The 72,089-nt window shown below is 37.4% G+C and overlaps 2 protein-coding genes across 2 annotated transcripts; both read right to left on the bottom strand.

Annotated features, from left to right (window-relative positions):
• Nucleotides 1-33,529: 33,529 nt before the first annotated feature.
• LOC127108461 (beta-adaptin-like protein C) lies at nt 33,530-42,083 on the bottom strand. The gene is made up of 15 exons (XM_051045929.1): nt 41,858-42,083; nt 40,950-41,147; nt 40,573-40,686; nt 40,168-40,418; nt 38,428-38,563; nt 38,129-38,308; nt 37,910-38,002; nt 36,961-37,172; nt 36,761-36,824; nt 36,498-36,677; nt 35,794-35,886; nt 35,108-35,496; nt 34,529-34,718; nt 34,246-34,449; nt 33,530-34,067 (listed from the first exon to the last, which is right to left on the bottom strand). The coding sequence occupies exons 1-15, from the start codon at nt 41,942-41,944 to the stop codon at nt 33,768-33,770; spliced, it is 2,691 nt and encodes an 896-aa protein (XP_050901886.1). The 5' UTR covers nt 41,945-42,083; the 3' UTR covers nt 33,530-33,767.
• Nucleotides 42,084-49,904: 7,821 nt separating this feature from the next.
• Nucleotides 49,905-51,945, bottom strand: LOC127106350 (ubiquitin-conjugating enzyme E2 20). The gene is made up of 6 exons (XM_051043654.1): nt 51,665-51,945; nt 51,294-51,321; nt 50,551-50,778; nt 50,379-50,442; nt 50,226-50,285; nt 49,905-50,137 (listed from the first exon to the last, which is right to left on the bottom strand). The coding sequence occupies exons 1-6, from the start codon at nt 51,769-51,771 to the stop codon at nt 50,085-50,087; spliced, it is 540 nt and encodes a 179-aa protein (XP_050899611.1). The 5' UTR covers nt 51,772-51,945; the 3' UTR covers nt 49,905-50,084.
• Between the last annotated feature and the right edge of the window lie 20,144 nt (nt 51,946-72,089).

Below are 72,089 nucleotides of genomic sequence, written 5' to 3'. Positions count from 1 at the left end.
ATGCCCTGATTGGCCCAATGCAACTGATTAGGGTTGACCAGTGGTCAAAACCCTAATCTCAAGGAATCTGCTTCAATCACTTGATGAAATCCAACCCTGATGATGATGATGTATCACTTCAATCAAGATGAAGACCAACATCCATTGAGAATCATGAAACCCTAATTCACAGCCCAATTCTCAGATGGCCAATGATCAATCAATACAACCCTAGCTTGCACTTTGACTTCCTCATCTTCTGATCAAGATTTGGGAAGATAGCTTGCACAATGTAACCACATGATATGCAATGCCTAATGACCTAAAATGATATGTACAATGTTAATGCTAGTCCCAAGAGAGGAGGGCAAATTTTGAGGTGTTACAGCAGGTATGGAAGTCCTTGAGAGAGAGAGAGAGAGAGAGAGAGAGAGAGAGAGCCTAAGTGTTCATGGTGTTCGCATCCTTGAGAGGGGGAAGAAAAAGAATGATTGTTGATCTACTTGTTATGTCTGAGTTTCCTGAAGTGTTCCCAAATGACATTAATGATTTGACGGGAATGCAACATGTGACCCATAAGAACATCTAATACGGTTCTATGAGACATCATTGATGTGTCAACCAGAAGGTATTACAGAGGATCATGTCAAACTGGAATTATTTATCTTCTCATTAGTGGGAAGAGTTAAGGATTGGCTATTGTATCTTACAAACGGAGTAATCAAAACTTGGAAACAATTAGAAGATATATTTCTGGAAATATTCTTCACATACAACACAATTTTAAGACAGAGAAAGGCTGAAATTACACACTTCGAGCAGCAAGAAACTGAATCTCTATATGATTCTTGGGAGAGGTTTAAAGTATTGTTACATAGATGTCCTAATCACAATATGAGCAGCATGGAACAAATGCAAAGTTTTGTCAAAGGTTTACAAACTCAAGCACAAATGATTTTAGATACATATGTCGGTGGTACAATTAGAACACTGACTGAACCACAGGTAAAAGAGCTGATAGAGAAAATTAGTGTAAACAAATACAATTCTGCAAATAAAAGAGACATTAAAAATTTAGAAATAAAGAGAATATCTCATAGTGAGTTGACGTTAGAAGGTTACGAAGAGCTTCTTAAAAATATAGATTTGCTGAATCAAAATTTGAATGTAACACGTACAACTCAGGAGTCTTCAAATGAGGTAGTGTTCTTACTTTGTGTTAATTGTAGTGAAGAGAATTTTGCATGTAATTGTGTTAGAGAACAACTTTTAGGATAAGTAAAAGCTATAACCATAAATCCTAATCAGGGATCACCACAAACGGAAGCGGAAGTCAAAATTTCCTTGTTATAAGATACGTTGACTAAATTTATACTAGTAACACAAAAGGAATTATTGCAGGTTAATAGATTACAAAATTTGTTGAATGAAAAGCATGAGAATCCAATGAAAAGACTGGAAGGGAAAATTTTGAGTCTATCTCAACAAATCACATCACTAGCAAATGAAAGAGGTGATTGTGATGCAATTGAATTGAGAAATCGCATAGTTCCCTCTGTTCCCAGTGTGAATAAGCAAAAAAAAATTATGGAAGAAAGAAGTGAGAAGGATGAGGAAACAAAAACCAAACCTATAGAGGAAGAGGTTTCAAGCGAAACCATTGTGAGGGGAGAGACGCTAGATAAATTCATTGATAAATACTCACCTTTTAGGGTAATCAAACAACAAATCCTCAATGAACCAACCCCGACTTACCAGATTACATGACACCACCTTACCCTTTCATTAAGAAGAAACTGAAGATAAAAATGGAAATGGGGTAGTTTAAAATTTTCATGGAGATACTCATAGTGTTACAAGTGAATATTCTGTTTTGTGATGCTTTTGAACAAATGCTCGTGTATGCCAAATTCATGAAAGAGATTCTAAATAGTAAACACAAATTTAAAGATGATAAAAATGTTGCTTTAGTTGAAGAATGTAGTGCAATCATTCAACGCAAACTGCCACCCAAACTAACAGATCCAGATAGATTTACTATTCATTGCTCTATATGTTCATTAAAAATTGGTCATACATTATGTGACTTAGGGGCGAGCATCAACTTGATGCCATTGTCCATGATGAAGAAATTAAATTATGGAGAGCCAAAACCTACGAAAATGACTTTGACTCTGGCTGACAGATCAGTCACATACCCCTATGGAGTACTAGAAAACGTGTTGGTAAGGGTTAATGATTTGATTTGTCTTGTTGATTTTGTCATATTGGATATGCCTGAAGATGCCGAAACACCATTATTGTTAGGTAGACCCTTCATTGGTATGGGAAGAGCTTTGATTGATGTAGAAAGAAGAGAATTGATTCTCAGGTTTAATAAAGAGTAGGTAGTATTTAATGTGTTTGAAGCCATGAAACACACACATGAAGATTTACAATGTTACCAAATTGATTTAATTGATGAATTGATAGATAATATATCGAAAGGAGAGGTTTTGTCCTTTCCAATTGAGAAATTATTAGTAAAATCTATTGAAAAAACGGGTGAAGATGAAGATAATGTCAAGGTAAATGAGTTGGTGTTACAATTGTAAGCAACACAACTAGAGTGTGCTAATAAAACATTTGAAGAATTATGAGGCAGTAGTGAGGGGAAGCCAATGGATCCTGAATTAAAAGAGTTTTATGGACATTTAAAATATGTCTTTTTAAGTCAGGGAAATAGCCACCCAACAATAATCAGTAACACATTATCAAAGATCAAAGAAGAAAAGTTGTTACGAGTTCTAAGAGAAAATAAAGAAGCATTGAGATGGAAGGTATTAGACCTGAAACGGATTAGTCCAACATATTGCATGCAAAAAATCAAGCTAGATGAAGAATTCAAGTTGGTCGTGCAACCTCAACGGCGATTAAATCCAACAATGAAAGAAGTGGTAAGAAAAGAAGTCTTTAAATTGCTTGAAACATGTATGGTTTATCATATTTCTGATAGTTCTTGAGTAAGCCCAGTCCATGTGGTTCCAAAAAAAGGAGGTACCACCGTTATACATAATGAAAAAAATGAACAATCCCAAACCATGTTGTTATGGGATGGAGAATAAGTATTGATTATCATAGGTTAAACCTCATTACACGTAAGGATCATTTTCCCTTGCCATTCATGGATAAAATTCTTGAAAGACTAGTCGGACAAGCATATTACTGTTTTCTAGATGGATACTGAGGGTACAATCAAATTTCCATAGATTCAGCTGATCAGGAGAAAATAGCATTCATATGCTCATTCAGAGTCTTTGTCTATCGAAGGATGCCTTTCGGATTATGTAATGCTCCAGCAACGTTCCAAAGGTGCATGTTTTCTATTTTCTCTGACATGATTGAAAACTCAATAGATATATTTATGGATGACTTTTCTGTATTCGGTTCTTCATTTTACTGTTGTCTTGATTGATTAAATAATGTCCTAAAAAGATGTACCGAGACAAACCTGGTTTTGAATTGGGAAAAATGTCATTTTATGGTGACTGGGGACATTGTTCTCGACCACAAAATCTTTGCTAAAGAAATAGAAGTCAATCAAACAAAATTTGAGATAATAGAAAAACTTCCCCCTCCCGTAATTGTTAAAGGAGTTAGGAGTTTCCTAGGTCGTGCAGGTTTTTACAGGCGATTCATTAAAGATTTTTCAAAATTTGCAAAACCTCTATGTAACCTGTTGATCAAAGAAAATAAATTTAAACTCGATAAATATTGTCTACCCTCTTTTTATGTCATCGAAAATAAATTGATAACTGCCCCACTAATTGTGTCATCCAATTGGGACCTACCATTTAAAATTATGTGTGATGCAAGCGATTATGTGTTAGCGCTAGGGGTGTACATGGGTCAATTTGAGTTGGGTTTGTCGAAATCCAATACTCAATCCATATAGGGCATTTTGGTTTGGATGAGATAAAATAATCATATGCTACACCAATGGGTAAGTTTGGGCAAATCCACTAATTTTTGGATTGGGTTGGATAGTGGATTGCCCAAATAAATTTTTCTGTTTTATTAATATTAAATGACTAAAGGATGAGTCATCATATTTTGTTATAAAAATTATTCAACGTTTTTATCTTTTAAAAAATAAAATAGATAATACACTTTTACTATTTTTTAGCATAATAAATGAAGATCAACTAATAAAAATTATCATAAAAAACTAGCAACAAAATAAAGTTGCATGATATAAATCATATTAGTATCAAAATAACCAAAGAGTGAAATACGCAAATTAGTTAAAGTCATGGTTCACTAAAATAGTAAATGTTCAAGAGACTAAAATTGCAACAACTATGTTAATATTCATCAAAATCATTAAAATTGTAATAACAAATGTATGATTAATGAGTCAGTGAGTTTTTTGGATTTGGGTATGGTTTTACCTGAAACCTGATTTTTAAATGGTTTTTTAGTTTTTAAACCCATATCCACCCAATTACCCGATCCATCCCACTTTTATGGATTTTTTTAGATGGGTATGACCGAGTTTTGTGGGTTGACCCAATCCATGTACACCCCTAGTTGGTGTAGTGCTTGGAAAATTACCCGCAAAAAATTTCCATGCAATTTACTATGCGAGCAAAGTTTTAAATGAAAATCGGGTTAACTACACTACTACTGAAAAATATTTGCTAGCAATAGTATTTGCTTTGGAATATTTTATCCCATATTTAATAGGTTGAGAGATTATTATTTATATAGATCATGCAACTTTGAAGTATCTATTCAATAAAAGTAATTCAAAGCCAAGATTGCTACAATTAGTGCTCTTACTGCAAGAATTTGATCTGGAAATTATAGATAAGAAAGGGGTATAAATTTTGTTGCATATCACATTTCCAAGTTAGAGAATATTGAAATGACAAGAAATAAACAAAGTATTACAGAGACATTTCCTGACGAGCATCTAATGGCAATCAGTGAAAGACCTTGGTTTGGGAATATCACAAAGTATAAGGCTACAAAGGATGTACCAAAATAATACACTTGGCAACAAAGGAAATGCTTCTATAAAGAAGTAAACTTTTATTTGTGGGATGATCCATACTTGTTTAAAAGAAGTCCTGATGGTTTACTTCGCAGGTGTGTTGCAGGTAAAGAAGTAGACAACATTATTTGGCATTGGCATATGGAGGACATCATAGTGGCAAAATAGATGCAGTCAAAATACTGTAGAGTGGGTTTTGGTGGCCAACTCTATTTAACGACTACAAGTTATATGTATCTACATGCCCCGAGTGCAACAGAACTGGTAAAATCTCAAAATGAGATGAGATGCCTTTGAATATTATGCTTGAGGTTGAACTGTTTGATTGTTGGGGAATTGATTTCATGGGTCCGTTTCCCCAATCAAATCCATATCTTTATATTCTCGTATGTGTTTATTATGTTACTAAGTGGGTTGAAGTAATTTCTTGCAGTGCTAATGACACCTACGCTATTACTGACTTTTTGAAAAAGAATATTTTTGCCAGGTTTGGTGTACCTACAATGTTGATCAATGATGGAAGGACACATTTTTGCAACAAATATTTCGAAAGATTGCTAAAAAAATATATGTTAAACATAAAGTGTCAATTCCGTATCGCCCTCAGACATGTGGCTAAGTCAAAGTGTCGAACCGACAACTAAAATAAATTCTAGAGAAAAGAGTTGCAGCATCACTGAAAGATTGGTCGAAAAAATTGGATGACGCTCTTTGGGCGTATAGAAAAACCTTCATGACATATTTAGGCTTCTCTCCATATCAACTTTTTTTATGGTAAGGCATGTCATCTCCATGTAGAACTAGAGCACAAAGCTTACTGGATGGTAAAATTTCCTGAACTTTGACAAAAATTTGGTTGGGAGGAAGAGATTACTGAAACTAGATGAATTGGAAGAGATGTATTATCTGCTTATGAGAATGCATTAATTTACAAGGAAATGAGGAAAGGATATCATGATAAAAAGCCGGTGAGACAAAATTTTCCAGTAGGACAACAAGTCTTATTGTTTAATTCAAGATTGTGACTTTTTCCAGGAAAACTGAAATCAAAGTGGTCAGGACCATTTGTAGTCACAAAAGGTTGTCAAAGCGGTGTCATTGAAATTCAAGATCCAGGTGATATGAGGATATTTAAAGTAAATGGAAAAAAGGTTAAAGCATTATTATAAAGGGGAAATTCCAAATGAAAAACTTTCCCTAATACTCTCAAAACCTTGAATCCAACAGTCAAGCTAATGACACAAAAAGAGCGCTTCATGGAAGGCAACCCATCTTTTCTAACAAGTTTCTTTGTTTTTGCATAATTTAATTTATGTTGGTAGTTAGATTCAATAAGAGGAATTGGCCACTCTCGCATGTTTCTCAAACACTATCTATGTCGTCTTTAATGAATGAGTTTTCTATTTATGTTTCTTTCAGATTTACAAAAATTACAACTTTAGCATTGAACAAATGAACCAAAAATACCATCAAATGAAACTTGATCATCGGGAAAATGACACGAATTGAAAGCAAAAGATGAAAAAGGAATCTACATACTTGTACTCAACCTTTAGATACCTCAACTAGTAAGGTTTTAGCCAGATAACTTTCATTGTTTACTATTCCTTTTATTGAGTGTATCCATGCATTATTGCTTTAGCAGGTTTGAACTATTTCTGATTCAAATTGTCTAGTTTGATTTACACACACACAGGCAATTGTTTATTATGAACTCTAAGTTTTTTTTAAATCACCTTGTAGTAATAGGTAAATTCCTTTGCTAACCACTTTGAGCTTAGCTCTTCTTTCGGCGACTTAGCCATATGAATTGAAAGATTACATCTTTCCACCCTCTTTTTGGAGTTATGTAGAAATTTTTAGTTCTAAAGTTGTATGAAAAAAGAATAAGTTTGGGGTTTCTCTTGGAATTGAGCAAGGTTTAAGTTTGGGATTGGGGTACTTGAGAAAAAACGGTCAAAAATTCAAAAAAAAATTGAGAAAGTAAGAAGTTAAAAATAACTTCTTCAAAAAAAAGAGAAAAAGAATGAAAAAGGAATATTGAGGACCACGATAGCTATATCTCGAGTACCGTTAATCAGGAAAATAATTGGTATGATAATAATAGGAGAACTAGGTATCTAACTCTAAAGGTTTGAACTTACTTTCCCAAAAATGTCCTACCAGAACATAAGCCACGTTACAACCGAAAAAACCCTCAAGTGTGTGTGTTTTGATTTCTTTGACGAATTTTATTAGAACATGATCAAACTCAGTCTAAACTATTTTGCATGTTGATTGAGAGACTACCTTATCAATTGAGTAAGTCATGGTAATATGAGAGACAGGTTAGGTACATGTCAAAGCTTGAGGATGTTTTTTGAGTTTTCCGGATTGCAGTTGGAATCTAAAATGGTGGTCAGGAAAAACAAATTTCATATGGTGATGTTCATTTGTTATTGTTGCAGCTTGTTTTTTCTGTTTGGAATTTGCAGTGTAGGCAAGTTACTTGAGGAAAAGCAATAGTTCAAGTTTGGGATTATGATGACACTATGTCATTTCATGATTTTTGTCGAAGAAACAAAGAGAGATAAGCCGAAGATGATCAAATTTGATGAATAATGGCCAAAGAATAGAGCAAAAATGACCAAGTATGGAAAATTGGGGACTTTGAGAAATGTGGCTGGAAAATGAGCAAAAGTGAGCAAGCGCTAGAATAATTACGTGTTGCATCGTGTGCATGATAGAAAAGAAGAAAATTGGTATCATGCGCATGGAAGACTAGGCAGCGCAACATCACACATGAGATGTGGTCTATTATGCGCGTGATGAACCCTTTTTCTCGACAATTTTTGACGCATTCTGGTATGATTTGATGGCTATAAAAAAGGCAGACTTGGTACTTTTTTAGGGGTTCTGAGATTAGAGATTGAAGAGTACAATTTACAACACCGAAAGTGAGTTTTGGAGCGCATTCGAAGTCATTGGAGGCCAGATTTTCAAGGAATTCTTAGGCAATCTTATTCTTATCAATTGGTATTATAATTTTATCAGTATGAGTAGCTAAACACTTTTAGATTAGGTTTTGTCTGACGAACCTGTTTCGAACCTGTTAGGGCATATGTTTAATTTGGTGTTGCATGAATTAATTAGTTATATTTCTATTTAATTGCTTCTTTTACTTAAAGCACATTATTTGAGAAACTTTATTAATTTGATTATGGATGTATAGGGGATACTGAACCTTAACCTACGTGCCTGATCTAGGGAAACTATCGTACTTACGCTGGTTGAATTGGGATACGAAACCTCAAGTAGTGGCCTTAGAGTTAACATGTTGTATCATCGTCTGATTTCACTTATGCCAATTGAATAGGGATATGATACCTCTAGTAGAAATCAGTGAGCTATACACCAAAGGATTGGGTATAGTGGTCTTGTTAACTCATTGTGGAAATATAACGAAGCTTGATTTATGTAATGCATTAGACATCAACAGGGGAGAAATAAGGGATTCTAGGCAAAATCTGACCATTTTCTCTAAATTTTCATAATACTTCTTTTATTTTCAACTACAAACTTGACCCCCCCCCCCCCCTCAATTGTTAATTTTTATACTTGCATAACTATTGCTTTGTTAAAAAGCGGTCCTTGTGGATTCAATACTTTTTTTTATTATTGTGACACTATCAGTAAACTTTCTGAGAAATCATCAGTATCTTTGAAGAAATCAGAGGAGATCAGAAAATCAACTTGGGATTAATCGACCGAATAGTGTTAATCGATCAAGGAAAATAATGTGATTTCAGAATCGACGAGAATGGTATGATGAGATTAGAGACACGGTTTGTGTACCAGATGTACAAGAACATAAGAAGAGTATTATTGAGGATGGTCATAGGAATGGTCTGAGTATTCATCTCGGTGCCACTAAAATGTATCAAGACTTGAAGAAAGTGTTTTGGTAACCAAGAATGAAGAAGGAGATAGCTGAGGTGTTTTACACTTGCTTGACTTGTCAGAAGCCGAAGATTAAACATCAGAAGTCGTTGGGTATGATGCAACCGTTGAGCATTCCTGGGTGGAAATTGGATAACATTTCCATGGATTTTGTGACAAGTTTGTCGAAGACGACGAAAGGATGTGACTTCATTTGGGTTATTGTTGATAGAATGACTAAATTAACTTATTTTATTATGATTAAAATCAGTTATCCTTTGTAGAAGATAGATGAGTTGTATATTAAGAGGTTTGTTGGCTTGCATGGTATTCCTTCGAGTTAGGTATGGCAACGGGGTGGGGCGGGGACAGTGTTTACCTCCCTCAAACCCAAACCTGAATCCCCAAAAAATCCTCGTTCCCCGTCCAAACCCAAACGGGGATGGAGAATCAAAACCCAAACTCGTCCCAAACGAGTTCGGGTATCCCTGCCTCGCCATCATTCATTTAGTGAAATCAATTTTTTTAATAGAAATATTTCTTTTTTCCAAAACAAAACTACATTACAAATAATAAAATAAAACAATCTAAAAAAATTCCATACATACATTTCAAATATTTTAAATAATATATTCAAATTAAAATATCAAAACATTGACCACATATTTAATATTCTAAATCATCAAAAATAGATAATAATGTACATAATGAAATAAATGAGGCAGGTTCGAGGTGAGTACTAGTGTCCCCATTACCGGACCCGTCCTCATATTTTATAATCGGGGAAAATCCATACTTGAACCCAAACTCAGTCAAAGTGGATTTTCCCCATCAACTTCGTGGGTTCGGGTGCGTATCTGTGGGTACGGGTTATGTTGTCGTGCTTACTTCGAGTACTGTTTCGGATAGAGATATGAGATTTACATCGAGATTTTGGCAGATTTTGCAGGAAGCCATGGGTACTAAGCTGAAGTTGAGTTCTACTCATAACCCTCAGACGGATGGTCAAACGAAGAAAACCATATAATCCTTGGAGGATCTCTTGAGGACTTGTGTTCTAGAACAATAAGGTGTTTTGGATAGATACTTGTCATTGATTGAGTTCACCTACAACAGAAATTTTCATTCTATTATTGGAATGAAATCGTTAGAGGTTTTGTCTGGTAAAAAGTGTAAGACACATTTGTGTTGGTATGAATCGGGTGAGAATGTGGTGCTTGGACCTGAAATTATGCAGAAAACCTCTAAGAAGATCAAGATGATCCAAGAAAAGATGAAAGTTTCGCATAGTCTCCAAAAGAGTTATCATGATAAGAGGGGGAAAACACTTTAGTTCCAAGAGGGGGGTCATGTGTTTTTGCGAGTTACCCCGGTAACTGGTGTTAGCCGAGCTTTAAATTCTCAAAAGCTCACGCCGCATTTTATTGGTCCTTACCAGATTATGAAGTGAATAGAAGAAGTGGCCTACAGAGTTTCGTTACCGTTCTTTATTTTGAATCTTCATGACGTCTTTCATGCGTCTCAATTGAGGAAGTATATTTAGGACCTGTGTCATGTGATTCAAGTGGAAAATGTGCAAGTTAGAGAGAACTTGACCGTTGAAGCATCTCCCTTGAGAGTAGAGGATCACAAAGTGAAGCACTTAATAATAAAGGAGATTACACTGGTGAAAATGGTATGGGGAGGACCTGCTGGTGGAAGTATGACACGGGAGCTGAAGAGTCAGATGAGAGAGTCGTATCCGACTCTGTTTCCTTCAAGTAATTTTCAAAGGCAAAAAAAAATTAAGTGGGGGAGAGTTGTAACACTATGAAATTTGATTAATTTATTTAATCAAAAAAATTATATTTTATTTTATTAATTAGTATGTGATATATTTTTAACTAAATATAGATTGAGTTATGTGTGTATAGGATGTATAATAGGGTATGGTGAAAGCATTGGTGGGATGGTAAAGGGATTAAAAGGATTAAAATAATTAATCTAATTGAAAATAATTAGAATGGATAATTATTTTTAATTTATTTATTATAATAAATAAGAAATAGTGAGAATTAGTGGAGTTGAGACTGAATTGACATAAAGGAAAATAAAGAGAATAAGGAGAGAGAAGAGATAATATAAGGGGAGGAGTTATATAATTATTAAGGAATTGGAATAATTAGATTTTTAGAATAAAAGAGGTTAGAGTAACCTAGAGTAGTAAGTACGTGAAAATAGAATTTTTGAGAGAAGAAGCAAGAACAATGTTAGGGCTTGAAGGAGGTAAATCTTTATTCAGAAACCTTGATTAATTTAGAAATTCTGCTTGGACTCTAAGTTAAGGGGGAGAAAGTGTTGGTGTAAGCCCTAGAGGCTAATATTTTTTGGTACTTGTATCGAATTATTTATTAATAATAAAAGGCATTTTCTTTATTATGGTTGATTAATAAAGTCCCTGGAATAGATAGTCCGTTTAATGTATTAAGTGTGACTTAATCATGAGAACACATTAAACATAAGGACACTATTCTTAAAGTATCCGTAGTCGAGCTTTAGTGTGAAGTGGGATAACATTAAAGCATTAAGACTATTATGTTTGTAGACTGATGATCACATCTCATGGATCATGGATAAAGAGTTATCAAGTCTTAAACATAGGTATGAATATTATGAGTAATATTTATACCGGATTGACCCGCTATGAGAATACTATATAGAAAGTTATGCAAAGTGTCATAAGTTATTCTCATGGTGATAATAGTGTATTCCACTCTTCGACCTGAAACCACTATGGATCCTAGATGTAAAGTCGAGTGCTTTATTGCTGATCCAACGTTGTCCGTAACTGGATAACCATAAAGACAGTTGATGGGTACTCCACGAAGCATGCTGAGGGACATGAGTGACCTAGATGGAATTTGCCCATCCTGCATAACAGGATAAATGTCTATGGGCCCAATATTGAACTGGACAAGGATGACACGGTTTATGCCTTGTGTTCAATATAGACATAAGGGTAAAAGGGTAATTATACACATAAGTATTATCACAGAAGGAATTGTCAGATCACATGACATTTTCGTGTCTTGGGTAGCAGTGATGTGTTGCTAGATACCGCTCACTGTTTATTATGTTAAATACATGATTTAATATAATTGCCAACGTCACGAAAACCTACAGGGTCACACACAAAGGACGGATTGATGAGAGATAGGGTAACTAAGGAATACCGTAAGGTACGGTGCCCTTAAGTGAATTATAGAACATCGTAAGGTACGGTGTACTTGAGTAGAATACGGAATATGGTAAGGTACCATGGGCTTAAGTGATTTTGGGCATATTATAAGAAATGGGCCAAAATACACTTAAGTGGGCTTTTTAGCTTGAAGCCCACACAAGTGGTTCTATAAATAGAACCCTTGTGCAGAAGCATTGATTGCGGTTGCATTATTTTCGTTTTCTCACTCTCTCTCTCTCACTCAAAGCCTTCACTCGTACCAGCTAGCACTGAGATTGAAGGAACCCGTTCGTGTGGACTGAGTAGAGACGTTGTCATCGTTCAACGTTCGTGATCACTCCGTGGATCTGCATCAAAGATTTTGATTGTCACAAGAGATCTGCACCAAAGGTTTCAATCGTCACAAGAGGTAAATATTCTATCACTGATCATGACCATTCGTAAGGATCTCTAAAGGAGAAAATTTTAATTTCCGCTGCGTTTTGGACCGCAATTCTCCTTCAGAAAGGGCTTCCAAATAGGTGTATTGCATGAAGGGATAGAAAAGATAGACCCTTACTCTCTTTAGGGATTATGTGAAATTCTCATGAATTGTTATAGTTATATATATTATTTTGAAAATTGATGATTGATTGCGTTGTTATGTGAGTTTTTGTAACTGAATTCATGTGTATATTAATTTGTTTATGCATATGTAATTTTATGCCTTTGTTGGGTAATTGAAGCTTTGGACATGAATATGAATTTGGTGAAAGAGATGAATGAATTGTATGTCCAATTGCTATGATCCATGACTTGATATGTATTCTTTAACATGTTTGATTCTTATGAATTGTTATATATTGTTCAATTCATATTAAGGTATATTTGAATTTCATAATAAGAGTTGGGATAATATATGAGAGATAGGTAAGGAGGAAGATAAAGATAATGTGTAAAAACTGGGAATTTATGGAAATTTGACTGATTTCAATAGATTGACACTATATGTCAATCAATTGACACTATATGTCAATCGATTACATTTGTGTTATTTTAGAAAAAGAATTAGAAAAATTAACCATGACAATAGATTAATGCAATCAATTAATTGATTGCATGCAGTCTACAAGCGAAAAATTTCAAAGGCAAAATGCAAATAGATTTGATGTCAGTCGATTGACATCCTGTGTCAATCGATTGATGCTAGTTAAAATTTGAAAATTTGCTTAGCTGAAACCTAGTATGTTGTTCGATCGTTTTTCCATAACTTTAGTTCCGTAAGTTTAAATAAGGTGCGGTTTGATGAGTTGGAAGGCTAATACATACGGCTAGCCCATAGTGATGAATTAAGAGGCTGGATAGATGCTGGAAATTGTGAAAACTGGTAGTTTTACTAGTAGTGCACTATTTAGCGATAATGAACAAATGATTAATCGATGAATTAACATGATTGAATATTATGTGAATGTGAATTTGATGTGTCCTTGTTGTTTGGTGATATTATATGGTGTGAATATGATTTGTCTTGTTATGAAATGCATGATTATATGGTGATTAATTATGTATTGATGGTGTACATTATTGTTGCTATTGGTCGATAGTAATTCAGAATGGGGATTACTATTGTGTGTCAACGCATTTTGTTTATGGTCATAAGGGGGACCATAAATATTATTATTGTTGTTGTATTGATTTGTATGGACATACATCATTGTGTCGTGTTGTTGAAAAAGGCATGTTCACTAGTTTAGAAGGGGGACTGATGGTTTGTCCCAAGCTTAGAAGGGGGACCTTGGAACTCAAAAGAGGGGCTCGTGGGTTCATAAGGGAGGACTCGGTTCCTAAGAGAATTAAATGTTGTGTTAGTACCATATGCATAGTGTCATGTTGTGTCGTGAGTCACATTACATATATTTGAATATTCTTGTGATTTGATGTGAGATTATGGTGATGGTGGTTGTGTATTGAATGAATGACATTTTGTATGATTCTCTACCTTTACATTCTTTACACTATTTATATCAAAATTTACTTCTCACCCTTTTACTTAAGATTGTCCACCATGGACATCTTGCAGATACTCAAGAGTAAAGTTGTTATTGTGTGTGAAAGGTGACTTTTTTGAGCTATCCTTCGTTTTATCTTTCGCTTTATCGTAATTTAGTGATTTTAGTGCTCTGATCTTGTAACATCGGGAACGGAGAGTTTGTTATGTTTTTGAGTTAATGTTGATTTTGGTGTTTTACATTTCAATCCTTTATTTATGAAGCTTAAGACGATGTTGTTATGAAATGATTTTTCGTTGCGTGTTGTCGCATGTTTTAATGAGTTTTGAAGGGTTGTCGTTGGTGATACTTTTGAATAAATCTATTTATATAAGTTTCGGGGTTTATGGTGTTACATCAACAGCTAGACGAGAGGGTTTAGCTCTTTCGTTCTGAACATAAGCATGATGGAACATTCTACCACATGTCAATTTGTCTATATTGTCAGGCATTTTACTTGTAGTTACACCATAAAAATTATATCACAATCAGATAAGCCAAACCCAAAGGACAAAATAGACAAAATAAAATAAAACATCAAAATTTGAAAGTTAACTTCCGCATTTCAAAACAACAAAAATTGGAAGCTAACTTTCCTATCCTCATAACAACGAGGAAATATAGCATGCCTAAATGCTCTAACTTTAAACTTCAAAAAATTAGCATACATGTTTCACTAAACAACCTACTATGCGTCTTAATGTAACAACATCAACCTATTATGTGTTTAGTTTCAAACTAATGCATCAAAATCTAAAAAAAATGAAAAATTTATCGAATGTGAGAAGTCAACAATTTTCGATTGAATGGAATAGAGTAGAGGAAGCTTGATGTTTTAGGCTTCAATGCAATGCAATAGAAGTAGAGAGAAAACTTGTAAACTAATGGAAGACAAGTTTACTCACGAGCTTTATTTTGTGTTATGAGTAAACTCTAAAATTAAATAAAGAAAAAAAAGAAGGTCTGGCGTGTTATAACAATCAAACACATATGAAAATTAACATCTGTAAATTATACGAAACTTAACCTCTGTATATATTCCTCTATATTCTGACATGAGTCTGAGACTTGCCTTTGGTTGCATTTTTTGTGCGTCCTGAGAATAAGTTCTGAATTTTAAGAATAATATTGTTTTTTTACTATGGTGCGTGAGAACCACTAAAAATACCAATAATTTTTTACTATAGTGCGTGAGAACCACTAAGGGTGCCAAAATAATCCCCAATATATTACCTATCATTGATTGAGAAAAATTAATCCACTTCTTTATCTATGTGATTGTCGTTGAGAAAAATTAACCCACTTATTTATCTATGTATTATCGTTTGAGCATTTAACTTGTCATCCCACCCCAATTGTACTTGGCACCACCCCCTAAAACTCAATGAATTGACTATATTAACCTTGCAAATTTTTCATCATTTTCAAAAATCATTCAAAATTTGCGCAAATTCCAAAAACTCTAGAGCGATATTGGAAATTCCTAAGTCTCTACCAGAAATTTATGTGAGAATCCTTTGAATTTGTACCAAAAATTTCATAAATTCTAGTATTTTTATATCCATGTTTTCCAGAAATTTCAGAATAGCGGTATTTTTTTATAACATTGTACCAGAAATTTCTGAATTTCCGACAATTCAAAAAATATGGATTTTCCAGGAAACTTCAGAATTTCTGGTGATATGTGGGAAATTTCAAAATTTCCGGAGGTTAACTGATATTTTTCTTTTTTTCTTTTTTGTAGTGAAATACAGGGGAAAGGATGGAACCATTGCAGGCAGGGCCACAAATAGAGCGACAACCCAAGTTAAGGCTGTTGAGGCTGAGTCTTCCCATATATGGGTTGGACGAGTAGTTTCAACTAGTTCACACTAGAACCAGTTGGTTGTGCAGGGGAAAATTCGCGCACCATGCAGCACCCGACATCGAGCGGTGAGATCAGAGGAGCAACTCATAGATGATGACGAGGTTGTTCATGCTCAGAAGGTGCAGGACCAGGTGGTTCATGACTCAACTATCGAGACAGGTATTCTAGTTGTTGTTGATGAGGTGGCTGATGAGGTTGCAATTGAGGTGGCCGATACATATGCCCGTATTGTTAATGAGGTGGTCAGGCCAGATGCCCATCCTGTTGATGAGGTGGTTGTCACAGATCTTGTTCATTATGTTACTGCTGATACAAAGATTATGGCTCTTGCTTCGATGGAGTCGTCTATGCACACGAATAGAGAGTTCTCGGGAGGATCCATTGACCGATTTGTGCTTACCGAGTATGTTGGTTATGTGACATACCTTTTATGGTAGGGAGAGGTATATATATTTTATGTTTAACTTTAATTTATTTATTATTGTTTCATGATGTGTTGAAAGCTAACTGATAATATTTTAAATTTTGGTTGTTAGAGGACAGTCTCCCATTAAAGGTGACATCCCACGTGTAGAAGATGAAGAACTTCCCCAAGACTCTGATGCCTGAGCAGGTCATGCGAATTGTACATGATTTTGATCTCCTCTCATTTGTCGACTGCTCACTCACCATGCTCGATGTTTCACTTCTTACTGCTTTTGTTGAGCGTTGGCACAAAGAAACATCTTTATTTCATCTTTCATTTGGGGAGATGACTATCACTCTGGGTGATATCTCCTCTTTGTTTGATCTCCCCCATCGCCGGTAGATTCGTCACCTCTCCTGTCATTAGCCAAAAACTTGCATGTATGGTGGTTGTCCAGGATTTGGGAGTAATAAGGAGACTGTGCTAGAGGAGTTTGATTTTAACAGTGGAGGTCACCTTCGGATGTCTTGGTTTCGGGATAGGTACAACGAGCTTGTGGAGGCATGAATGTATGAGGTTGTCGCTAAGATGTGCATGCTACATCTAATAGCATGTAATCTTTTTGCATATAAGTGTCATGCGTATATTGACGCTCGGTACATGTGGCTATTTAGTAACCTTGACGATACCAGTTAGGCTTGGGGGTGCGCTGCATTGATCATCCTATATACAACACTTGGAGTTGCGACTGCCCTTGAGACCAGGCAGTTTGTTGGTTATTTGAGTTTATTCCAGGTATACTTGAAATTCTTATTTGTAGTTTGCTTCTTATTTAATTGTTACTAATAACATTTCTTAATTATTATTTTGTGTCTGTGTTCTTTTATTTGTGCTGGATATAGAAGCATTTATCTGCCATCTGTGATTGGAGGGTGTAACATACTCTTGCGGGTGCCCCACGAGCGAGGAGGTGAAAGGTCAGGAAGGCACATCCTGGTGGTGTTGATGAGTACATGATGAGGCTTGATGCGCTGATTGTAGATGATATCTGTCATACCCCAAAATTTGCCCATTAATATTACAAGGCATTTCTTAGGCACTCCAACTTATTTTTCAAGGCATTGATCCCAAAAGAACAAAGGCCCAGCTCACAGGTGGCCAAATCCAGAAAATGGCCCAAACTGGCTTGCTCGCTAGGCGAGCAACTCCTTCGCCTAGCGAACCCTTCGCTACACGCTCGCCTAGCGAAGCTTGCGAATATCAGAATTTTTGGGCTTCATTCTGAGCCCATTAGGTCACCACAATCACTATAAATACCGACACTTCAGTCACGAAAATGGACAGACGAAGACGGACGGAAACCCTGGCATAGAACCCCTGGAGACTAACTTAAAGAGTTCCGAGTAAAGAAACCCTGAAGGCCGCTCATCCGCTCCGAAGCTACCGCCGCCCAACTCCATCCGATACCAAGAGGCCTTCAACATCGCAGCTCAGTTGCAAACAGGTTTGCGCATCACTATTGTTTTATGCTTTTAATCGGTAATTTCTACATACATAAGGCATCATGATTAAATTTTCGGATATGTAATTTGATTTCACATGTGAATTTAAGTATGCCTGAATATCCTGAATGTTTGTCCATGCTATTCCTGTAATTAAATGCCATAAAGTTCAGGGTTCCAGAGATCACGCTGCTATCAAACTCAAAACCCGTAGCCGCTCGCTAGCACGTCGCTAAGCGAGCCCGTAGCGAGCACTCGCTAAGCCTTCGCTAGGCGAAGCAGGAGCGAACGGGACAGTGGCTGCTTTGTTTCTTTTCTGTTCTGCCTTATGTTTATCTAATCAAGATTTATTATAATTCTGCATTATTTGGCCTGACTTTATGACCATTATGTTTATTTTGTGGTGCAATTTGCAATTGTACTTCATCTCGATGTTCTAACCCGTGTGCTGAATTGTGTAAAGGCTTACATATTCCCGAGGAAACGGCCGGCTAGGTATTCCACTTTATGTGTGGGATACCCTTGTGGAGATCCATCCTGAATTACCTAATTATTTAGCTGATTTTAATGTGGAGATTCATCCTAATTATTTAATCAATTTTAATGTGGACCTAATTACCTAATTGATTACGGCTATCTAATTAATTGTAAAACTTTGCCTTTAAATAAGTGATCTTGGACCTCTCTTTTGTTACCTTACAATTACGGTATTATGGTCATGTCCCGCGAATGTGGGGATACACTTAGCAAAGACCCTTCGGTTAAATCATCATAGTCCCTCGAATATTGCCTTTGTCCCTCGATGACCCTTCGATATAGCCTACGGTTAACTGATGATAGTCCCTTCGAATGCTAAGGTATCCTCACAACTGTTGCCTTCAATGACCAATCGATGACCCTACGATGACCCTTTTACATCCAAAGGATAAAACTACTTACTTCTCAATAGTAAGGACAGTTTTACCCTCATAAGGATAGGAAATGCCCATAAAGACCTTGGTAGGTATAACTCTTAATTGCTTACTCACAACTTAATATACTTTTCACACCTCACACCTTTCAAAACATCTTTTAGAAAATCACCACTTGGTATACATTCATACTAGAATCATTACCGAGTTATATTTTTCTAAACAACTTTCAAAACTAAATGAGATAACCACTTTGTATACATTCATACAAGAATCATTACAAAGCTAAACTCTCTTTTCAAAACATTTTCTAAGCAGTTCACAAACACTTTTTCAGACAATAAAAACATAAGTGATCCAGCAATTAAGAGCCCATGGATAACCATGGATACAAAGGGTGCTAACACCTTCCCTTAGTATAATGTACCTCCCGAACCCAAAATCTAATTAAGGTCTTTCCTGTTCTTTTCCACCTTTCCTTATTGGATAAAAGAAAAGTCGGTGGCGACTCTTGCTATCCGCGACATTGCGATTAAAAGCAAAAACACAAAAAGTCAGTTCACCGTATGACAGAACTGGCGACTCTGCTGGGGAAACCTTAAAAAGAGAGGTTACCTTAAAAACAAGATCACTTATTCAAATTGTCTGATTTACGTTTAAGGGATTGCTTGGGTATTTTTGAGTGAAAGATCCTACACCCGGATCTAGTGTACCTTAGGTAAGTAGCAATAGATCATCGCGACTATCCGGCGTATACTGGAATGGTTAAAATGATGGCTACGGTTAATGTGACACTTTGGATGTCCTGATGTTCCTCATGTTTACTTGAGGAAAAATTTGGCATTCGCGTGGTGTCATCAAAGCATTAACCAGACCTTTAGAACCCTAAATTGACTCATCCTAGCCATTAGAAAGTAGTGAGATAACTGACTTCGGTTCCGACTGGGGTTGGTTGATACTCGATACTACACTCTTTGAGATTGGACTTTAGGGAAGCTTTGGTCAACCACCTGGTGTTGCACTGAAGTGGACTTAAAGGAAGGTCAATGATTGGAGATCCTTTTAGAACCCGGTTACTATTCTAGGACAGGTTGAACCCACCAAACTTCAGTGGGGAGGGTACTTACCTATGGAACTCATGCAAGCCTCAAAACTTAGGATTAACTGTTGTGTGACTTGCTTATGCTTGTTATTTACTTAACATCATAACATCATAACATCATAACATCATAACATCATAACATCATAACATGGTACTAACCATTTCAAGGACTTAGGGATTTAGCTTTGCTCCGTTAAACAGGTTATGGCTTCCAGGAAGACCATCCGGATCAATCTTGTAAAGATCTCTCCTCAACTCAAGGATTTAGTGTCAGAACTTCCCGATCATGCTCAGTTCATCAAAAAACATGGTTCTCTCCTCAATTTGGTTACCACCGGTTTCAGAGAAGACATGATGAGAGTTCTATTCCAGTTCTTCGATCCTAAACATCATTGCTTCACCTTCCCAGATTATCAGTTGGTAGCCACATTAGAAGAATTCTCCAGACTGCTTGGGACGCCTATCCTTGATCAAACACCTTTTAGCGGTTTAGAGAAGATTCCGAAGTCTGAAGAGGTTGCCGCAACTTTACACATGACAAAGTCCGATATTGAAACCAATTGGGTAACAAGAAGTGAAGTTAAGGGTTTACTTGCCAAATTTCTGATAAATAAGGCCCGAGAATTCTTAAAAGTTATGAATGTCCATGCTTTCGAAGATGTCCTAGCATTACTAATCTATGGTTTGGTGTTATTTCCTAACCCAGACCAATTCATAGATATGAATGCTATTAAGATATTTCTCACTCATAACCCTGTGCCTACCTTGCTTGGAGACATTTTGCATTCCCTTCACACCCGTACTATGAAGAGACAAGGGACCCTCATGTGCTGCGTACCTTTATTGTCTAGGTGGTTTATTTCGCACCTTCCTCAGTCAGTCTTGAAGAATGAGCAGAATTTGAAATGGTCTCAAAGGATAATGTCGCTCTCCCATTCAGACATCCGTTGGTGTCCTCATCTCAAAGAAGATGTTATCCTCATTGACCGTTGTGGAGAATTCTCTAATGTACCACTCTTGGGGATAATAGGAGGTATTACTTACAACCCAGCTTTAGCCCTACGCCAGTTTGGCTATGCTCGAAGAGATGGTCCACATGAGATAATTATCCAAGGCACCGTGTTTGACTATGACAACGATTCCCAAGGTCTCCGCCAAAGGTTTGTACGAGCTTGGGGCATGGTGAAAAAAAGCACTTTAGGACAGAAAAACTCTATTCCTATGGAACCTTATCTCAGATGGGTACGCGCCAGAGCTCGTGAATTGGTTATGCCATATCTTGCAGTCGGACCGCTGATTGTCGAACCAGAAGTTGAAGGAGGTACTCCTCAGATCATTCCTTATCCAGATATGCCTACCAATGTTGAAGAATTAAAGAGATCCTGGATCCAGTTGAGAGAGGAAAGGGATACTTTTGAAACTCAGTTCGGTGCTGAAAGGAAGAAAGTGTTAGAACTTACCAGCCAGCTTAATGAGGAACGAAGACTCAATGCATATCTTCGCCCAAAAAGAAGCCGTCCCTGGGAGACTTGAGCTTTCATTGTATTTTTATTATTATTCTTTTGTAATGAACATTGAGTAAAGAAATTAGTAATAAAAGTTTCTCTCTCGTTGGTGGTTTACGCAAAGTTAAATTCCAAAAGTCCTTGAAAACATTTCATACATTGCATAACATAACATTGCATAACAGGTATTCTCAAAGATCAATATTCTTACGGTCTTCCTTCTAAACAGAAACATGGCCCTCGAACAAACTGTCAAGGATCTCCAGGCTCAGAACGCTCAATTCCAGGAGATGATCTTGAGCTTATCCAAGGGGCAAGAGGAACTGAAGGCTCTCTTGCTCGAGCAGAAGAAAGACAAGAAAGCTGTGAGTTACATTAACACGGGAAGAAGGCTTAAAAGACAGGCCGCGGGAGTCAAGTTTGGAATTCCGAATGGTCCAGAAGAGGAGACGGAGAATGATTCAGAGGAGGAGAATGTTGATTTCTCCAACCCTGAGGATGACGATGAAGATTATGAAAATGAACAGTACTCTCCAAGAGATGATAAGTACAAGTTGCTGGAAGAACGTATGCTAGCTATGGAGGGTCAGAAGGCGCCCGGTCTGGATTTCGAAAGTTTGGGTCTGGTCTCCGATGTGAACATTCCTCGCAAATTCAAGATCCCCACTTTCACTAAGTACGATGGTGCGTCTTGTCCTCAGATGCATCTGAGAGCTTATGTGAGAAAGATTCAGCCGCATACCACTGATAGGAAGCTATGGATCCATTTCTTCCAAGAGAGTCTGTCTGGCACACAGTTGGAATGGTATTATCAGCTCGAGAGCTCTGACATCCGCACCTGGACTGATTTAGCAACAACTTTCTATAAACAGTACCAGTATAACTCTGAACTAGCGCCTACTCGGCTACAGTTGCAGAATATGACTATGGGATCCAAAGAAAGCTTCAAAGAATATGCTCAGAAATGGAGAGACTTGGCTGGCAGAGTCAAACCCCCTATGACTGACCGAGAATTAGTGGACATGTTCATGGGCACACTGACTGGCCCATTCTACAGCCATCTACTGGGAAGTTCTTCATCAGGTTTCACTGAACTCATATTGACAGGTGAACGTGTTGAAAGCGGCATCCGAAGTGGAAAGATACAGGCGGCTACCTCTGCAAGCACCAAAAGGTCCTATCAGGGGAGGAATGAATCAAATGCTGTGTACGGTCAAAAGGGTCGTAACAAGAAGAATCGTGACCATACCATTGGAGCGGTTACGATTGCAGCACCGCCATCTCAAAACTTCCAGCCCAAACAAGACAAGCCAAGAAGGCAGTTTACCAGGATCAATATGACCTTGGCACAGGCACTGCAGGGAATGCTAAAGGCAAATTTGATCACCCTCAGAGATCCTCCTACGAAACCCAACACTACTTCTTCTCGTTATAATCCCAATGCCAGGTGTGCATATCACTCCGATAGCCCCGGGCATGATACAAACGATTGCTGGTCATTGAAGAATAAGGTTCAGGATATGATCGAAGCTGGAGAAATTGAATTTGAGCCTCCGGAGACTCCTAACGTCATCACTGCACCTATGCCTAATCATGACAAAACTGTTAATGTTGTGGATGACTATTCTCACATTTCTAATGTAGCTGACTTAGCATCTCCTCTCCTGATCATCAAGAAGAATTTAGTACAAGCTGGTTTATTTCCAGGTTGTGCTGAAAATTGCGATCTCTGCATACTCCGACCCAATGATTGCTTGAAGTTGAGGAAGGGTATTCAACGGCTGATGGATGATCATACAATTCTCTTCGAAAAGATTCCCAAGGCGGAGAACCCTATTGAAGAGGTATCGATGATTGCTAGGTCCAGAGTTCCAGTGAAGATTACCGCTCCCAGAGCACCTGTGAAGATTACTGCTGAGCCCAAGGTAGCTCCCCTGATCATTACTGCACCTGGCCCAGTACCATATTCCTCAAGCAAAGCCATTCCGTGGAATTATGGAGGTGATGTTTACGTCCATGGCGTGAAGCAAGTGGATAATTCTGCTAGTTCTGATGACGTTGACATTGTTGGGACTAGTAGAATTACTCGAAGCGGAAGGATCTTTTCTCCAGAGATCTCACCTCCAGTTCCCGAAAACCGAGGAAAGGAACCAGTCAACCCTTCTCAGTCAGAGACACCGGTCGAAGTTACTACTGAAGATGTTGCCAAACAAGAAATGGAAGAAGTGCTGAAAATCATCCGCAAGAGTGATTTTGATGTGGTAGAACAGTTGGGGCATACCCCGTCTAAGATCTCGATGTTGTCCTTGTTGTTATCTTCTGAATCTCATGCCAATGCCTTGATAAAATTCTTGAAGACTGCTCATGTACCTCAGGAGACCTCCGTCGATCAGTTCGAAAACTATGTTGCTAACCTGACTGTTGACAATGGCCTAGGTTTTTCCAATGCTGACCTGACACCAGCAGGAAAGAATCATAATAAAGCTCTGCATATCTCCATCGAGTGTAAGGGGATCATTTTGTCTCATGTGCTGATCGATAACGGCTCTTCTTTGAATGTGCTACCGAAAGCCGTGCTCGATAAACTTGACTGCAAGAGCATTGAACTGAAGCCTAGTGACATTGTGGTGCGTGCTTACGATGGTGCGAAGAGTGTTGTCTGTGGCGAAGTAGTGCTCCCTATCAAAATAGGACCTCAAGTCTTTACCACTACCTTTCACGTAATGAACATTCGTCCTGCCTATTCCTGCTTGCTGGGACGCCCTTGGATTCATGGGGCAAGTGCTGTAGCTTCGTCCCTCCATCAAAAGTTGGGGTATCCAATGGAAGGCAAGATTGTCACCGTGTGTGAAGAAGAAGAATACATTGTCAGTAGTGTGCATGCCTTCAGATACGTCGAGATGGATGGTGAATTCTTTGAGACTCCTTCTCAATCATTTGAAATAGTTCCTCCGACTAGTCTTGTCCTTAAGCCAACTTCCTGTGTGCCCAAGGTTATTCGTGCTCCTCCTGCTATGATTTCTCTGAAAGACGCTCAAGCCGTGGTTGAAGATGGTAGTCATACTGGCTGGGGTCAACTGATCAACGTGCCATACAAGTCTGATAAATTTGGCCTGGGGTTTAACTCTGAGAAGATGGTCAAAGATCGGGTTAATGCTATAGAGGATGCTGACAGCGATTGCGACCTGGATAGTTGGGTCTACCCAACAATTGGTGACGGACTCAATAATTGGAAGGCTGAAGACACTATCCCGATTTATTTTAGTCAGGAGTAATTGTTATTGTCTATTTTAGTGTTGCAATTTTTAATTTTTACAATTGAACTTCTTAAGGCGTTGTGTCTATGCCCGGGGCACAATAGCTAATTTGTTAAGGGTTTTGTCATTTTCATAAGCATATTCACATTCAATAAATCAATGGACTTTTTGCATTCAAATATTGCGCTCTTTATCTTTCCTGTCATCTTCCAAACAAGCTATGCTTTCTTACACACACTCACGTAACAAATTGCAGATCCGTATCCACTCTGGATCCTATTGATAATAATTCCGCTAGTGTTCATTATGACTTTGAAAATCCGATCTACCAAGCTGAGGATGGAAGTGAGGAAGATTGTGAAGTACCTGGAGAACTTGCTAGACTGTTACTGCAAGAAGAAAAGACTATACAGCCGCATGAAGAGTCAATCGAAATTGTAAACCTGGGTACTGAAGTGGACAAGAAAGAAGTCAAAATAGGAGCAGGCTTGGAAAACAGTGTCAAAGGAAGATTGATTCAGATGTTACATGACTACATAGAGATTTTTGTCTGGTCCTACGAAGACATAGTAGGCTGGATACTGACATAGTAGTGCATCGTTTGCCGACGAAGGAAGATTGCCGTCCTGTTAAGCAAAGGGTTCGTCGCATGCGTCCTGAAATGTCTGAGAAAATCAAAGCCGAGGTTATGAAACAATTTGATGCAGGTTTTCTGGCTGTTACTTCTTATCCTCAATGGGTTGCTAATGTGGTACCAGTGCCAAAGAAGGACGGTAAGGTGCGAATGTGTATAGACTACAGAGATTTGAATAAAGCGAGTCCCAAAGATGACTTTCCACTCCCGCACATCGATGTTCTGGTAGATAACACCGCTCAACACAAAGTATTCTCCTTCATGGATGGATTCTCAGGTTATAACCAGATTAAGATGGCGCCTGAGGACAGGGAGAAAACTACGTTCGTGACGCAATGGGGCACTTTCTGTTACAAAGTAATGCCATTCGGTCTAAAGAACGCCGGGGCAACGTACCGGCGCGCTATGGTGGTTTTGTTCCATGATATGATCCATCATGAAATAGAGGTATATGTGGATGACATGATAGCTAGATCTCATACTGAATGAGAACATCTCGATCATTTATACAAACTGTTCGAGAGGTTGAAGAAGTACAAGTTGAGATTGAACCCGAACAAATGCACCTTTGGAGTAAGATCCGGTAAACTCTTGGGATTTATTGTCAGTGGTAAAGGAATTGAGGTTGACCCGGCTAAGGTGAGCGCTATTCAAGAAATGCCAGTTCCCCGTACAGATAAGGAAGTCAGAGGTTTCTTGAGATGTTTGAATTACATTGCTCGATTTATCTCCCATTTGACCGCTACCTGCAAACCCATCTTCAAGTTACTGAAGAAGAATCAAGAGATGGTATGGAATGATGAATGTCAAGAAGCTTTTGATAAAATCAAGAAGTATCTCCAGGAACCTCCCATTCTGATACCACCACTTGAAGGAAGACCTCTAATCATGTATTTGACCGTGTTAGAAAATTCAATGGGGTGCGTGTTGGGGCAACATGACGAGTCTGGTCGAAAAGAGCATGTCATCTACTACCTTAGCAAAAAGTTTACTGACTGTGAAACAAGATACTCACTGCTCGAGAGAACTTGCTGTGCTTTGGCCTGGGCTGCTCGCCGACTAAGACAGTATATGTTGAATCATACCACTTTGTTGATTTCTAAGATGGACCCTATCAAATACATATTTGAGAAACCTGCCCTCTCCAGAAGAATAGCAAGATGGCAGATGATTTTAACAGAGTATGATATCCAGTATACTACCCAGAAAGCAATCAAAGGAAGCGTGCTAGCTGATCATTTGGCTCATCAAGCGGTGGATGATTACCAATCTATGAATTTTGAGTTCCCAGATGAGGATGTCATGCTGGTCACTGATTATGAAGAACCTAGACCGGATGAAGGACCCGAACTGGGGTCCCGATGGACTATGGTTTTTGACGGATCTTCTAATGCATTGGGCAATGGTGTTGGTGTTGTAATTATTTCTCCCAGGGGTTGCTACACGCCTTTCACTGCCAGACTATGTTTTGATTGTACCAATAATATGGCTGAGTATGAAGCATGTATTTTGGGACTCAGAGCTGCTATAGACCTAAGAATCGAGTCTTTAAGTGTGTACGGAGACTCAGCCTTAGTAATCAGTCAGATCAAGGGAGAATGGGACACTAAACATCCGAATCTTATCCCTTATCGAGAGCGGGTGTTAACATTAATCCCATACTTTGAAGAAATTACATTCGAACATATTCCACGAGAAGAGAATCAATTGGCAGACGCATTGGCTACCATGTCATCTATGTTCAGAGTCAGATGGGACAATGAAGCTCCCATGATCACCATTAAACGATTAGATGAGCCAGCATACTGTTATGAACTTAATGCTGATGAAGTAGAAGAGAAACCTTGGTTCCACGAAGTAAAAAGATATTTAGAAGCTCAGGAATGCCCTGAAGGGGCATCCATCAATGACAGAAAATTTTTGAGGAAGTTCTCCGCTAAATTCTTTCTGAGTAATGGAGTATTATACAAACGTAATCATGATTCGACTCTGCTTCGCTGTATGGATAAAAAGGAAGCAGAAAAGATTATGGAAGACATGCATGACGGTATTTTTGGGACTCATTCTAGTGGACATACAATGGCCAAGAAGATTCTGAGATCAGGGTATTATTGGTCTACCATGGAAGCTGATTGTCACCATCACTCCAGAACTTGTCACAAGTGCCAGGTCTATGCGGATAAAGTACATGTGCCTCCTTCTCCATTGAACGTGTTGACAGCACCTTGGCCCTTTGCAATGTGGGGCATTAATATGATTGGAGAGATTAAACCTACTGCTTCTAATGGACATCGTTTCATTCTTGTTGTTATTGATTACTTTACAAAGTGGGTAGAGGCAGCCTCATTTGCTTCCGTCACCAAGAATGTGGTGGCACGATTCATCAAGAATAGTCTCATTTGTCGGTATGGCATCCCTGAAAGAATTATCACTGACAATGGTACTAATTTGAACAACAAGATGATTACTGAACTCTGCACGCAGTTCAACATAAAACACCATAACTCTTCTCCGTACCGGCCAAAGATGAATGGCGCCGTAGAAGCGGCTAATAAGAATATTAAGAAGATTATACAAAAGATGACAGTAACATACAAAGATTGGCATGAGATGTTACCGTTTGCTCTTCACGGTTATCGCACTTCAATGCGCACTTCGACAGGGGAAACTCCGTTCTCTTTGGTCTACGGAATGGAAGCCGTCTTACCAGTGGAAGTTCAGGTTCCCTCTCTAAGAATCATGAAGGAGGCAGGATTAGATGAAGACGAATGGATTCAGACTCGACTCGATCAGATAAATTTGATTGATGAGAAGAGACTTGCGGCTGTTTGTCATGGGCAGATATATCAGAAGCGCATGACCCAGGCATTTAACAAAAAGGTCAAGAGACAGGTGTATCAAATTGACGACTTGGTGATCAAGCGCATCATTCTACCACAAGGTGATCCCAGAGGCAAATGGACTCCCACATACGAAGGGCCATTTGTAGTTAAGAAGGTATTCTCTGGTGGAGCCATGATACTTGCTACAATGGATGGCGAAGACTTCCCGCATCCCGTGAACGCAGACATAGTCAAAAAATACTACGCATAAAAGAGACCCGCTAGGTCGACGTACCTAGGGAAAAGTAAGGGCATCCCGACGAACCAAAAGGGTTCGGGCAAAAATTAGGGATAAACATATAAAAATGTACACCCGGCAAGTCGAAAACCTGAAAAGGCGGCTTGAGCAAAAAAGGGTATCCTGGTGGACTGAAAACCTGAAAAGGCGGTCCAGGCAAAAATTAGGGATTAAAGCGTACGACTATGTCCTGTTCTCAGTCAGCTTCATCCAAATTTAAAGGACTGAACAAGCCAATCACTTTTATCCGATAGCAGGAGATGAGACGCTTGAAGACATAATGACAGTAGTGGAATTAAAATCAATAGGAATTCTTCTGCATAGCTTTCTCTTTGTTTTCTTGACGATTTCCTCTTACTAGGATTTCTGTCTCCGTGTACACAAATTGCCTGTTTATAGGCCCTCTTTCAAAATCAATACAATGTTATTTCAAAAGATGCTTTTGTTTTACTTTTTTCTGTTTCGTTTGCATAAACGTCCATTGATTTAATTCGAATTAATATGTGCATTTGAATATGATCAATGTTTACCAAAAATGTGCGCATAAAATAGAAATAACGATTACTACGAGACTTCAGGATCGAGGAGAAGGTCTAACCATGCGTTCCAATGAATCCGGGTGCCAATTCTATTCCTCAACAAAACCAGTTATTCCCCAGAAGAAATTGGTATCACTAGACAGACTGGTCATCTCTTCCATTCCCAGCCAGGCTCTGTCGAATATTTCTACCATCAGATAAGAATCAAGTATCCCCAGCTAAGAAAGGATCACCGATACCAGTATCTCCAACCAGAAGACTGAGATTTATTTCCCCAGTAGAGTCCTCGGGAAGAACTTTTCAGATGCATAATTCATTCATTACATCATTTCACAGCATACGCATGCATACATTGTTCGCATTTATTGTCGAAAGCATAAAACATCTCATGCATCATGACATGGCATGAAGCTAACTTTATTTTTCAGGTTAATTATCCTCCTAAGGATGGTATCTTTAAGCCCATCCCGGCCATTTATTGCAAATGCAACATCTACAAATACGATCAGATACAGTCTAACGTACGGTTCATTCTGATTCAGCTCAACATATGACTCCTTTCACTCAGACACGATCTAACGGACGATCCATTCTGACCTTCAACTACTCCAATACGGTCTAATTTACGACCCAGTTGGACCTTTCATTTCTCAGAGACTACCTAGCGTACGGTACATTCTGACGTGTAGCCTAGCATACGACTACCCCTCTCAGATACTGCCTAATGGACGGCCCATTCTGCAGCTCGGATACAGTCTAGCGTACGATCCAGTCTAGTATTTCATCCCCAGCAGAGTCACCGGCCTGATGGACGGCTCATTCTGCAACTCGGATACGATCTAGCGTACGATCCATTCTGATATTTCATCCTCAATAAAGTCACCCGCCTAATGGACAACTCATTCTGCTACTCAAACACGATCTAGCGTACGATCCATTCTGACCTTTACCTCCCCAGATGCAGCCTAAGGGACGGTTCACTCTGCTATTCAGATACGATCTAGTGTATGATCCATTCTGATCCCTTATCCCCAGCAGTGTATGACACATTCTGACTCCCCAGCGAAGTCGACAGCCGAATGGATGACTCACCATACGGTCTAGCGTACGACCCGGTATGACACCCATGTCTTTAGAAATCGTCTGATGTACGATGCACTCTGAAAATCCCCTCATCAAACCTCATGGATGGCATCTTTAAGCCCGTCTCCGTCAAGACTAATTGACAAGTGCAAATTTTTGGGGCATTCTAAGTGTTCAATAATCTTCCACCTCCAGACCACGAATGGCGTACATACCATTCTAACTCTCTCGGTTCAAGAATATTGAACAGGGGCAGCTGTCATACCCCAAAATTTGCCCATTAATATTACAAGGCATTTCTTAGGCACTCCAACTTATTTTTCAAGGCATTGATCCCAAAAGAACAAAGGCCTAGCTCACAGGTGGCCAAATCCAGAAAATGGCCCAAACTGGCTTGCTCGCTAGGCGAGCAACTCCTTCGCCTAGCAAACCCTTCGCTACACGCTCGCCTAGCGAAGCTTGCGAATATCAGAATTTTTGGGCTTCATTCTGAGCCCATTAGGTCACCACAATCACTATAAATACCGACACTTCAGTCACGAAAATGGACAGACGAAGACGGACGGAAACCCTGGCATAGAAACCCTGGAGACTAACTTAAAGAGTTCCGAGTAAAGAAACCCTGAAGGCCGCTCATCCGCTCCGAAGCTACCGCCGCCCAACTCCATCCGATACCAAGAGGCCTTCAACATCGCAGCTCAGTTGCAAACAGGTTTGCGCATCACTATTGTTTTATGCTTTTAATCGGTAATTTCTACATACATAAGGCATCATGATTAAATTTTCGGATATGTAATTTGATTTCACATGTGAATTTAAGTATGCCTGAATATCCTGAATGTTTGTCCATGCTATTCCTGTAATTAAATGCCATAAAGTTCAGGGTTCCAGAGATCACGCTGCTATCAAACTCAAAACCCGTAGTCGCTCGCTAGCACGTCGCTAAGCGAGCCCGTAGCGAGCACTCACTAAGCCTTCGCTAGGCGAAGCAGGAGCGAACGGGACAGTGGCTGCTTTGTTTCTTTTCTGTTCTGCCTTATGTTTATCTGATCAAGATTTATTATAATTCTGCATTATTTGGCCTGACTTTATGACCATTATGTTTATTTTGTGGTACAATTTGCAATTGTACTTCATCTCGATGTTCTAACCCGTGTGCTGAATTGTGTAAAGGCTTACATATTCCCGAGGAAACGGCTGGCTAGGTATTCCACTTTATGTGTGGGATACCCTTGTGGAGATCCATCATGAATTACCTAATTATTTAGCTGATTTTAATGTGGAGATTCATCCTAATTATTTAATCAATTTTAATGTGGACCTAATTACCTAATTGATTACGGCTATCTAATTAATTGTAAAACTTTGCCTTTAAATAAGTGATCTTGGACCTCTCTTTTGTTACCTTACAATTACGGTATTATGGTCATGTCCCGCGAATGTGGGGATACACTTAGCAAAGACCCTTCGGTTAAATCATCATAGTCCCTCGAATATTGCCTTTGTCCCTCGATGACCCTTCGATATAGCCTACGGTTAACTGATGATAGTCCCTTCGAATGCTAAGGTATCCTCACAACTGTTGCCTTCAATGACCAATCGATGACCCTACGATGACCCTTTTACATCCAAAGGATAAAACTACTTACTTCTCAATAGTAAGGACAGTTTTACCCTCATAAGGATAGGAAATGCCCATAAAGACCTTGGTAGGTATAACTCTTAATTGCTTACTCATAACTTAATATACTTTTCACACCTCACACCTTTCAAAACATCTTTTAGAAAATCACCACTTGGTATACATTCATACTAGAATCATTACCGAGTTATATTTTTCTAAACAACTTTCAAAACTAAATGAGATAACCACTTTGTATACATTCATACAAGAATCATTACAAAGCTAAACTCTCTTTTCAAAACATTTTCTAAGCAGTTCACAAACACTTTTTCAGACAATAAAAACATAAGTGATCCAGCAATTAAGAGCCCATGGATAACCATGGATACAAAGGGTGCTAACACCTTCCCTTAGTATAATGTACCTCCCGAACCCAAAATCTAATTAAGGTCTTTCCTGTTCTTTTCCACCTTTCCTTATTGGATAAAAGAAAAGTCGGTGGCGACTCTTGCTATCCGCGACATTGCGATTAAAAGCAAAAACACAAAAAGTCAGTTCACCGTATGACAATATCATCTAGACATTATACACAGGTCACAAAGTCCACTGTGAGTTTGACGAGTCTTCTTTATTTTCTGGTTATATGCGGTGGGAGACCTTAGTCGTTAGACTCTGCGACAATATGGTTATGTCCAAGACATCCCACGACCAGTTCCGGATGTTCCAACTGCGGGCATTGACATGTGATTTTAGAGTAACATCATCAGCTTTGTTCGTGCCATTAGAGATAGCGCAGTGAGGGTTCAACACGACTCGCACTATGAAGATGGTTACCTATAGTGGTACCTCATCGTATAACACTCACACATCCTCTCACTTGTTGAGCATACAGATGATGTTAGGCCTTCTGATGCTGGGGTACCTGTCGATGACGTGTCGCCGCCATCTCCAACTGATGTCGATGATAAACAACGTCTACAGTTGATTGTAGTTATTATGGATAACTTCATGAGTTTGATAAACCTATATGATATGGTTTTTATCGGATTATCACGGGCAGCACACATAGCTTGTGGGGGACCTATTTAGACATTATTATTTTTATGTATTATTTGTATATTATGTACAACATTACTCATACATCCGCACAACACTTTATTAGATAATATTTTGGATCTTCCATTGATGCATGATAAACATAATTTAACATTTGATAAAGAGTTATGTAACTTAGAAAGACGATTAGATAACTTAAGAAAAGAATAATAAATAAGAAAACTTAAATACTACCGGATGATTCTTTCAACATCTTAATTATTTCGTCGACAAATCTTAAAATTTTCGCATCTAACTTGACCGGACCCTTAGTTAGCTTACGACGAAATGATCTCCACATAACCGTCAAATATTCATCGATCTTCAACTCAATAAAGTTGTTTTTCACCCTTCCATTAAAATCAATCAAATCTTCACAAAACTTGATCTTTCTCACCTTTTTATTATCGATATCAGACAACTCCTCATTCAATTTGGATATCAAGACGGCGAGAGATAGTGTCGTCCAAAAACTAGAACTCTACATAATGTTCAACTCCGCTTTAGTACATTTCTGCCTTAATAAAAAATTCAAGAAGCATTTTGAAATATTTTTATAAAATGATGATTTCATAATTTCCCATTTTTCAAAATTATTCATTAATTAATATGTATTTATCTGTACCCAATTTTAACTACGCATACTTGACACTTAATCTTCTTAAAACTACTCCAGGGTTAAACTAAGGTTTTACGAACATGATATGATACAAACAGCTAATAATAGCATAGAAGTAAATGATTGTTTTACATTAGAATATTACAAGCCATCAAACCTCTCAACAAATGCTGCCCACAAGACAACAGCTATATATGCAACAGTGAGTGAATTTTAAACAACCCTGATTAGGAACATTTCTATCAATGATACTAACAAAAACAATGTATAAACAAAATTAAATTCAAAAAGAAAAGCAAAGTAAAGCAAAAATAAAAAATAATATCAACTCCTAAGAAGAGTCTCGATGGCTTCGAAGATAAATGTTGACATTTCAGGGCTTGGTGTCTTGATTGCAGATTTGACGCCAGGGTTTCCAACTACTGTGGTAAGTTCGATTAAAAGTGGTACCCCTCGAGGCAGTTTAGCAGAGAAGTAAAACACATCCTGGTTCGCATTCTTGCGCTTTGCAATAAAGAATATATTTGATGCAGCCAGTCGTTCCACTGTTGCGTCCACACCACCAATCACAATTGTAGGGAAGTCTTTGGAAACCTCATTTGAATCAGGAAGGGACCTCCATGTCTGCAACACAGTTATCGGTCAGGTTTCTATTTCTACACCCGTGTATTAATCATGAAAAGTGGAAGTTATTGAATGTTTAAAATTTCAATTTGTCCAAAAGTTTACACATTAAAGAATCAAAATTCATAGTGTCAATATTATTACAGTGAAAAAAGATCAAATGAAATTAAAGGTGTACCTCGAGGAAAGTGGCACGTTCCATTCTACCATCCTCCGTAAAAAATACATGGAATAAGACTTTATCGTTGAAATACCACACAGGCTGTTGGTTGTTCTTTAAGGCAACCTGCAAAACTGAGTTGGGAGGACCTTGGGACATGTTTTGGTACATAACCATAGGAAGGAGTGTCCTAGCGGATGCTCCAGGCGGCAACTGTGGAACCTGAAAAGCAACAAGCCATCTATTAGAACAGAACTTTGATCAAGATATTCACGTAAAAACCAATATATGCAATAATAACCTGCAGGGGGGCAGCAGCCGCAAGACCAAATGTGTTCTTGTTAAATTGAATCATGAAGCCATCAAGTGGAACTTGAGAATTGTTCTCAAACAACATATTGTAGAATACTTGACCATCCCTCCTAGTAAGCTGTGCACTGATTTGTAAACCCTGACCAGTTGAGGCGGGTAGTAAAATAGGCAATGGAGGCCTGCAATCAGAGCAGAGGATATAATGAACATGATTATGCAAAATGCAAGATAATGAAACTTTCGGGAAGTGCTCAACCATTACATATGTTGATAAACATTTTTAATATTTATTAAGTTATAATTTATACAAAATATATAACATGAATCAACATTAATCAATATTTCTATAAAAAATAAATGATATTTATTTTTGGTTAAATGTTATCATGTGTATCATCAAATTTCAGTTTCAGTCCCCAGGAACATGGACAAAATATCAGGGGGCAAAAAAACATATTTATCTATTTTTTATCACATAATAAACCATAGACAACTCTTCTAAAATGCATAGCAGATTGCGGTAGGCAATTTCACAATTAACCCATGGTTACTTCTTAATTTCACTCACCCAGAAGGAGTAGCTGGCTGATCAACAGGAACAATGGAACTATTATCCATGCCTATCAAATCACCAAGTAAATCTGGCACTGGTGCAGCAGCAGATGGAGGAGTAGCTGGTGCCACTGATGGGGGTATTGTATAGCTGGAAGTAGGTGGTGACCCAGGACCATTAGCAAGATTTACAGATGACTCCGATTCACTTCCATCAGGATAGTCATCATCTTCAGTTTTCTGGGCCGATGAATGTGTGCGGGTTACAAATGCTTCCGGGGGCTTGTGATAAACAGAAGATAGTGTAGCAATATTGACAAGAAGCTCGTCAAGTAGAGAAGGATCAAGGTTGTTGGAGTCATCAGTTATGACAGGCTTCTCAGCTAACACAACATCCTTAGCTGCCTGGGGAAGACAAGCTAGGTACATCAAATGTGAGGCGCAGAATTTATGTCTTAACACACACAAAACAACTTGAGAAAGAGAAAAAGTTCTTATTTGTGCGGCTAGACAAATGAAACTATATTAGTGTGCTGTACCCTAACACTTAGAGAATGTAAAACATGTTAAGAACTTGTCTGTAAAAAGTTAAGTTAATAAAATCAATCTTGTTATACAATCTATAGCAGGTGTCCACCTCAACTAATTAGCTAAATGTTGGTATGATTGTGGACCGAAGAACTCTAGTTCAAGAAATCAAACCTCTGGATCAGTTGAGAGGAGACGCCAATATATATATGCACGATCTCGCAAATCAGGATTATCTGTCTCCATAGTGGCATTGTTCAAAACAACCTGTAATGATTAGCTATCATGTGAAACTTAACATCAAAGGATCTAAAGAATGTAAATTAACGTATCAAACAGCTACAAATATTTTTAAGAAACAATATAAAGAAGACTCTGGAAACAGATAGATAATTAACGATAGAATGCAATATTTGTCTTTCAGATTTGGTTCCAATAATTTTAGGAATTGTTCTAAATATAAGCTTAAAATTACTACGTTTCTATTTTCCCTTCGGAAAAACAAAAGTATCAAAAGATCATATCTTGCAGAAAAACAAATTCTGTGAATATGTTATTATAAATTAAAAACAATAAATTTTGTAAAATACCAAAAGTACACAATTATTAGACCGTGTGAAAAAACTGCTTATATAGACCACTTGAAGAAACAGGGAAAAGAAGGAACATGTTTACATACTTAGCAAAAGGGTTGTCCAATTCGATTTCGGTAGAAAAAGATTGTTATATCTTCAAGTTAACCTATCTATAATTCATGAACAGGATTCTGAGGAGAATCTAGGGTAGAGGAATCCTAACAACAGAAATAGTACCAGAGATATCCATTTGGAATTTGAATAAAATAACATTAAAACAAATAATGTGTTATGAGGCAGGACCTGAATCATCTGCTGTGGGCCCTCAGTTGGCTTCTTAAGGAAAAGTTTGACAGTAGCAGTCAGCAATTGTAGTTGGACAAGTGCAGGTTCTTCAGGGAAACTTTCCAAGAAACTTTCAAGAAGCTCGTCAGCATTGTCAATTCTTTCCGCATATTCACCAATTATCCAAATCATTGATGCCTATCCACATAGGAAAGTGGACAAAAAGGTAAAAGCATGATAATGTAAAATGTCAATTACAAGAGCACTCGGAAAACAAATACCTTGGCTTCGGGCTCATCCAAGGTGTCTAAGCTCTCACAAAGAGTTGCAATTATGGACTCATATCTGCAAAATGAAACAAGTGTTTGAATGAAGTTTGAAATATAATGCTAATCCCCAACTTTTATATCTTCAACCCCCCCCCCCCCCCCCCCCCCCCCCCCACACACACACACCACAGACAAGGAAAAGATAACAATACGTGTTGGGGTATCGTCTAAATATGTCTTTGATAACAATGATTGCCTCTTGAACCACATAATTTACTTTTATCTTGATCAACTCAAGCAATACACTAATGCATCTTTCAGCTGCTCTCTCTAATTTGATGGCACAACGACCAATAGCACGAACAGCCTTTCTAACAAAATCTACGTCAACTTCAGTAGCATATTCCTTAAATTCCAATAAAACCTGCCAATATCATAACCAATAAAAAATGACCCGTGATTAATATGCCATAGATAGCAAAGCAGCAAGGATTTAAAGTTTTACGAGAATGAGAAAAATTGTTCTGCCAAAATTAAATATTTATGCACATAGTGAAAGTGCAGTTCTGCAGAGTTAATAAAGGAAAGGTCAGTCTGTTAGGATAAAGAATAGAGGGGACTTAGAGTAGTTAGAATTAGTAAGGGAACTTGACATCTTGAAGGAGACTAAATTAGAGAAAAATAATAAAAAGATTCATTACATAAATTAGAAAGTTTACGTAAATGCAGAAATCCTGTGTAAGGAAACCCTTGGTGGAGAAGCCTCTCTCCTATTTCCGATCATTCAATAAAGTTGTTAATTTCTTTTCATTTGTTTCAATCAATTTACCAACTCGATTTATCGGGTTCATGACAAAGCCTCATCAAATGTAGCAGGATAACTTGTTTTTTGATAGAAGATATTTCATTAGAGAGAAGAAATAAAAAACAAAATAATATATCCTCCAAAGCAGATATAACTAAAGCAAGAACAGAGTTAAAATGGCTAATGAATGAATTTTATCCAAGGGATATGATAAATGACCAATACATCTCCGGTCGTACAAAGGTTTATGTAGTGTTCACTGAAATCACCGGGGAGCTCACTTATGATAAAACAAACTGAAAAAATGAGGAGGGGAGGAAAATATTAAACTGAAAGCTGTATAATGTAAAGCTTACCTGGTCTATATTTCGGTCTGAAGCAAGCTTTATCATAATTTCTAATTTCTCCATTTTCACATAGATAGGATCATTGTATTTGCAGAAGAACACCTACAGATAGAGTGAGAGGTCCAAGTTCATTTTGCCTTTAGAATAATAGAGGCCCTTAATGTGGTGCCCAAGTTAATAAGTTTACAACTCGGTGACAAGTTCACAACCAAAAATTTAGATTGATACCTTAATTTCATGTGCAAGAATTGTCGGTCTTCTTTGTACAATAAGATTGATATTTCGCAGGGCAACATATTGTATCTCAGGTTCTGCTGAGAGTAATGTCACAAGAGGAGGGGCCATCTTTTTGCAAAGATTCCGGACCACATCAGTACTGGTGATGAGCTCCATTTGTTGAAGGATCATCTACATGTCATTACAAATTGTGGTCAGTTAGCACACCATGTAAAATGTGAATGCCGATGCATTAATATTGGCACATGATCTGCAAGATAACAAGTTACAGGTGAGGGGGGTGGAATCACCTTAACAGCCGATAGTACAACTGCACAATTGGCATGCTGTAACCGTGGCGTAACTCTTTCTACAATGTTCTCTGCCTCACGCGCATCAGCAGCCTTGTATCTAGATAGAGCATCCAATATAAAAACTTGACCCCATCTGGTAAGAGAAAGTAAGTTGTGTTAAACAACAGGGTCAAAGGTGGCCAAGGAAAAGAAAGGATGACGAAACCTGAAACAGGGCTCATAAATTACAATTCTGCACAATCAACTAGGCGTTCTACGCAAGTTGTGCTATTTTGGTTACTAATATATATTCAGTTACTAATATATATTCAGTTACTGATATATATTACTCATAGGTACAATCTCTACAAAGGATGTTTTATAAACATATATTTCCCTAAGGATCTGTTTGCGAGTTGGTTTTTGGAGGGTTGTGTCTATATTTTCAAACTTGTTTGATATTCTTAAAAAGTTTTAAAAACAATATGATTTAATATGCTAATGTATTATATTGTTTTTTAAACTTTTTAAAAATATCAAACACATTTCAAAATATAGACACAACCCTCCAAAACCTTCTCCTCCAAAACCCTCCAAAAACCAACTCCCAAACAGGCCCTAAGGGAACAAAATCATCATGAAAACCAGCTATTAAGGATCGAAATCCACACCAACCCTAGCAACTTGCACCCCATGCTTAGGTACGGGTATGGTGTCCGGTAGGAGCACGTGTACTGATACAGGATGCAGCATTTATAAAAACATCAAGGTACGGGTACGTCAATAAAAAACAAGAGTTTATTTATAAAATGTCTCAAAAGAGAACTAAATTGTTCCACTTACATCAAAACATCAGAATAAAAGTTTAAAAAGTAAAAAATTGTGTTAAATTACAATAACGAAGAAACTAAAATATATAAATAATATTATAATAATATATGAGAAACCCACAAATTTTACTCGCAACTGAATAATGAGAAGAAAAAAAAAGTGCCACGAATACGGTAAGTGTACCAGTACCGAATACGTAACCGGTACGGGTACTTCACCATTTTAGAAGTGCCCGTGCCTCAGGAGAATATTCTCTCTCATTTGTATCATGGTTATCATATTTCAAACACTGGGGCCGCCCTAGCAGGGTTTTGTTTTAAATAACTACAAGCTGTTTAATTTGAGGTCAAGGCAACTGTTTAGGGAGAGAATACTGTAAGGTTTTTGTTAGTTACTCCCTCCATTTCAATTTGAGTTTTGTTAAAGGTTTCTTCATGAGGATTAAGAAAACCAATATGTGAATTAATTAGTGGAATAGTTTAACTAAATTGTCCTTATAACTATTGGAGTATTGGTCATTATACTATAAATGCATAGTGAAGACAGTATTAAGGGAAATATTGGAAAGAAAATCGTAATGTTACATTGAAAAGATAAAATGACACATAATATGCATTTTTTCATTCTTTTTAGCGACAGTTTTTTGAAAAGGAATGAGTAGTTGAATAGGTTGTTGGTTAGAGAGTGAATGATTGTAAGCTATAGAGGAAAGGAAGATTTAGAGAGGACATCATTAATTTTAGAGATGATTTTTGAGGGGGAGAGAACACGGTCACTCAAATGCCTGGAACCTAATAGAGTTTCTATCAATAAACACTTTTTTTTCTATATTTTGAAACAGGGCCTATCAGAGGAGTTTCACTATTATTAAGTCAAAATGGTTTCAAATTTCAATTATAAGAACAAAACTATAAAACACAAACTTACTCTGTACATTCATTTAACGCAGTGAGGAGCTTTGACAGTGTGTGGCTAGTGATCTCAAAGATGGGTCTACTGCTATTGTCCTGAATTTCAGCAAGTGCCGCGACAGCATTAGCTACAACCATTGGATTATTATCAGATATCAAATCCTTCAGTGATTCCAAAAATCCCCTGTCCTCAACTAACTCTGCATTAATGTCATAGAGCTTTGCTACACAAATGGCTGCTGTCTTGCGAACATATGGATCATCGTCCTGTCAATGTAAATCAAACACAAGTACAGTTTACAAATAATTAGGTGAGCCAAAAAACACATGTCACCGTAACTAACACAATAAGAAATCAAACACAGTGGATTTCAACCTAAAAAATAGGCATGTACAAATTATAAAAGTACAGTGTATTCACCTTTAGACATCTTTGAAGGGGATCACACAGATACTCGGTAATTTTATCCACACGAATGCACCCCATTGTCCGCACAGCTAAGGCACGAATTAAAGGATTTGGATCTTGAGAATCCTGAGCAGCATTTCATAAAATCAAAATTGTGTCATACAACATTCAACTTCAGATCAACTGTCGTCGGTAAGAGTTGGGGAGCAATAAGTTATACTAAGAAAACTTTGGAGCATAAAATGGGGAGGAAAAAAAGACATACTATATAATCCCAAGAGCCTTGAAAGCAATAAATTAGTGATAGCAAGGAATAAAAAAAGAACTGATACATAGGCTGTGAAAGTAAGGAAAACAAACAGACGAAAAATGGCTATTCGAGCTTTCACCTTCACAAATGTATTTACTGCAAGTATAGCAAGGTCAGGCTGGCTCTTTGCATAATTTATCAAATACAAGTAGACCAACTTTTTCAGCTCCAAATTTTCTGTCTGCATACAATTCACCACGTCTGTGAACAACGACGACACATCCTTTCCAACAGTCATAGCAGCAATCACTTTTTTCACCGCATCTTTTCTCTTATCCTGCAAAACATAAAAGAAATATAATCTACATTCACACACCTTCTTACATACGCAATCTTCAACAACGGAAAATGAAAAAGAGTCTACCAAAAAAGCAAGGCAAACAAATATCTCTAACAAATTAAAAACCCCCAAACGAAAATTACTATTAATAATCAGTTCTTAATCAGAACATCAATTAATAACACCACCATATTAATTTAAATATTCTTAATGAAATAGTACCAGATATGCTTTCTGCATCACAGACACCTATGATAAAATGTGTCAGTGGCAGTTTCAACACCAACACTTGTGATTACTATTAATTTATTTATTTTTCAAATTATTACCCTTGTCGACGCCGTGTATCTGGTGTCTGTGCTTCATAATATGCTAAGCTAACAAGAAAATTCAGAAATAGGAAGCATGAACGTGACATAGCAAAGGACAAAAAGTTTCAATAGGCTATTAACGGAGTAACAAAAGCTTAAATCTGAATAATTATATATCTAAGAATCAATTCAAGACTATTCTAATCTACATCAACATTTGCATAATTCGTTCGGACATTGATTATTCATGCATCCACGAATCAAAAACAATAGAATCCTCCAGATCAGGAATACGGAGGAACAAAAACACGAAGGAACTGAAATCGGATCGAGAAATGGAAATTGTGAAAAGAGAGAAAGGGGATCGGGGGAGATCTGAAGAAATGGAAAAGGAACCTTGTACTGAGAATTAAGCTCTTCTTTGAGCTCAGGGATTTCACCCTTCTTTGTTGTGGAAAAGTACTTGGAGTCGTTTCTACTCATCTTTCTTGCGCCCTTCTTCTGCTTCTGGTTTTGCTCGATTTAAATGTCAATGTCGATGGGCGATGCGGAGAAGGAGAACATCGGTTCTGGATTTGACGACTGTAAGAGAGAGGTCAAGAAACGGTGTCGTCTTATTCACTGCTCACCATAATATAATCATAATAACTAAATTTTTTTTTGTCTTAGAAATTTAAAATATTAATTTTTTTATTATTTTTGAATGAAGAAATAGTGATTTTTTATAAAAACATCAGTGATTATTTACATATAAAAAACATTAGTCATTATTTTAGAAATTTTTACCCAAATAACTCGATTTTTTAAAAAATTCTTAAAATAATTCAATTTTTAGATTATTTTCTAAAATACCCGGAGGCACCAGATGATTTGGCGCATGCTCTTAAACTTAGAGATGAGATGTCAGTTGAATCAAAATGAAAAGTTTTATAGGTTGTCCAATAGGATTTGTCACTAGTCCTTAAGCACATATAATTTAAACATCATTTGAAATCAATTAGGAAAATTAACAACAACTTTAAATTTATAATACAAGGAATAAATAAGAGTAAACTGAATGATTATAAATTACTAAGCGATATAAAACACTTACTTACTAATTTTCTCATATCCCCTCTTCATGATCATGACGAATAACATGCACATCATCTGAAACATTTTCTTCATATGATTGGCGTACATGTGTTTCTAAACAAGGGGTCTCATAGTTAAAATCTTGATTTTCATCAATACTATCAGTACGATGTTTTCCTTAAAGAACAATTGAACATTTAATGCTAGTAGGATCAGTGACAAAAAATTGTTTTGTTGGATTTTCATGATGAATGGTTTCTTCCTATAAGTTGCCTTTCGAATATCAACTCTTGTGAATCCTAATTTCATCAGTTTCTACACCAGTGTTACTGTCAATCCACTTGCACTTAAATAAAGACACTTTAAAAGCAACATAGTAAATCTCCAAAATCTCCTCAATGACCCTAAAGTATGCTCTAGATGCTAGTACATGATTGTTATATTTGAAACTAGAAAAGTACATGGATTCAGCCTCAACCATAACCCCACTATTTTGCATGGTGCTACGATCATCCTTTGATTTTGTACATAATGATTATTTAGTAATGTCGTATGCACTCCAAGTAATTACATTAAACTTAGGCTTACGTGTCAACCATTTAATTATATCTGATGGGCTACTCTCTTTAGAAACACTTTCATTAAACCAATTTATGAAAGTTTTGTTATGCTCTATCAACAACCATCTTTCATTCATCCGGGGGAATTTTTCCTCTATAAGACTTTTGTGAGCGGTCAAGTAAGGTTGAACTTCATTAAGGTTATTCAATATATACAAATATGCTTGAAAAAATACTTCTCGGTCAAATGTATTATCATTTAAACCTTGAATACATATACTATCATAGCATCCATCATGACGAGACTCAAGAATTCCTATAGAGTTCACTTATGAAAAATACTTTGTACAAAACTCAATAGTTTTTTCTATGACGTACCTTTCTACGATTGAAGCTTTCGAACGATGATGATTCTTTGTATATCCTTTAAAAATGTTCATGTAACACTCTACCAGATACATCCACCATAAATAAACTAGATCACAAATTCTAATCTCTCTTACTAGATGAACAACTAAGTGAACCATAATGTCAAAGAATGATGGAGAGAAAAACATCTTCAATTGGCACAAGATAATTGCAACTTCATGTTCCAAGTCGTCTAAATTTCTAGGATCAATAACTTTACTACATATAACATTGAAGAATAAGCATAATCTGGTTATAGTTACCCTTACATTTCTTGGTATAAAGTCATGAATAGCCACTGGTAGAAGTTGTTGCATCAAGACATGACAATGACAATCATGAGATTTTTAGCCAATTAACTTGAGATCATTCGCTGACACAAGTTTCTTCACTTTTGATGATTACCATTGGGGAACTTTGATACCCTACAAACATTCGCAAAAACATTTTTTTAGACAGAGTGTAACATGTTGGGGTAAATAGGTTCTATTTCCTATTTATTTTGGGGCTAACTCTTGTCGTATACCCATCACAACCATATCTTTACGGGATTTATTAGTATTTGTTATATCACCTTTAATTTTGATAAGTGTTCCAATCAAACTATCACATACATTTTTCTCCACAAGCATCATATCAAGACAATGTCTTACATCAGGATTATAACAATATGGAAGATCAAAGAACACTGACCTCTTTTTCCAAATATTTTTATCAATGGACTTTTTTTGTTTCTTTCCGAAGACAACATTAATGTGTTGTTGTCTTTTATAAACTCTCCTCTTGGTTAAGGGCTTTGGAGTGATATCAAACTCCTGCTCTCCACTAAAAGCCTTTCGTAATCTATGATATGGGTGATTAAGTCTTCGAAATTTTCAATGCTCAAGATAAACTGTCTTTTTTCCTTTTTGCAATTGGTGGCGACATGTATCAACTTCACATATATGACACACTTTATGTCCTTTGACGTTGTACCCAAACAAATTATCATATGCAAGAAAGTCATTGATTGTGTAAAACAACATGACACACAACTTAAATTAATCACCCGTATACAAATCATCAACATCAATACATTTCCTCCCAAAAAAGTCTTAAATCTTCAATCAATGGTGTTAAATAAACATCTATGTCGTTCCTTGGTTATTTTGGACCCAAAGTCATCATTGATAACATCAAATATTTGTGCTTCATGCACAACCATGGAGATAAATTGTAAATTATGAGAAGAATAAACCATGTTGTATGGTTATTACTCAAATTACCAAACGAGTTTATTCCGTCAATAGCAAGTCCAAGCCTAAGGTTCCTCGGTTTAAGGGCAAAATCTGAAAACAAGGAATCAATTTTCTTCCATTGCAATGAATCAGCTACATGACAAATTTTTCCATCACACACTCTTTCATTTGCATACCATCTAGTATTCTTTGTGTCATTAACATTAGCAAACAATCTCTTGAACCTTGGGATTATCGCTAGGTACCCATCACCTTGGAAGGAACACCCGTAATAGTTACACTATCATCATCATCATCAACAACACCATTGTCCTTCTGCTTGGGGCCTGACTCCTCGCACCTTGGGCACTCCTTCAAGTTTTCAAACTTTTTCCTATATAAGATGTAATCATTAGGACATGCATGTATTTTGACATAGTTCAAACCCATTGGACACAATATCTTCTTGACCTTATAATTATGGCTCAACAACGTGTTACCTTCGGGAAGCATTTCTTTTGACAATTCAAGCAATTCAGTGAAACTTTTATCCATCCACCCACCTCTTACCTTAAGATTAAATAGTCTTAACACAACTTATATTCTTGTAAAAAATTTACATCCCGGATACAACGAATCTTCCATGTCTCTTTGCAATGTATCTACCACATTAGTTTTCTTAAAATCATCTCCTCCAATATCACGAATCATGTCTTCTAGAGTGTTATTCACAAATTCATCATCTTCAATTGTATGTGACAGATGTCTCTTTTTTGTCACTTCACCATGCCATACTCATTTCGTATAATTTTGAATAATTCCACCACAACCACAATGATTGAATATAACATCCCTTAAATATTTTTTTCGTATTAAAGCACTTTTTACAAGGACACCAAAAAATCTCATTATTTTTAGGAAGTTTTTTCCAGCGAAATCAAGAAATTGTATCAATCAAATCTCATACTCTTTACTTAATCTATTGACTTTCATCCAACTATGATTCATAATCACATAAAGCTTCTGAAAATAAAATAAAAATAATACACAATCAACAAAACACTAAACAACAAGAGAGACTCAAAAACAACGACGAAGAAACATAAGAGTTGAAGGGTGTCGTTTTAGTATATTATTAACATTGATTTAGGTTATTTTTATTTTAAAGGTCTAATAATAAATTCATTAGATAATAATAAATTCATTTAAAATGTTTTTCTAATTATATTAAATTATTTTTTTATAAAATTAATTCATAAAATATTTCTTTTTTTTTTCAATAATAAATTACTTTTTCTTACTTAAATAAGTTTGAGTAAGAAAATCCTATATCAACTATATTTAAATCAAGAAAGGGTTATATTGCAAATGATTATTTATCTCATTTTTTTATCAATTGATATTTTTATGTTTTTATTTTAAATTGGTTATGAAAATTACAAATTAGGCAGGTTCTAATATTTTTTAAATTTTTTATAATTTTGTTGTTGTTGGTATTAAACTAAGATGGTAAATTTGATTTTTAGAGTTTTGATGTTAGCCATGATTTTAGATAGTTATTTGTATTGGTGTTAGATTAATTTGATTTTGTGTTTTGATTATTTAATAATAATTTTTCTACAAAGTTGTATCTATTTTAAAATAGAAAAGATAATAATTAATTTGAGTATATATCATCAATGTTATATAAAATTTAATTTTTAGTTTACGTCGTAAAATATGTGTTATATTTAATATTTTATATAAATTGAAAAAATATGATAAATAAAGGAGAGAAAGTAACACTTTTACGAGATTATTTTTAGTGTAAAAAGTATGAAATTATGAGTATTAATTAGAGGATATAATTGAAAGATAAAAATTTATTTTGGGATAATTAATTTTTAGAAATGTAATATTTATTTTATGACGGAAGGAGTAACATCTATTTAGGAGTTATTGATTTGTGTATTATTTTAGAAGTGATACAATAATTGAACACAAAAAATTAATCTTTCTTTTAAATAAAATCCAAAAATAATTCAATTGTTATGAGTTTTAAAAAATATTTGTCATACCATTTAATATTTTGGCCAAGATCCGCCACTGCTCAAAAAAGTATGGAGAACAACAACACGACCAATAAACAACAAGAACAAGAACAACAACAAACAACAACAACACAGTAAACAACAAGAACAAGAACTACAACAAACAACAACAACAACACCAGTAATGAAGAACTTGTACATATCAGATATGTGATGAAAAACTTGTAAAAAAAATGATGGTTCGAGTTTCCTTCCTACTTGGAGAAAAATGACATTCTTTCCTTCGTTAGGGCTCAAAAAGTGAATGAGTTAGACTTAACATTAACTCTAAAGGAATAAAAAAATTAGAGAGTTTTTTTATCTCGGTTTATTTAAAACCCGATGTATAATATCTGACGCAAAATCTATAAAAAAATAGAGGCACATTTTTTGGTTCCAAAAGGAATAAAAAAATTAGAGAGTTTTTATCTCGGTTTATTTAAAAATCGAGGTATAACATCCGACGTAAAATCTATAAAAAAATTAAGCCGCCTTTTTGGTTCTAAATAAAACATAAAATTGCAAGAGCTGAGAATCGAATCTCAAACCCTGAGTAACTATTTATGTTGGTTTTTGTAAAATTTGAGGGAAAAGATTGACTATTTTTAAAAAATAAAACATGACACTCCCAAGATTTATATCCTCGATTGTTTATTATTCGAGGTGTAAGCTTCGTCATAAAAAACGTTACTTGTGGTAGTGGGGGCGACGATGCAAGGTCGCCCGAAGGGAGATACTGACTCGTGTGATAAGACATATCTTGGATAACAGGAAAGACAAGATAGTTACTGACCCCATGTATCCCTTGGAAATAGAAATTCAAAAATCCACCTTTTGACTGGGTAGGTGACGATCTTTTCCAAGAAATCCTTGAGAATCAGGAATTCCTATAAATACTTCATCCCTCAAAGGGACGGGGATCAAGTCATTTCACTCAATACCATCCAATACTACTCAGAGAGCACTTCCCTCTAAGCAATCATACAACCGATAATTTAATCACCTGCCTGCAATCTAAGAGCGTCGATCGCCAGCATGACCTCTCACATAACGTGAGATGGTCCCTTAAACAACACAAAACACCACCGTACATGGCTACTCGCCACTGTGAGATAACCCTCACCCCATTCGTGTAGTATACCTACTAGGACCTCTAAGTTTTCTTGCCCCTGCAGAGGAAACATGCCCACACCCTGTACTTTTTTGGACAGTACGAGGCTACTTGACAAAAAAAGAAGAGATAAGTCATTATTAATGTTTCAATTAGTTATTCTTAGAAGATTGTAGAGAGATATTTGTAAAAGACATATTAAGGCCGGGAGAATTATCAACTGCCCTTAAGGGGTGACTCACATCTACTGCCTACCATTAAGAACTTCCTCTCTCTGAGTGCTCCATACTCGCCCAACGGTGGAAAAAGTGGGAATAGACGTTCCTCAGTCAGATAGAAGTCAATGTTAATAGTCTAACCCATATCTCCCTAAAAAATATGGATTCAACTATCCACCACTGATTAAGTGGGTGATTATCACTCCCATGGGAACCCTAGCTTAGGAGCCTCTATAAATATTGCTTCCCTAACGGGAGAGAAGACAAATCGCAATACATACGATACACTCTTAATAGCTACAAAACTTTTCACCTCACTTGAGTTTGCTCCTCATCACTGTAAACACCACCAAACAGGGTCTCTCGCCGCGACATGCAAACTCTAAACCACTAGAAAAATACTAAGGTCTCTGGTCACGCTTACTAGCTTAGGGATACCTTGAATTATGTACTTTTTGACAAGTACAAGTATCAGTTAAGTTATTCTAAGATATTAAATAAGTTGTTATTGAATTTTTAGACATGTCATCATCAGAATGGTGTGAGAGTAAAGTTTAAGGTTTCTAATAGGAAACCATTTAGAAACTAGTTCTCCTTCGACATTCATTATTTTGATTCAGGAACATAAATTAAGGATCGACAAGATGAAGGAGCAGAAGAATCAAAGATAAAAAATTATAACATTTATATTAATTTTTAATTACTAGGCTCCCTCGTATTTACATGAGTTAGATTCTCAAATTATTCTTATGTTTGAAGATCTAAACATATATATTCGAGATCAAAATAAACTTCACTTAGTTTTCTTAATAGATCAAATAATATATATTCGAGATCAAAATAAATTTCACTTAGTTTTCTTAATAGATCAGATAATATTCTTAATATCTCAATTAGTTATTCTTAGAGTATCAAGTAAATTATTCATCTCAATTAGTTATTCTTAAAAGATCAAAAGTAAATTATTCATAAGATCTTAGATAAGTTGTTATTGGACAGATACACGCATTGATCAAGACATAAGAACGGTGTGAATAGAATTAGAGGTCTTTAGTAAAAAACTCAATTAGAAAATTTATATTAAGTTTTAATTATTAGACTCCCTCATATGTTACATGAGTTAGATTCTCAGATTATTCACGTAAATTATTTGTAAGATACACACACAATGATCAAGGCTTTAATAAGAATGGTGTGAATAAGATATGAGGTCTCTAGTAGGAAATCCAATTAGAAATTAGTTCTCAACCTACATTATTCATTATTTTTAGTCAGTAAGAAATCCAATTATAAATTAGTTCTCAACCTATATTATTCATTATTTTTATTCCGGAACTTGAATTTAAGATTGACAAGACAAAATAACGAAAAAATCAAAGATTGACAAGACAAAATAACGGAAGAATTGAAGATCACTCATATATTATTTCATTTATTTTTTTCCCTATTGAGGCGATTAAATCAAGAGGACTACCTCTCTAAATACTTTTTTGTGTTTAACATTGTATAATGATTTTTTAGATACTTATTCTATGATGTTACATTATCTTCTCTAATTTAGACATAAATAAAATTTAGAATTCATCAAAAAAAAATTATTAACTTGCATTCAAAAAGAGACTCATATTATTTCATTTATTTTTTTTCCCTATTATTGATGTTGAGGCGATTGACCACCTCTCTGAATACTTTTTTGTATTTAACATTTTATAATAGTTTTTAGATACTTATTTTACAATGTTACATTGTCTTCACTCTAGTTTAGAGACATAAATAAAATTTAGAATTCACCAAAGAAAAAAATATATTATTAACTTGCATACAAAAAGAGACACATAAAATGATTTGTTAGAAGATATCAATACAGTTCCATCAGAAAAAATAGAACAAATGAAACTCCTAAAACTAATGATGGATTTCCCAGAGAAGAGTCTTTTCCACCTTGATTGATAAACTCCAAGGATGTCTAAGCAGTAGCACTTGGAGAATTGTATAACTTGACCACCATCTTGCGGTAATCTGCATAATACATCCCAAAAAATCATTATAGTTATTTCAGATTCACAAGACTCATAATGATTGTAAGACTATCAAATATGTTTATTACCTTCTTGATTGCTCCAAAGCTGTGCAGCTTGTGGATTTAGAGGTGAACTAATGTTTGGCTCTACATTATTATAAATTAAGAAAGGATTAAAAACAGTACAAAGAAAACAATAACTAAATTTATCTATGCATCTAATAAGATCAAACTATTTACCTCCAAGAAGACTTTGAATGGATAGTAGAATTGTTCTGACATCATAGGCAGAGGACCATTTGTCCTAAAAACACATGACAAAACAATAAGAACAGTATGCAATGCCAATAGAATAATGACAACAACCGTTGCTCATGAAAATTTTCATGACCATGAGATCTTTTCACATTACCTGAAGAATGTCCAAACATATATTGCCACTAAGATCAACATTGGGATGGAAACAGGTTGTTTCAAACTTAACTTTAGGAGGCTTAAAAGGATAATCAGTTGGAAAAGAAAGTGATAGCTTGTAATCTGTGTTTTCAAACACTGTGTCATTGCTTCCTTTTATTGTTCCTTTCCACAAGAATATGTTGTCCTCCTCAGGAAAAGCAGATATACCCGATTCACCACTCATCTGACAATCAAAACACAAAAACAAGTAAAGAATTAATATACTTTCAACTGATCCGTACCATGCTTCTGCAATTGCAATTGCAATATTGCTTATACCAACCGCAATTGCAGTGTGATTTGAAATTACTCATCCTTCAATATTATGAGCCACGGACAACTATGAGTGTTATGAGCGGCATTGTCAAAACTCAAAATTTAGAACCCAAAAGTCAATTTACTTATGCAAAATCTTAATATTAAGTGTTTTTTAAGTGAGTATTTCAAACTCTTCTCAATCAAAATTCACCCACAAGAGCCCGCAGTGTGCATCACAGCAACCGCAATAAACTCGATCGCATGCCTGCAACCGCATCACTGGCCGCAATTTAAAACCATGATCCATACTATTAATTAAGTACTAATGAAGATGCCTCAAAGCAGCACTAATAAAGATGCCTAAAAATAATTCACTGGATTGCCGCCAAATATTATTATTTTTGTAAGAGACAATAATGATAGTAGATTTAAGGTTCTTACCATCAAAGACATCAATTCAGATTGCAACCTGTTCAAAACATAGATCGAATTGCCCCAACACAAAACAAAGAAAATGTTAGAAACAAATTCGCATAACAAAGGACAATAGCAACAATAAGGGTCTGTCTGCAAACAAGTGTTTAGGGTTCTGATTAGGATTAAAAACCATGATAGATAACAAATCGACTTCAAATCCACATAACACAATTCATCTACAAATCCACAAACAGTACCAAACAAGTTTTAATTTTTTTCTTGATTATAGTATTTGATAACATTTAGCTAGTAAAGTTATATCACATGATTGTAAGAACTCAGTGACAGGAAATGGGAAAACAAGAAAAAGAAAGAAATAAGAGTGAATGTGAAACCTTTTGAGAACGGATTTAGAATCAACGGTCTTAGGAGGAGGAAGAGGGTGTTTTGTAGGAGCAACAATGAGTTGAGCAGCATCGGTGTTCCCGTTAATGGTAGCCATAGTAATCAATATATCGATGAATTGATTCGAATCGGTTACAGAGAGAAAGAGGAGAGAGGTTAATGGTTACAAATAAAACGTTGATAGTAGCCGTTGCGGGATTCAGCTACTTATAACATATTAACCTAATTGAATTTACCTTGAATTTAATGGAATGGAACGTTAGAATAGGGAGACACAAAAGGAAAAGGCAACGGCTAGTTGTCTTTTTGTATCAATATTTTTTTAAAGTTTAGTTTTAAGATTTACTTTAATGTCTTATTTAATAAATATTATTTTTAAGTCCTTCAAAAATTATTTTGTTAATTAAATTATTCATGTTTTTTTTTTGGAATGAGGAGGCCGAAAAAGAAAACTAAATGGCTACGGTAAGACTCCAATTTTGATCCTAAGATCCCTTATGTTATCTCATCGTATACATTGGTTTAGGGACCACACCTTGACATCCTCCTTACCCCTCATTCATTGGGTTTGTATTGGGAGAGGTTACCAAACACATTTGATTGTATCATACTTTGTTTTTCATTATTTACTAACCAAAATACCAAAAATATGTCAATGTATAGTTTGTTGCTTTTGTAGGTAGTGTGTGTTCACCCATGCTCCATCAAGCTCATATCTAGGGTTTGAGACCCTAAATGCAAGGAAATTAATCAAGAGATGATTCACATTGACTATAAACATCATATATGGGTCCCCGTGGTCTTCACATATCATTTTGATCAAGAATTCATCAAGAGTTTGAAGCTTGTTTGCCTTGGAAACCCTAATTCATCTGGGTATCTTGTGTGACTTCCTCAATAAGTTTCTTCAATATTTGATCAAACATTTCAGGGGATACTTCATATTACACCATCTTACACATATATAATCCTCCATGTGTCCCAAATATCAAAAGAATGTCATGTTTGCAAGTTGATTTATGGTGGTTGGCCAGAGAAAGTCAACTAGTTAAAACTGGGGTTCCCTAGACCCTATCTCCTACAATTTTTGTGATATGAAAATGATGACAAGAGAAAAGTTACTCCTTATGACATTCTAAACAACTTTCATGTTGAAGTCAAGAGCTAGTTTCACTTGGAAAGTCATTTTTTATGGTGAAAGATTATAGGTCATTTTGTCTGAACCCTAGTTAAGAGGTCAACTTCCAAGGACCATAACTTGCTCAATTTTTATGATATAAAATCCATTCAAGTTCCATGATCAAATTAAAGATGTCCTTTTCAACTTTTATGTTTGCAAGAAGTTCAAATTCAACTTGAAAATGCATGTGCCAAGAGGAGACATTATAGGTCATTTTGGGCCATTACCATTGAACAAGTGATTTTCCTCAACTTCTAAAATGCATAACTCCTTCATGCTAAATCCAAATGAGTTCAAATTTGTAACCAAATTGAATAGGTTTGAAAGAGCTACAACTTTTATGAAGAAATTTCTTCCATTTGAAGCCCATAACAAAAGTTATTCAAGGTGGAAGAAGTGAACATTTGACTTGGTACTTAGAAAATTTTCAAATATGTTTGTTTTTCCAAGCTTCCACCTCAAAATTCATCATTATCCAAGTTTCAAATGGAAAAGTGTTCAACATGAAAGTTGTTCCCATTGATCCCACCTTTGCAAAAAGTCCATGGTCACCTCATTTGGACCAAAATTGAGGGACTTGCACATGGCTCCTTAGTGGGATTTGTTTTGGCAAGTTTTGGATTCAAATGATCATTCCTCTTTGCATGTTTCCATGTGATGACCTCAGTATTATTTAGGCATAAATTGAAGTTGTATTGCATCATTCTTTAGGCCCAAATCATTGCCCATGCATCAATGCACTATGGTTTCCAATTTTAGCAAATTTTCAAGTGGTGCAAAAATGAATTCCCTTGCCTATTTAAACAAGCTCATGGCCTCAGAAATAACAGACACACCTTACCTAAGCTTTGCCAAGAGAACTCATAACCTCACACCATAGAATTCCTTGAAGATTTCTTTGAAATCGAGTTTGAATTTCACCTTCTGTTTGAAGTTCAAACTCCAAGGATTCATTGCCTTTTTCATCTCAATTGATTACTACAAGCAAGAGGAGGAAGAATCAAGCAAATCCAGATCAAGATCAAGTTGAATTAAAGTTACTCGAAGGTGAAATTTCAGAAACTTCTTTTCTTCGATTCTCCATCATTTCTCAATTATTTTGATTGATTTTTGGTTGGCTGAAGTCCTACCAATATAGGCAACAAGATTGAGTTGCTTTGAGGTCTAATCGAAGCAACTCAGTTCATGATCCTCAAAATTCAAATCCATGTATCTCTTGATATACTTGGAATTGGAGAAAATTGAGACCAAATTCGAGCTTCTGAGCATTTTTTCTTTAAATCCATGTCCTTGTTTTTCATTTCCATGGTGGTTGGTGGTGGACCAATCCGGTGAGGTCCACTAGAGAAGAAGACTGGAGCCCTAGCTCCGATGATGTGTTGGCGTGTCCAAAATCATTGGATCATGATCTCACATTTTAATCTTAGCCATCTGTTGTGATTACCACTTTTGCCATGCAGTTGACTTGAGCGCATCATACATCTTAGCGCGTGGCCAGATCTGCCACCTCAATTAATGAGGGAGATCTGATGACCCATGTTTTTTTGATTTTCTTTTTATTTTCTGAATTTCTATTTAATCCTTTTATTTAATTTAATTCATATTAATTTTATTTTAATCCAAAAAATATGGGACTTTCACCAAAAATCTTTAAATATTCTTCTCTTTCATTTTCCGAGTTAAAATTATTTTTTGGATTAATTTTGATATTTTTCATGAATTAAATGTTTTTGTGCATATTTTTAATTATTTAAAAATACTTCTGACTTTTCAAAAATCATGAAATTTTTTGCCTAAGGTCCTTTGACCTTGTTTGACCTAGGATAAATCTCTTGGCCATTTATTTGGTGTTTTGAAGAGATTTTAGGTTTTGACCAAATTAAACTGTATTTTAATGCATTTTTAAATTGATTTTTAATTGATTAAATGTGTAAATATTATGTTGATCCATTTTTATGGTATTGCGATGTTTGACTATTTGTTTGGGCATTGGTCAAGTTTGATTTGACTTTTGTTGGATTAAAATCATTGGATTTAGGGTATTGATAAAATGTACATTTCATCTCCCAAAATGAATGAATGATTTAAATTTGATAAAATTCCTCCCATGACCAATTTGTGTTTCTCTCATCCCCCCCTTCATCTTCATCCCTATTCTTTCACATTCCTTTCATTGACCAATAAAATCTCAAATATCCTAAGGCTAGTTGGTTCATCAATGACCTTGTGTCAGATGAACCAATACAAGTATGGATGAGATATGTTTATCCTTCTTGATCTTTTCTTTTAGTGTGTGGTATGTTTTAGGAGTTTGATTCATTATACAAAATCTCTAACATGCATTAACAGCTAAATTTTTATTGCCCGACCTCAGATAGTTGTGACTTCTACATAAGTCCAATTACGATTGCTTAACATAGAGCTAAATTTGACCCTAAAGGCATATCATTATAGTATGTGAGATTGTAAGTCTCCCATTCTTCATGGTATTATGTAGAAACTTGACCTTTTTTCCTTCTTATGGAAGATGTCTTGGTTTAAGGATCCATGCTTGTGAATGGATGGTTGAGTGTTCTCCAAAGAATGACTTAATCAATTAAAAAGCAAAACACCACTAACATTTAACTAACATTTGACTAACTCTTATTAATATTGTTTTACTTTCAAGTCATTTATTTTATGAAATTTAATTTTCAATCATTTATCATTCATTTCCATTTCCATTTCATTTAACTTGTTTATGTTTATGTCATTTTTACTTTGCTCATTTGAGCCATATCTTGTGATTGTATATATTTGTGTGTGCATTTTGATTTTGTTTGTGGTCTTAGGACCTTAAAACACTTAATAAACAACAAAAACCCTAAAAAAAATATTTGGTGGACTGTTGATCTTGATCTGAACTTTCGGACTTAGGATTATGCAACATTCCCTGTGCAAAAAGGACTTGGCCAATTTTGGTAAAACAAAGAGTTTTCACAAGATGTTGTATGTGATGTCTTAACATAAGATGTCTATGTACCTGCTGGAGTTCAAGAACATAATTATGCAGGATTATTTCAGGGTGAATGTTATGTGTTATGTGATTGCGTATTTAATGACAATCTATGTAGGATTGAAGATCTGATTTGCAGGTGCATTTAATCATTGATTACAACCTGATTTACTTATTTTCCAAAGAGTCTAACCAGCTATTATGAGAAGATTTAATTGGAAAATAGTTTTAGGGTTTTCAAGATGTCCAAGCCCAGCTGAAAGCTTCTATAAAAATGGACTTGGAAAACCTGATTGTACACACAACCAATACAGAGCGAAATACTGAGAGAGAGCAAGGGTTTGTGTCTTATTTAGTCGTGAGACTTATAAGCCATTCAAGTCATCCATAGATGATTGAATTGGTCTGATTTGTGGGTTGTAATTTGTCACTCTAAGCTTGTAAGCAAGAGTGTGTGTCTACTTGATCAAAGTTGTTAAGCAAGATCAAGTGTGTGTCCACTTGATCAAAGTTGTTAAGCAAGATCAAGTGTGTGTCTACTTGATTGAAACTGTGAAGTAAAATCAAGTGTGTGTTATTGAAAAGTGTCTTCTTTTCACAAGGAATTGTTGTTTAAAATCACAGGTGTGATTGAGGGGGAGTGAGTGGGTTCTCATATCTAAGAGTGCTTAGGTAGAAATTGCACGGGTAGAGATTAGGTGAGAAAGACTGTAACTTGTTGAAGTGTATTGAGAGTCTTTGAACTGATTCTATTTAGTGGATTTCCTTCCTGGCTTGGTAGCCCCCAGACGTAGGTGAGTTGCACCGAACTGGGTTAACAATTGCTTGTGTCTTTTGCATTACCATTCTTTATCTTTATTCTGCTTGTTTTACTCAGATATTAATGTCGTGACATTACCTTCGACATCTCATATCTGATACCAGAATTTCAATGAATTTACCGCTACAGCTACAATTCGGGAGACTACGATCTCTGATACATTCTTTGCAAGTAATTCAGCGAGATCATTAGTATATTATGATAAATGTGCAGGTCGATATCATGATGCAGACTTTTTTTTGCTATAGCATTTGCATAGTGATTGGCTTCTCTATGAAGATGCTTGATCCTTACTTCTCAATCTTCATTCAACTAGAGTTTTATTTGGTGCAAAATGCCACTACCTTCCTTGATGTTTAAGGACCTCTTGTTAACAACCTAAATGATTGCTTTGTTGTCATTCTGAAGTTCAATTTTCTTGTATCCCTTCCCAAGAAAATTTAAGACCCTTATGGACTCCCCACATCTCAATATTCTTGGAAAACCTCTAAGCCATCTGCCTCAGTTGTCTCAAACTAACCCATCACAACCAACTTTCCTGTTGTTCTTAGCAACACCATCAACATTGATCAAAGTCCGGTACTCCTTGGGAGGTTTCCAACTTATACGAAGTGAAACCTTATTCCCGATGCACATGCGTTGTTGGAACTCTATGCTCATATTGTAAAATTGGGACCTGCTTATAATATCAACATACATCATAGTGGGCATGACATATGTATCGTCATAGATCTTTCTGTTATGCCAAAACCAAAAAGAGTGACAAGTTGTGGCCTACAACACCTTCCACTCCTTGATCTCTCCATGCCCAAGATTGATCTGCATATTCATCTTCATCCAATCCTGTGAACCTACGTCAAAGGAAATATTCTAGCATGAAGCTCTGACAAGAGAGAGCCAAACTGGTTTAACAGCAACATAATGTCTCACAACATGGATCACTCTTTCAATTTCCTCTGTGCACTCGAGGCAAGAAGAATCTCTTATGTGCATCTTACTAAGGCGAAGATTTATAGTGAGGCTTTCATGCTTCACTAACAAAATGAAAGCTCTAATCCTTTCAGGGAACTTCAAGGGCCAAATGCTCTTACAAAGGTTGCTTTGCTCATGATCACTGCTGGTAGAACTTAGCATTTGATACACATTATTGATAGAAAATATCCATTCTTTATGCCTCTCCATAAACAAATATCATCACCATTGTTGGATGGATCTAGGTAGGTGGATGGCCAAAAATTATTCAACAATGTTGTGAGGCAGCAAATTAGTAAGGAGATCGAGATTCCAGTTTCCATCCTCTGTAGCAAGATCAACAAACTTGACAGATTGAGGGTAATGTTGGCTATCCATTGTGACATGGCTTTATTTTTTTAAATTTATGCTTATGTCTAATGTTTCACTAATTATTCATCCCTAGGTACAATCCACTAGATTGATGAATTGATGGTATTTTGAAGGGATTTCATTCTTACTTAAAACATTATTTTCATTGGGTTCTCCTCAAAATAAAAACAAAGAAGAAGAGCTTAAGCTACAAAAAATAAAATACTGAAAAATAAAATTATAGAGATAGAAAGATTATTGTGAAAAGCGATGCTTAGAAAACAAAGTATGATCAGTTTCTTGATTAACAAGGAAAAGGAAAAGATAGAACAAAAAAGAAAGACAATTTAAAGTGGTATAAAAAAACTGGATTCTTGAATCAATTTCACATTAAGTTACAATGTTTACAATTGAATCTTAACCACACCATTTTATGCCTCTATTAGGATTTTCAGGGATCGATGAAGAAGTGATGACTGGTATGTTGTTTATAAGAAAACCAAACCCTAGATTACTACTAACATACTAAATAATTGGCCCAATAGTCTGGCCCAATTCGACATGCTAGCTTAAACAACAAGCTAACATATTTCAACAACTACACTAGCTTTTTGACTTCGACATGGCTCTTCGACTTTAACAAAGTTTGCTACAATACTAGCTTATAACCCATAAGCTACAAATCTCCACCTTGGAGCAAGCTATGAACCATGAAACGAACTAGTTATCATCATGCAGTCCTATCAGTTGCATATAATGGAATAAGTTGCAACTTGGCAATGTCTTGGTGATCATATTAGTAACATTGTTATCGGTCAAAACCTTTAGCACTTGGACATCTCCATGCTTGGTTATCTCTTTAGCGAAATGCAGACTCACATTGATGTGCTTGATTCGCTCATGAATATTTTCAGGTTGGTAAACAACTGTGAAGTGGCTAAAGATGCTTGGGACATTCTCAAGACCACTCATGAAGGCACCTTTAGAATAAAGATGTCTAGACTACAGCTGCTCACCTCCTAGTTTGAAAATTTAAGGATGAAAGAAGGTGAAAATATTCAGGAATTTCATATGAGTATCCTTGAAATTGCTAATGCCTCAGGAGCCCTGGGAGAGAAGATGTCAGATGAAAAATTGGTAAGAAAAATACTCAGGTCACTCCCTAAGAGATTTTCTATGAAGGTGACTGCCATAGAAGAGTCTCAAGACATCTCCAACATGAGAGTTGATGAGCTAATTGGTTCCCTCCAAACATTTGAGATGTGATTAAATTATGGTTCTGAAAAGAAAACCAAAAGCATGGCCTTCATGTCTAACACAGAAGAGAAAAATAATCAGGATGTTGATGAAGATTTGGCCAATGAAGTAGCGATGCTGGGAAGACAGTTCAACAGACTGTTGAAAAAGATGGATGTAAGATCTAAGGCTAATGTCAAGAACATCTCATCTGACATCAGTAAATCCAACAATGCTGGAAGAAGATCAAGGTCAGATGATAAGCCCAAAGAAGGAAAAGAAGTAAAGTCCTATGAATGTGATGGGTATGGAAATATTAGAACTGAATGTGGAACCTACCTAAAGAAGCAGAAGATGAGTCTTGCTGCCACTTGGTCTGATGAGAGTGAAATAGAAGAATCTACAAATCTGGTAACTACCTTGACTGGAAGATGGGGTTCTGATGAAGACTCAAGTGATGATGAAGTAACCTTTAAAGAGTTGGCCACTACCTACAGAAAGTTGTCACAAAAGTGTAGAGGTGTGTAAACAGGTTGAAAGCCAGAAGAAGGTAATAACTCAACTTGAGAATGAGAAGGTAGAACACTTGGAAACCATCTCCAAATTAAAAACAGAAGCAGTGGTTCTGAATGCCATGCTAGATGAAAGTTAACAAGTTGAAAGCCATAAGATAGTACAGTTGGAGAATGAGAAGGCCGACCATGTGGAAACCATCTTCAAGTTAAAAACTGAAGCTATGTTCTTGAATTCTAAACTAGAAGAGATGACCAAGTATGTAAGAATGTTAAACAATGGATCTGACTCCTTAGACAAGATTCTCCAAATTGGACAAATAACAGGAGACAAATCTGGCATTGGGTATAATGAATCTAAGCCTGAGTGCAGTTACACTGGTTGCAAACCTAAAGACAAACCTAAGTGCAACCATAGTAAAAGCAAACCTGTGATATCACATCATCAGAAGAGAAGACAACAGAAAGGGAAACACCAAAGATGGAGATGCCATTACTGTGGGAAATTTGGTCACTTAAAGCCCTTCTGCTATAAGCTGTATGGTTATCCTAGCCCTGTTCATCATCAGACTCACTATCAACCCATACCCAAACAACACAGGCCTGTCAACAAGAAGCAATAGGTTCCTAAGACTAATGTTACAAGTCTTATAGCTCACACTCCCCTCAGAGTCTCAGCCAAAGAAGAGTGGTATTTTGATAGTGGATGCTCCAGACACATGACTGGAAACAAAGACCTGATAACTGGTCTTCATTCTCATGCCATAAGCTATGTAACCTTTGGTGATGGAGCAAAGGGTGAAATCAAGGGGATAGGTAAGCTTGATTGTCCTGGAGTTCCTGAACTTGACAAGGTCCTACTGGTTAAGGGTTTGACTGCAAATCTAATAAGCATCAGTCAACTATGTGATCAAGGTCTGAATGTTAACTTCACTAAAACTGAATGTTTGATTACTAACAAAGAAAGTGAAGTGATTATGAAAGGAGTCAGGACCAAAGACAACTGTTACATGTGGAGCTCTCAAATTGATTATTCCTCAAAGTGTACCTTTGTCAAAGAAAAAGGGATGAAGATAAGTATATCTGCTAGAGGGACTCTCAAGAGTGATGAAAGACAAGTCTGTGGGAAATGTCAGACAAGGATGTCACACTAGAAACTCAGACTTAACATCACTTCCAAAGGAGAAAAGCTCATGATGGCTCAAATATATAGGACGTTGGATCAGATGGTTGAACATGTTACTAGTCATATGCAGTCTGAAGTTGGAAAGAGCTTTGTTGGACTTGGGCTACAAGTCAAGCAGATAGAAGGGCCTATATGTCTATCTCAAAGCAAAAGTGCCATGAACAATGTTGAGAAGATTGGGATGGAGAGTGAAAGGACACCTGCTCTTACACATTTGAAAGATGAAATTGGTGTTTATGCTGAATATATAGCAGATGGAAGTAGCTGTTCTCAACAGGGTTGGTTGAAACTACTGATGATTGCATACAATGTCACACATGATGTCATGTCATTGTATAATGACAACCTGAATGCTACAACTATGTCCAAAAATCCTATTCAACACAGTTGGACCAAGCACATTAATTGCTGTCATCACTCCATTAGAAAATTTGTGGAAGACAAATTCATTGCTCTAAAGCATGAAATGCAATTAGCTGACAAATTTGCAAGGGGTTTGGATGATAATCAGTTTGAATATGTAAGAGGGAAATTGGGGATTTGGATTCTTGTAAAATTATGGCAATTAAAGTGGAGTGGAAAAGGTAATAAAAATATTGTCTGCCCACTTAAAAGAAAGAGCCACATTAATGATGAATCATTACCTAGTATTGGAACTAGTATCTATGCTATTTCCACACGCTACCTAAACACAACCATTTCCATCTTCATCCAACTTCTCAGAAAACCTCTGCTAGGGCAAAGAAATTCTTTCCAAAAGTCCAACAAAATGTCACAACATCCCTCATCATCAGGATCAAAACCCACTCACAAAGGAAGGACTCCCTCCATGGAGTTTCTAGATGAAGATGTTCTGGAGGTTATTCCCCTCTCTGTTATTCCAGGCGACATCCCTGGCCCTTCTTCCACAGCTGGAAGTAACCAAGGTAACATTCCTGAAAAATCTCCTCATAAAGATGACATGCACTTCACTGATCGTACCATTAGAAACCTAGTTACTAGGATTCTGAATGAAGGGCATGCAGTCAAGGGTGTTTCTACCCCTTTGTCTAGAAGGGACCCCTCTCCTGAGGTGGAACCCCAAGCTGAGAAAGATGATGATTCATCTAGATCAGAGAAGGAAGTGGCTGCTGTCGCATTACGCGAAAAACCGGCGGGAAAAAAGAAACAACAGAGCCGCCACCGTGCGTTATTTATCCCAAAAGAGGGAAAGGAAACGCTCAGAGTAAACCTGGAAAGAACATGGTCTCGCGACCAAAGAGAATGGGATCGGGAGTCGGTTATACGAAGGGAAGGTATTAGCACCCCTACGCATCCGTCGTACTCGACGGGATCCACGCACAAAAGGAAGGAAAATGGTTGCTAAAACACTGCTCACACACACACACTGGCTGAAAGAGACACAAGAAAACAGACTGAAACTGACTCGGCAGGACATCGCGTCCTGGGCCTACTTAGTCTATCAGGCATAGACATCAGAGTCAAAGTAGTTCGGACCGGGGAAACGACACATGCTCGCTAGGATGTCGCATCCTATGCATACGTATCTCCTTAGGACGAAGGAGAATCAGAGCATCCGTAGCTCGGCTAACACGCACACAAGCAAACACAGGCAAAGGCAAACGTGGAACCTGAATGCCAATCACTGGACTTACATCAGCATCCGAACCAAAACACACACAAAAGGCAAACGTGGAGCCTGAATGCCAATCACTGGGCTTACATCAGCATCCGAACCAAACAAAATCCACACTGGAACCCGAACGCCACTCGATGGACTTACATCAGCTTTCAAGCACACAACAACACAAAACAAAGACACAGGCGCCCGGAGAGATCTGCTCATCTCCTGCCTACGTACCTCATCTGGTATGAGGATCAGGGCGACGTAGTTCCCCTACGAAGGGACACAGGACTAGCCTAACCAGATGACAGAGGGAGACACAACTAGGGAGACTAACTCGAGCCTAGATGTTATCATGCAAAGTTGTCCCTAAGTCAAGGTTTCTAGCTAACTTGCACAGGAAGCAAGCCTATCCTATTCAGCACAAGTAAACAGCCAATCAAGCATTCACAAGTAGCACACACTATATGCACACAAAAGGGCTCAATCAAAGGGGTAAGACTGCAAGAGCAAGTCGTCTGTACAAGGTTATGGTTAGCTCTTAACCTTACCATTGAGGGGCTAAGGTGAAGCTGATGAGAGGAGAGTGAAGACAAGACTTCACAGCTCTTATCCCTGGTCAGGGAGAGCTTCAGACAAAGGAGCGTGGGTTCAGAATGGAGGAACCCTTCTACACTCAAGACTCTGACACAACTGTACATTGTACAAGATCTTGGGTTTGTGTCCCAATGCATCAACACAGTGGTGCGAGCAGAGGGATGACTCAACAGAAGAGCGGGAGATAGATTGCATATCCCTTATATCCGCCAATTGCCTCATGGAGGTCTTTACCTGCTTGGGGACAAAAATAAACAAACACAATCATCGCCTCTTAAGGAGGACTTCAGACAGGTGCCTGGCCAAGTAACAGGCCAGGTCTTCCAAACTACATGGAGACAAGAGAGTCTACCTCAATGCAAATTGCTTATCAAGCAAAGCAAAGCAATATGAGCAACTAATGTACCTGAAATCAATCAAATACAGTCAGTACTCAGACAAACCAAACAGCAAACGGTTCACAGTTAATTACATACAGACAGACACAAGCCAATGCACAAAGGTGCAAGCAACTCAAAGGAGCCAAGCATCCTACAACATAAAACAAGTTAGTTTACAATATCAAATGACATCTCAATCAAATATGAATCCACCTCCTTAAGGTATTTTGCTTCTTAACCTGAAAATCACATTCAAACATGAGATACAAGACCACTAGGACCAGCCTAGGGTCAAAAAGAAGTGAAAAAGTCAAAACAGCAAGCGAAACATGATCAAAATCAAGATTAGCCAAATACAAAGAGGATCCAATTGGTCTCACTTCAAAACTATGCACCAAATTCATTTCATGCACAATTTAAGTCAAACTAGGCAAATGTGAATCATATATGAGCAAACAAAATGATCTCACTCAAAAAAATACCTAAACAGCTCAATAAATTCCACAAAAATTCCAGCCTAAACAGGACACATTCAATGAGCTACATGTCAATTTTCATGTCATTTGGACAAGATGAAGTAGGTCAATGAAAATCATAAAGTCAGCAGAAATCCAAGCAAGCCAACACATGGTAGCAAAATAAGCATCAACTTAAATCAAATGCAAAACAGTGAGAACAATCAAGAAATGAATGGGACCAAAGCCAAAGTAACAATGAACATGTTAGGAATCACTCCATCAAATTTCACATTCATATGATATGGTATGAGCATTTCACAAGACATGGAAGTCAATCACTCAAACAAAACCCTAAAATGTCTAAACAGCAAGCAAAAATCCCAATCAAATAGGAAATGGCTCAACAATTCCTACAAAAAATCATGGCAAAGCTAGACATACAGAGGAGATCACATGCAAAATTTGAGGTTAATTGGCAAAGCAGAGGCATATCAAATAAAATCATGAAGTTGACCTAACCTAGTGTGACACACATTGTCACACTCAACTTGCACACATCATAACTTGCAAACCATAAGTCCAAAATTCACAAACTACACATCAAAATCACCAGCAATTAGTCAAGAACAAGCATGTGAAATTTCATTCAATTTGGATAATGCATGATAATTTCATGTTAAAAATGGTAAAACATACACAAAATGCATACATGACAAATATCATTAAGCCAATCCAAAAAATCACCAGGCACAACTTGAGTTACTATGCCTAAAAAAACTAGAGGAAATTCTGAATCTAACAAAAAAATTCCCACCTAATTTGGATTAAAATTGGATTTGTTTTGATTTTTTGAAGTTAATTGAAATATTGAAATAATTATTTAAATGAATTATGGATTAATCATAGACCGAGTGACACAACTGTAATTACCCTATGCCTGGCCTAAAACGCAGCGCAGCATTAATGTGCTGGCGCGTCATGATTCGCTCGGACTGAGCGGGAAACACCTAATTTGAACTGAAGGCAAAGGCATTGGATCAAACAGCAAATATTTCCAGAAAATCACGTGTTCTTCGTGTTCTTCTTCGTTCTCCAATACCAGAAACGGCCATGAACAATCCTCAACCAAAATGCACAAATCTTATATGGATAGAAAGGTCTAAGCATGTACATCACGAATATCACCGTTAAATCGTCCAGAAGTTCATACACAAGGCGAATCGATTGAAAGAAGTTTTTGCATCTAAACTTTAATCCAAGATTTCTCAGCCAACACACAACGAAAATACATGATACAAGCTTTATGCTACTCTACAATGAACACTCTATCAAATTCCTATCCTGATTGAAGCGATTATTGAGTTCGATTTCCAACCTTGATCGAGGTGCAGTTATGGAATTGTTGAGTTCAGGCTTTGGAATTCAAAAACAGATGCGTGTTGATGTGTGGAGAAGATGATAGAATCAACTTTTCAGCTCGAAGCAGTTCCCATTCTTGGCAATCTTCAACTGTTATGCCTTGGAGTGAGCTTGGACAGTGTGATTTTGGCTCGAGTTCTTGCTCAAATGCTTGCAACAGTCCCTTAGATCTACCTGCAGATGAAGAAATCACAAAGAATTTGCCAAAACAATGGAGAATTGTTGATGAATTCTAGAAAAAATGAATGTGAAACTTGGAGAATTTTTGAGAGAATTCTTGAGTCTTTTGTGATGGATCTGAAAAAATGATTAAAGATTAAGCATTCTGTTATGATTAGATCATTTATACCAAGGCTTAATCCAAAAATTAATCACAATTAGCAAACATGGATTGATTAGTGCTAATGCAATTTTCAAGTGTGTGGCCAAAATGCCCTTTCATGATGCAGCCAATTTTCTGTCCAAAACCAGGTTCAAACAAGTTCCAAATACCATTTGTGATGTGTTAAAAAAAGTCCTATGTGAAAATTCCAAGTATTTTGAGATTTGGACCATTTTGCCCTTGCTTTTTAATTGGTACACTTGAAAATTGACCTTTTTATGTGAAGGCTTTTGGCAAAATGTGATGATGGATTATGAAAGTACACATCAAATGTAGTTTGCTCAAAGAAAAACCATCCAATTTGGCCATTCCATGTGAAAGTTATGCCACTTTGATTTCGGGCATTTTTGGAAAATGAATGGACCATATCTTGCCAACCACACATGGGAATTTCAAGTTCTTGGACTTTTTGGAATGGTGAGATCAAGATCTTCAACTTCCATGTTGGACAAAATTTCATTTGAAGCTTGTATGATGAAGTAAGTTTGGGGAGAAAAACTTTCCATTTTGGGCAGCTGAAATTATAGGTCACCTGCCATTTTAGGAAACTTCTTGTCTGACCTCCAAATCTTCAACCTTGGTCTTTGATATGTCAAATGAGACTTATATGGACATGAATGAGGCCTCTCAAACCATCTCACACCTTCCAATCCATAAAATCAGGCACAGTTGACCACAGTTGACCACAGTTGACTTTCTATGGTTCCAGCTGAAATTCAGCTTGACTGATGACTTCTGAGCATCCAATCGTTGTCCAAATCACTTCACAATGATCCTTAGACCATATGAACTTGATAAATCAACCCTAAGGTCTTGCCTCAATGGAAATGACACTTGCTTGCTTGCTTGACCTGATCTCCTGACCAGTTTGACCTAATTCTTCTGAATGGCTTGCACTTGGGCAAATGGCTATGCAATGCTATGCAATGGACCAGGTTATGTTAATGACCTAATGTGAAATGAATGTACAAAAGGTAGGGTGCAAATTTGAGGTGCTACAGCTGCCCCTATTCAATCAACTGGGAACCCGAAGGGATGAGAGCAACGGCTGTCAGACTTTCAGGGTAAACAGGGACTGAATACCAAGAACCGTAGAAATTTGCACACTGCTGGGATTTGTCTTTTTCTATTTTTGTCTTCGTTAGAGGTACAACCACATCCAGACATCAGCACATGATGAATGGGAACAGAAATCTCAACTAGATGCCAGCGGACAACTAGGAAAAACTCAACGTTTACCAAGACCAACGGAGAGGTAGATCAACTCTACTGGGGATAACCAGGAAAGGATACAACCATACGTCAGCGGACGTAATGGGGAAAACTCAACGTTTACCGAAACCAACGGAGAGGTGAATCAACTGGGACGACCAGGAAAAACTCGACGTTTACCAAGACCAACGGAGAGGTAAATCAGCTGGGACGACCAGGGAAAACTCGACGTTTACCAAGACCAACGGAGAGGTAGCCAGACATCATCGGATGAATGGGAAGACTCGACCAGACGTCATCGGACGAAAGGGAGACGCTCGACGTTTATCGACACCAACGGAGAAGGAGAAAACTCAACCAGACGCCAACGGACGAAAGGGAGACTCAACGTTTATCGACACCAACGGAGAAGGAGAAAACTCAACCAGACGCCAACGGACGAAAGGGAGACTCAACCGGACACCAAATAGGACGTCTACTGGGGATTCTGGCTGGGAAATCAACCAGACATTAATGAATGACTGGGAATAGGGTATACAATCAGACGTCATCGGACGAATGAGAAAAACTCAACGTTTATCGAAACCAACGGAGAGGTAAATCCGCATGGGGAAGGGTACAGCTAGACATCATAGGATGAATAGGAAAAACTCGACGTTTATCGACACCAACGGAGAGGAGGAAACTCTGAGGGGAACTATCTGGCATTACCAAATGATCTGCGGGGAACAAGCAACTATACGTCATCGGACGCATAGGAAAAACTCGACGTTTATCGACACCAACGGAGAGGAGGAATCTTCTGGGGACGACCCTGTGGGGAAAGATATCAACTATACGCCCACGGACGCATAGGAAAAACTCGACGTTTATCGACACCAACGGAGAGGAGGAATCTTCTGGGGACGACCCTGTGGGGAAAGATATCAACTATACGCCCACGGACGCATAGGAAAAACTCGACGTTTATCGACACCAACGGAGAGGAGGAAACTTCACTAGGGAAGGGACGACGTTACGCACATCGAAAGATGATGTTTACCGACACCAAAGAAGACCAGACACTACGCATGACTGGGAAAGCACCGAAATATGGTGTTTACCGACACCAAAGAAGACCAGACACTACGCATGACTGGAAATCACCGAAAGATGGTGTTTACCGACACCAAAGAAACAACACACGCGGGTGCTGACAGGATACTGACATCTACATGCCTGGGCAAGGCTACACACTTGCAAGGGATCTCACTGGGGAACAAGGTCACGACAGCGAGCAAACGGGATGGAACACCAAGGATACCGGGTTATAGGTATGAAACGGGTGACCGACCAAAGCGTGAATTGGTTTGTGTTCCAAAACACTCAACATCCTGAAGAGGGCTAGAAAAGCAGTCTTGTTAAAGGATGGACATTCGATTCCGAACAAAGGAATACGAATCTTACTCAACTGGGGAGGACGACTTCGACCCAAGAGCACATGAGATATATTATCTATAGCCGTCGGAATGTAGATAATAGACTCGCATGGAAGATTATCCATAACCGGGTTGCAGGTTGTTAGATGGATAAACGACAGACATCATCCTGAAGAGAGCGAAAGCAAACTTGTTAAAGGATGGATATTCGATTCCACAAGGAATACGAATCTTACTCTGCTGGAGAAAACAATCAAAAGACTGACCAGAGAGTGCATGAGACATATTATCTATAGCCGTCGGAACGTAGATAATACACTCGCATGGAAGATTATCCATAACCGGATTGGAGGTTGTAAAAGGATAAATCAACCGAAAAGAAAGGCATCGGGGTACCAGGACTAGGTATGCAAAGATGACCAATCAAAAGGACAGGGAATACCCGCTGGGGATAAAGTTGCTTAATCAAAGCAAATATCCGAAAGGAAAGGAATATCAATATCGAAAACTGGATAATGATAACCACAAAGAGGGGATTACATCTACCGGTTAATAGGCAGAAAACCACGGAAAACAGTAACCGTCATCAACCAGGATAAGCACAAAGGGTTAACTCCACCAAGGGGAGAACGTGGGATTTTACAACTACCAGCTAGTAGGTAGAAAACCACAAAGATAGGACTTACAGCTACCGGTTTGCAGGTAGAAGCCAACAAACAGAATGAACCACAAAGGCTACCTCTGCTAGGGGATGAAAGTGGGATTTTACAACTACCGGCTTGTAGGTAGAAAACCACGACGATAGGACTTACAGCTACCGGTTCGTAGGTAGAAGCCAACAAACAGTCTGCTGAGAGACAGAGTGAGAAAAAGGATTTACAACTACCGGGTAGTAGGTAGAAGACCGAAAAATCCGCCAACAATCAGAATGAACCACAAAGGTTACCTCTGCTAGGGGATGAAAGTGGGATTTTACAACTACCAGCTAGCGGGTAGAAAACCACAAAGATAGGACTTACAACTACCGGGTCGTAGGTAGAAGCCAACAAACAGTCAACGGGGAGCCAATTTAGGATCAATCCTAAAAGGCAGACTGAAACAAGACTCATCCTAATGAGGAAAGAACTCAATAGGGAAACCCGTCCCGTGAGGGAGTGAACGGAAACAACCGTCATCCACGAGGATCTAACTCAGTGGGGGAACACAGAAGGAAATGGTAGACACTTTCTGCTTAAGGGGTAGACTCTACATGGAGAGATCAGACACACCCACATCTGCTAGGGGAATTGTACTGCTGGGGATACCCGCTCGACTAAGGAGTCGCTTGCTGAGAAAACACCAACCTCTCAACCATGCTGGGGAACCCAACTCTGAAGCCGATCCAATGGCGCGATGCTAAACTCTTTCCAACAACCCAATCTCGACTGTTCACCACTGCCTAGGGCTAATGGACATGTTTGCAATGTTGATGCATGAGTTTTTTTTTGTTTTACACAATGCCCCATGATCATGGAAATGCTATGCACTAATGATGCAATATGCTATGCTTGTCTAAATGATGGATGCATAAAAACACGTCCCCTTCAGAGACAATACCGGGGAACTCCAGGAACTGCGCTGAGGATCTCCTTGCCACGTCAATTTCCACCCTGCTGGGGAAAGACAATCCTCGCTGGGGATGAACTCCATCGAACCCGAACTGCTTGGCGATTACCCTGCTAGGGGAGGCAACCCATGCTTGTCTCTACTGGGGATGATCCTCCGAACCCGGCCTGCTTGGGGAACCTCGCTGAGGGAAGACCATCATCACAAACTCCGCTGGGAAGGCAGTAACCTTCAGACTTGCTGAGGAGCGACTGATCTCAAATCTGTTAGGGAGATAACCCTCTCACACCCATTGGGGAGACACATCCTATTGGGCACGGAACACCTGTCGAGTTGTCGAACAGCGGCATCCATCGTCCGCCCACAATGTCAGCTTTCCACTTTTGAGAACTCCCAGACTCGTCTGGACTTTTCTGATTCATCCCACGAAGACCGAAATCCTGGGATTCATACAAACTTTTCAGTCCTTAGACTTTGAAGAGTCTTCTTGGTTAACTTTCCAGGATCGTCGTCGTAATCCTGCATCGTCCTTCCACTGTTCGTCTAACCACTTTGCCCCTGGTCAGGCTCTGCAGGGATCTCTTTCGTCAGAAGGGTTCATATCACTACTTTCCAGCGAATGAAGATATCTCACAGTGCTTGCACAAGAGATTGTTAGATAAAAGCGTGCCCCAAGTGTGCCCCACGTTTCAACATCTTGGTCACTCAAACTTCCGAATAAGATTTCCAGATTTCAATCTTATAAGCATGCATCGGAAGGGATCTCCATGTTTCAAAATGCAACTATTCTTTATCAAAATAAACGGATGTTTTCGTAATCAAAGCGGTAATGAAAACAAAAACAAAATTATTTGACTGAACACGCATTTATTGACTGAAACAAAAAGGATGGCTCAGAACTGAGCAATACACAGGAGGCAAACCCTGGAAAGAGGTGATTGCACACAAAAGGAAAAATCTATCCTAATGGCAATGTGAAACCGTGATCTCATCGGGTTCCAACTCGGTTACACCTCACATGTCCTCAAGACTTTCCGCACTTTCGGCCTTCTGAACAAGACGCTTCCAATCGACCTCTGCCGGAGACTAACTGTGATGTTTTAACCAAAGCACAAACGATCATGCTAGACGCAGTTGTTCGTTTCAATCCCTCTTTTGCCTGGACCGCCCTTTCAGGTTTCAGTCCACCGGGATACCCTTTTTTGCCCAAGTCGCCCTTGTGGGGTTTTCGACTTGCCGGGTGTACAGTTCTTTTCTTTTATTATCCCTAACTTTTGCCCGAACCTTTCTCTTTTTTTTTTCGGTTCGCCGGGATGCCCTTTTTTTGCCTGGACTTTTTTTTTTGTCCAGCGGGTCAATTTTTCACGAAGTATCTTCTAACTGCGTCCGCATTCACAGGGAATGGAAAATCTTCATCATTCGTGGTCATCGATTACAAGGCTCTGTCAGAGGAGACCTTTTCGACCCCGAATGGACATTCATAACTGTTTATCCACTTGCCCCACGATCGTCTTGAGGAGGAAGGATCCTTTTCAACACCACATCTCTTCCATGCTACCCACGAGGTCGCACGTCTCGGTTAACAACACGCTTCATTTACTGGGTACAACTGCCTCATGACAAGTAACTGTCAGCCCTTTTCTCCTCGGTCAGGCTCAACGTGTCATACTGAGTCCTTATCCACTCATCCTTTTTCAAGTTCTCAACCATTAAGACTCTCCACAATGAGATCTAGCATCCAGCAGGCAATATCACTTCCATCCCATACTGAATGAGGAAGGCGTTGCCCCAGTAAATGCACGTACCGAAGTACGACACTCAGGATGCCAACTTCGTACTCAGCCACCGTCGTTGGTGCATTCAACAGTTATGGGGGAGGTACTAACTCATTCACTTTAAACTCTCCCCATCAGACATCAGAATCCGTTCGAATTCAGGGTCAGGCCCCTCCTCCGGGATCAGTCACTCTCAATCTTTCGATTTGAGTACCTCGAGATGTCCTCATCAGGGACTTCAATTTTCCTTGGTTGAGAATCAGCAATGGGTTGCGGGGATAATCCTACGGTAC

This window comes from Lathyrus oleraceus, chromosome 7 (genome assembly GCF_024323335.1).
Source record: "Lathyrus oleraceus cultivar Zhongwan6 chromosome 7, CAAS_Psat_ZW6_1.0, whole genome shotgun sequence".
NCBI classification, from domain to species: Eukaryota; Viridiplantae; Streptophyta; class Magnoliopsida; order Fabales; family Fabaceae; genus Lathyrus; species Lathyrus oleraceus.
Note: the sequence above shows the minus strand (reverse complement) of the source record. Positions and strands in the feature narration are given on the sequence as shown.

Excerpts from the sequence above, each read along its gene's own strand:
- LOC127106350 (XM_051043654.1), bottom strand. The coding sequence starts at position 51,771 with ATGGCTACCATTAACGGGAACACCGATGCTGCTCAACTCATTGTTGCT. Across the intron at positions 50,779-51,293 it reads CTGAATTGATGTCTTTGATG|ATGAGTGGTGAATCGGGTAT; the intron begins GTAAGAACCTTA and ends TTTGATTGTCAG. Across the intron at positions 50,443-50,550 it reads TATGTTTGGACATTCTTCAG|GACAAATGGTCCTCTGCCTA; the intron begins GTAATGTGAAAA and ends ATGTGTTTTTAG.
- LOC127108461 (XM_051045929.1), bottom strand. The coding sequence starts at position 41,944 with ATGAGTAGAAACGACTCCAAGTACTTTTCCACAACAAAGAAGGGTGAA. Across the intron at positions 38,003-38,128 it reads TTCTTGCACATGAAATTAAG|GTGTTCTTCTGCAAATACAA; the intron begins GTATCAATCTAA and ends CTCTATCTGTAG. Across the intron at positions 35,497-35,793 it reads TCCTCTCAACTGATCCAGAG|GCAGCTAAGGATGTTGTGTT; the intron begins GTTTGATTTCTT and ends TGTCTTCCCCAG.